At 33.1% G+C, this 72,089-nt stretch overlaps 1 protein-coding gene and 1 non-coding gene across 2 annotated transcripts; one reads left to right on the plus strand and one right to left on the minus strand.

The window, feature by feature from the left end:
• Nucleotides 1-9,316: 9,316 nt before the first annotated feature.
• LOC121220636 (small nucleolar RNA R71) lies at nucleotides 9,317-9,421 on the minus strand. The gene has a single exon (XR_005917856.1). It is a non-coding gene; the product is annotated as a small nucleolar RNA R71 (small nucleolar RNA).
• A 10,545-nt stretch (nucleotides 9,422-19,966) lies between these two features.
• LOC107897862 (uncharacterized) lies at nucleotides 19,967-41,759 on the plus strand. The gene is made up of 20 exons (XM_016823445.2): nucleotides 19,967-20,436; nucleotides 20,516-20,555; nucleotides 20,664-20,912; nucleotides 24,782-24,881; nucleotides 25,009-25,083; nucleotides 26,002-26,100; nucleotides 26,516-26,632; nucleotides 26,750-26,865; nucleotides 27,068-27,167; nucleotides 27,738-28,096; nucleotides 28,439-28,763; nucleotides 29,149-29,357; nucleotides 31,573-31,791; nucleotides 33,302-33,488; nucleotides 35,258-35,508; nucleotides 36,178-36,270; nucleotides 36,344-36,445; nucleotides 39,345-39,702; nucleotides 40,465-40,602; nucleotides 40,683-41,759. The coding sequence occupies exons 1-20, from the start codon at nucleotides 20,220-20,222 to the stop codon at nucleotides 41,343-41,345; spliced, it is 4,017 nt and encodes a 1,338-aa protein (XP_016678934.1). The 5' UTR covers nucleotides 19,967-20,219; the 3' UTR covers nucleotides 41,346-41,759.
• The last annotated feature ends 30,330 nt before the right edge of the window (nucleotides 41,760-72,089 follow it).

Consider the following 72,089-nt stretch of genomic DNA (forward strand, 5'->3'; position numbering starts at 1 on the left):
TTTCCCCATTTCATGATGGCCTTATGCAAAAAGGCAAGTGTACCTACGAAATCCACTGGGCAGTCGCTAAAACGCTCTCGAAGTATTATCGGGGACACCTTGTTTCAACAGCACATAGAGCTATGAACCAAACAAATAAAGTATTGGAACAAGCGACAAAAAGAAGTGACAACTACACCAGTTTCATCACAAAGGTCAACACAAGATGTTAGTAAGAGTAGCCATCCAAAGCTAGATTGGATGATACAGTGGAGTAAGAGTCGGGGCCAATTTTTCAAGAATTTGCTAGACAAAACAACACCCGGGTCCAAAATTATACACTTGTCATGTTTGGGCCAAAAAATTTGGAACAGAAAGAATAGGCACATGAAAGCGAAGAGAAAGGGAAGGATGAGGAGAACGATGGAAGCGAGGAGATGGACTTTGAGGAAGGAGATTGAACACTTCTTCTTTTTTGTTTTTAAAGACTTCTATTAATTTTTGATTGATTTTAATTTAGACTTTGTAGGAGGAGGATTAATAGTCGATTTGAATTATATTGCATTTTGTTTAAGTTTTCTATGTAGGAACCCAACACAAAAGAGACACAACCAATTCGAGCTTTACATAATCAAAGGAGAAAACACCCACCATTAGCAGTTGGAGCAACCATGATCAATCGAGTAATTTCTTTCCTTATCTTTTTATGGATTACACATTGAGGACAATGTGTCAAATTTGTTTAGAATTTGCACATTTTTCTTTCCTTTTGTGTGCTCGAGCTCTTAGAAATACAAGTAATTGGTTAGGAGCATGTACATAGGTTGCTTATTTTTACAAATAAATTTGGCATGATAGGTGATTTTAAATTTTTTATTATTAGACTACTAAGTTCTATATGTTACACTGTAAATAGGCATTAAGCAATTAACTGTACCAAAAGAAATAGAAAATACAAGGAAACAAGCATGCTAGTATGAATGATAAATGGTTGAACTTGAGTTTGTTTGATTGATTAAATTTGTGCATACTAAGATGCTTAAGGGATGACCTAAGGCATTGTTTGGAACACATCCAGAGCAAAAAATCTTACCTATTTGTATTTCATATTTAGTATCAATTTTTTGAGCCTATTGACACTTCTTGGGGAACCTCATTACAAACCCGAGCCTGAATCATTAATTTGTATTTACCCTTTTTCTTTGGTCCTGCACTACACGACTATAGACGTCTGGCCATATGTATTGAGGGTTAAGTAGATACATCAAGGTGAAGTTTGTAAAAACAAAGTGAAATAGGAAAGATTGGTGTGATATGGGAACTATAGGTTAGCTTGAAAGTGCAAAACAAAAAAAAATTAGTACGAGTAGAGAAAGTTTTGAAAAAAGCAAAAAAAAGCATTCGTGAGTGAGATTACTTGAAAAAGAAAGTGACAAAGTAATAAAAGGAAGAAAAACTAGTTCATTAGTGCACAAGAAGCTTGTAAGCTAGCCTTAGTTATTATATCATGCTATGATTTCCTATTTAGAGAAACAAGGAAGGTAAGAGAAAGAGAAATAAGGCGATGAACGGGTAAGGATCACTAAAGGGGAAGAATAGGGATTGATACGATGTGCCAAACTATTTTCATGTTTGAAACCTTTTGATGCTTATTGTTTTTGAATTCCCTACCTATCCTAAGCCTCAGAATGTTACAAGCTGAAAAGTCCTATGTGACCTAAATATCCTTATGCATGAATAGACATTATATTAAACAATCGCATAAACAATTATTTGTATTCTACTCAGATAATCAAATTACTTGTATGATTTATTGATAGATCCCTACAGGTGAGACCCTTAGTGTTTGTATACTTTGTAATTTACTGAGCTTAGATGTTTGTGATCAAAAGTGGTAAGTCAATTATTCATCATGATAAAGTTGCTTTTGAATATGAAACACTTAGTCATGTGCTCCAAATTCAATACTTGTATGATATCTATTTAATGGACGTCTTGTATTTCTTGTCTTTGTTCATGTTACTTGAGGACAAGCAATGACTTAAGTGTGGGGGAGTTTGATCTATCGTAATTTGGTGTAGCAAATTAAACTAGTTTTCGCACTTTAAGATCTTGAAATTAAGCATTATCTTTAGAATTTAATTATGTTTTAGTAAGTTTTGTTAAGTTCAATAAAATGTGCAAATTGAGTCTTTTATTGACCTTGGGGGCCAAATGAGGACTAAAGGTAAGCTAATGAACTTTATAACTGTGTAGGAGACTGTTAAAAGGCATATTAAATAGATATTGGTCGCTTTGTCGCAACACGGAATGATCGATGTGACAACATAATGAGCAGAATGGAGAAATCACGAAACTGCCTTCGTTGTCATGACATAGACTAAAGGTGACGCGACATACCCCTAAAGATATCCCAAAAGGAGTATACTGACTCCTATGCCGTGACACAGGTCCTGAAGTGTTGCGACATCGACTCTGGATGGGAATTAAACACGAGCCAGGGGGCATTTTGGTCTACACAATCAAACTTAAAGCTCAGGAACATCAGCTAACCTAGGGTTAAGAACGACGGCCACGTCATATATATAAATAGGCTCTTTTTTCTCACGAAAAGGACACCATTCACTTAGCTTAAAATTAGTCTTTTAAATTTAGTTTAGTTCTCCCTTTTCTTAGGTTAGATTTATTTCCATTTGTTCTTTGTTCTATTTTGATAGATCTGAATTGTGCAGACAATCAAACCTTGTGGATTCGCAATCAATCTTAATACAAACAGGCTCCTTTGTAAACTCTATCTCGTCAATTTATTTAGCATGCTTTCTCTTTATATAAATTTTATATTGTCTATTCAGACCATGAGGAACTAATCCCTCTATGGGGGATTAGCGAGTGAAGGGATGATCTATTAACTGATTTGTAGGGATACTCAACGGATCAGCTATTTGGTAAAGGAAGAACGTAAAATAAACCCTATGCTTGACAACCTTGGGAAGTAATTAAACTGGGAATTAACCCAAAATTAGTATGGCCCATCCGTGAACACTTTCACCCCAAACCAATTTGGACTATGAGGTCGAAAGGCAAGTAGTCTTTGCTAACTCGTAATTCGAGTGTACAATCAGAAGATCCTACTAGGATAACGACTAGTTGATTGACGAGGAACCCGAAGTGATAGTTGACAAGGATTACCAAAGCGAGCTAATCACCCATAAGCAAATTTGATTATTTCTATTCTTCAATCTCTTGAATTTTATTCCTTTTTGTTATTTTCTTATTCATAAAAACAATAAAAAAACTCCTTTTAACCTTTACTCTCGTACTATAACTGACTAAAAGTACTAATTAAACCTTTCTGTGTTTAGGTTAAAATTGATCTAGCACTCACCTCCTTTGGGTCGATCCTTAGAATACGATCCTCAGAGTTATAACTATATCACAACTAGACCCTTATACTTGCGGATACTGCCTCATTTATATATCTTTTACTATAGCATTCACACTCTAGACGTTAGTACATTCGGAGGTGGTATCGAGACACCGAAGGAAGTCTCAATATTCTTCCCGTGTTATGACATCAAACTTCTCGTGTTGCAACACAGTGACTAGAATTGAGTTTATACGCCCTCTGAAGGTCTTCTACACACTTAAAGTATATTAGCTCACCTTTAGGCCTCATCCGACACATAAGGTCAAAAAAAGACTCATAATACACTTTTTATTATACTTAGACTAAACTGTGAAAACTTAATTAAAATATAACGAAAATGCTCATATTCAAGCTCCTCAAATTCGAAAACTAGTTTAATTTGCTACACCGAATTTCGGCATATCAAAGATGAAAGCCAACCTCTAATAAGGAAAAGGGTAGTATGAAACCCTCGTCGAAATCACTCAGACATCTCCCACTCATAACTATCTCGAAGTGGTAGGCAAAGTTAGGCAACTGAATGCCTTGAGCTACTAAGTAATGTTCCACTCCTTCGATGTAGTTAGGCAACTACACAACGACGTTCTCACAGAAGTACTAGAGCCCTAGGACAATAAAATATCTCCATTTTTTTACGATAACCCTTTCAATCCGAGGACTAGAGCCCCTAGTCCTTCCTTCCAATGCGGATGTAGATCTGGACATGATAGTGTAGTACGAGATGAAAGAAAGGAAAGGAAAAACTTAAGGTTTGGGAAGAACCTCAAATGAAAAAAGGACCTGGGCAGAAAGGTCAATATCAGATGAAAGGATTAATTTTCTATGCGCCTTGGTTTAAATAACCCAACGCCCAAGAGAAGCTTGAATTCAAAAAGTAACCAACCATTCAGGTCTCTAAACCTGCACTTGACACTTTTTGACCAGGGGAAGGGTCTCTCCTAAAACCCTCGTAAATCAAATAGTGGGAAAACCCACCAAAGAAAGAGTAATTGTCAGCATCCGCCGGATAGGGTACGCTTGCATAAGATCAGTTAAGTAACCTATCTTGGGAAAACGTCTGGCACCAGAAGTACACCATAGGGGTTGTCTTTAAACTCATTGCCTGCTAAAAAAAGAGTGTGGATGAACCCACTTCTCAAGCGGGACAGATTAAGGGACACTGCTAAGATAGTAGGTAGTGCAAAAGCAACAAGGAATAGTGGCAGTAACCTCCTTTGAGTGGTGAAAGGAAATTAACTGAAATTCGCCATTAGAGTTAACTACAAGAGGAAATTTCAAGAAAAAATTTTTCCTTAAGGGTGGGGGTTGTAACACCCGAGTATCTCTATTTACCCAAAATCTAAGAAAAATAGGAGTAAATTGAAAGAATTAGAAAATTGTCGGACTACACCGAGGAATTTAGAAATTTTAGTGCCCAAATTTTGATTTGGTTGGATCTCATTTCTGGTTCAATTAGGTTGAAACTAATTGGTTTCCATCATGGGAGACAAAAAGATTAAAGATGGAGGGTTGAGATGGTCGGTGAAGATCCTGCCTTAAGAGTATATATATACATGTGTGAGAAGACAAAATTCTCTCAATTTCGTCTACAAATCTTATTCTTTCCATAACATCATCTTGTTTAGAGGTACTTAGCAAAGTTAAATGGTGTACAGCAGATGACCATGTGTACAATTGCATTTAACATGTAAATCTACAAGTCCTAATACATCACCTAAATATTAAATTTATTTACATATATTGAATCGAGCTGCCATAGTTGCAGCATATACATCTTTCCCTATATCAATAAAATTAATTAAATCGTACAATGTCAAATCCATAATTTCGAGCTTATAAATTGATATCCACTATCCACCCTTATTTAAATTTCATCAACCAATCATCAAATCACATATGTGATAGCGTAATTCAGCACCAACTGAATTCAATTGCATAATTATAATGATATATCATATTTTCAAATTTATTCAATTTACTCTTTATCACAACCAACTAATTCAAATCGATTCAATTCAGCACATTCAATCATTTCCAGCTTACCTTATATTATTACCATACAACGCAGTTCAAAATTTTAGCAGTTGAAAAGGTTCGGGCTATAGAAATACAAACTGTACACTTCGAATTATATGTCGTTAATTTATCTTTTCCTTTCCATTTTGAGGAATCCAGGTCGATGTTAGCTACGGATTAACATAAATACACCAAATCATCAATATAAAATCATTTTCACATTCAATTGCTAATTTATGCAACTTTTGCATTTTATTCAATTTAGTCCCTAAAATCAAGACCAATATAACTTTCAAATTAAGCCATAAATTTTTATTTCAATTTCACTATAGGCCTAATTTAACTTCTTATTCTTCATTTCTACCAAAAATTTAGAAATTTTTTCAATTTAATCCCTATTTCACACAATCATCAATTGCCTTTACAATTTAGTCCTTTTCAATACTAAACTTAAAATCTATCAAAATAACACCTCAAGCTTCAATTATTCAACAATGGTAACATCCTAAAACATAAACAATACCAAAAATTAAGACATGGGTTAGCTAGCTTAAGATACCGAGATTCCAAAAATATAAAAATTATAAGAAAAGGACTAAATTAAACTAACCAAATTAAAGCTTGAATACTTAGAAGCCCTAGAGGAAAGTTATTCTCCTATCTTCCCTTTATTTCAGTTTTGTGAAGAAAATTGATGAAAATGGTTTTTTGATGTCTTTCACTAACATTTTTCTATTACTTTATGTTTTCTTTTAAATATTAATTTTAATAAAATTTTATCACATTTCTTTAATTAAAACAGTACATGATCGTCCACTATTAATTATTATTGGTTTAATTGCTATAAAAGTCCACTGATTTACTTCTTCTAACTAAAGATTCCTTAAGTAATCACACATTTGACACCTTTACATTTTAATCCTTGTACTTTAATGAAGTACTAATTCGATAAAATTATCCGATCGAAATTCAATTCACTTCTAATATAACTTCGTAAATATTTAATAAAATATTTATGGGACCGGTTTACATAATCGAGGTCTCGATACTTCAATTTCCAAAGCCACTAACTTTAGAACCGATACATTTGTACCTTGTCTAACCTTCCAAATAACCAAAAATTATTAGACCAAACTTCAATATAATACTATAATACCCTTGTAAATATTAATAAATAATATTTACTGATTCTATCATCAGAAAACAGAATTTTAAAACCACCGTTTCCAACACCACTGACTATCAGGTTGTTACAATTCTGCCCTCCTTTGAGAAATTTCGTCCCTAAAATTTACCTGGAAAGAGGTAGGGAACTACGATTTCATTTTCGAATAAATTAATTCATTTGCTATCCTTTCTTATCGATCCTCAGACTCGTTTAACTATACCGCATAGTCTTTCACATGCTATCAATATTCATATATCATAATTTACATTCGAATCATCAATCACGATATCAACTCAATTAATAATTCATTTAACCTATTCATATGTTATAAGTTTATTGATCTTGCTCAGACTCAAGTCAGATACATAGATTAATTAACTTGTATCCCAATCTAACATCGTAATTGCGTCATCAAATAAAACCGAAACAATTATACTGACACATAAGTGTATTATCAGATGAACCGACACAATTATACTGGTACACACAGTGCATCATTGGATATACCGAAGCAACTATACAAGCACACACAGTGCATTATCGGATATACTCAAGTAACTATAATGGCACACACAATGCATCATCAGATAAATTGAAGTATGTATACTAGCACATACAGTGCATCATTTAACTAACCAAAGAAAATATACTAGCACACACAGTGTATCACCAGATAAATTGAACTAACTATACTAGCACACACAGTGCATCATCGGATAAATCAAAGAAAATATACCTGCACACATAGTGCATCATCGGATAAACTGAATAAAATATACTGGCACACATATTACATCATCAAATAAACTAAAGTATCAATACTGGCACATACAGTGCATCATCGGATAAATTAAAGTAACTATACTGGCATACATAGTGCATCATCGGATAAACCGAAGTATCTATACTGGCACACACAATGTACCATCGAATAAACTGAAGTAACTATACTGGCACACATAGTGCATCATCAGATAAACAGAAGTATCTATACTGGCACATATAGTGCATCATCGGATAAATCGAAGTAACTATATTGGCACACACAGTGCATCATTAGATAAAATGAAGTAACTATACTGGCACACATAGTGCATCATCAGATAAACCAAAGTATCTATACTAACACATATAGTACATCATTAGATAAATCGAAGTAACTATACTAGCATACCCAGTGCATCACCAAATAAACCAAAGTAACTATACCGACACATATAGTGCATCATCGGATAAACCAAAGTATAACTTGTATATTAATAGCATAATTAGTTTCAAATTTTCTTATGAATTCAATTCAGCCCGATTCTTAATATCCAGTACCCTTAGTCGGAATTCAATTTATACGATAATTAAGAACTCATTTGATTCACCATCATGTGAATAACATAATTTTATAAATAGGTAAACTTGATCTTAAACCTTAAAAATACATAACCGATCTTCGTGCTAATGATTCACTCATAATGGTTCCCTAACCTCTTTCTATCAAAAAAATTCTCTAAGTAGCGGTAGGAGTATTATTAACAATTTTTGGAAAATTTCGAGTGATATGCTCTAAAGATCCGTATCAAAAACATGCTCCCATTTTCTTCCAACATTCATTTCTATGTTTTCAAGCTAATAGATACCATTCCACAATCTCTCCCAACTCCCTTGGTGCCCTAACTATCTGCCCGTTCCTCCAATACGACAACTTTTCCTATCTTAAACTATCCCGTCAAGGTATCTCCCTCCTTACTCCACATTATATAACATACAAGCATTTCATGTAATTAATTGTATTCATTTCTATAGTATATAGTACGCCATCCATTAATATGTCAATTCACAACTAATTGACATCTAGTATATGACCTGTCATCAAATTTAGTAGATAATTCGGGTTATTTTCGCACTTAAAGAGATCATTTTCTATACAATTTAGTATTTCATATTACATTTTTGGTATTTAGGACTTAAGATTAAATATTAGTAAAATAAGTGTTTTTAACAGATTTTATAAGTGTTGTGGCCCAATAGGCTGACACGGGCCTTAAGTGGTTCTAATATGTTTAATTGAGTGTGTAGGATGAAGATTTATAGGCTCAATTGACATGGAAGTAAGGGACGAGTGATGCATAGGACTCTCGAGATGTCAAAGCATGAAACGAACGACACAAGGCAAAAATCGCATCTCGTGTCGCACCATAGCCCTTGCATAGTGCAACACAGGCCAACGTGATGCTCAAGAATATCAAGGCTATTTTTATCCGTGCAATCAACCTTATACAAAGACTTAGGATGTGTCAAAGACCTAATTTGGGATGTCAAAACTTCTATAAATAATATATTAGGGGTTTGATGTAACTAAGTCATCCTAGACGCACTCAAAACCCCTAGTAGTTTAGGAGTAGAATAAATCTATGAAAACCTTGTTTATAGATTTATTCCAATAGGCTAGCAATCAATGCTGATAATTTTCAAATAAAGGCCGCCATGATATAGATGATCCAAAATACACTGCAGTTCAAAAGGAACATGGTGGAAGACCCAAACCAGCATTTGAAGTAGTTCTTACAACTCTATAACATCCGGTGATGTTGTGCATCTTCAGTCATTGCCATTTTCTATGTGCGACAATGCGACTGATTGGCTAGATTCATTAGAACTGGATTCTACTACCACATGGACAGATTTAGTGGAAAATTTTCTCTATAAATTTTTTCCCATTAGTCCAACTATTCAGCTTAGGCAAAAAATCACCAATTTTAAACAATATGAAGGTGAACCTTGTACAAGGCATGGAAACATTTCAAGACAATGCTAAGGAAGCGCCCACATCACAGGTTGCAAGTGTGGCTACAAATAAAAATTTTCTATAACGGTGTTGACGGACATATCAAATCTACCCTAGACAGAGTATTCGGTGGATCTTTCATGTTCCATATGTAGGAACGAGCCTACAAAATCAAAGAAGATATGGCTATGAACCCATACATGTGGCCTAATGAGAGATTTATGTATAAACCTAAGCCTCCAACGATGAAAGCGGTGAACAAAGATAATGACGATGTTCGATTCCAACAAATCCTAAAAAAGCTTAACTGTCTGGAGACACCTGTCAAGCTGACGAGAGTAGTGCCACATTCTGAAAACCAACCGGATGAGGCAAGCTACATAGTTAATAAGGGTCGAAACCCCTATTCAAACATCTAAAATCCTAGTTTAAGGGATCATCCAAACTTCAAGTGTGGAGGAAACCAAAGAGGTGCAAATCTAGTTCAAAATCAGTAAAACCCTCCTTACCAACCTCCACAATTGCAGTAAAGATCCATGGAAAATGACCATGCTGCATGTGTTTAAAGATTTGATCAATTAGAGGGGGAGATGCAAACGATGAAGACAGAAATTTGACAAGTTCAAGCTACGTGTGGATGACTCAAATCCTAAATGGATAACCTTTATGACCAAATAAGCCAATTGATGTAGATGTTTAAAAAAATGGTCAGAGTCTCCCCAACAACACAAAGCATAATCCTTAGAGAGATGGGAAAGAGCATGTAAAGGCGATTACTTTGCGATTGGGAAAAGAATTGAAGTCATCAAGTATGACCATCCATAAAGAGGAGGAGGGCCCGAAGCTGTTGATGAACCTACAGAAGAGGAGGAAGCTGATCACCATGAGCCGATCAATGAGGTAGCCGAACTAGTGCCTATTACGATAATCTCAAATATGAGCAAAACCAAGGTACCATTTTTAACGAGGTTAGAGGATTGGCAAAGGATGGACGAGGCAGATTTTGTAAGTTTCCTAAATTTATTTAAATCCCTCAATGCCAACTTGCTGCTCTTAGAACTTATTGATAAAATTCCAAAATATGTCAAGTACCAAAAAGAAATTATGAAGCAATATAGAAAAATGAAAAACGATGAGCAAATTGACATTAGCGCCTCATGCAGCGCGTTAATTGCTAAGAGAATATCCCAAAAAATAAAAGATTCGAGTAGCTTTAAAATTCCAATGGAGTTAGGGGGATCAAAATTTCAGCAAAGTTCTCTGTAATTTAGGGGATAGCATAAACTTAATGCCCTATCGATCTATCGAAAACCCAGACTCGGGGATCTTAAAAATGCCTCGATAATGTTACAATTAGCCTATAGATCCTTGGTACATCCAAAAGGTGTACTCGAGGATGTATTGGTTAACGTACAAGAATTTATATCCCGTTGATTTTGTCGTCCTAGACTTTCAAGAAGATCGAGAAATCCCCATTCTATTGGTTAGGCTATTTTTGGCCACTTCTAAATCGACAATCAATTTTGAGTGAAACGAGCTTATTATAAAAATCAATGACAACATAGAAGTGTTCAAATATGGCCGAGATTCCCAAAGTGAGGGATTTCTTAGGGAAGAATATTTTGCTTTATTTAATTTAATCCCTAACGGCATTGATTGAAGGCATTTCTCGAGTTGTGCAAGTGTAGGTAATTATAAAATGAGAGAACGGGATAAATGGCGAGACTTCGGTGGAATAAGGAGAAATTGGAAGACTCGAGATGAGTGAGACCAATAGTTGAAGTCAATGGTGAATTTCAAAAAAAAATTCAAACAAGTCCGATAGCACAACATAAATTTTCAACCACCGAACTTAACTAATTTGTAAATATTGTATACTAATTTGTTTTTTATTTGTTAGAATTAGAAATTAGACTAGTTATTTTATGTTGAAATTAGAAGGAAGCAAGTTCCCGATAGCAACAGTGGAGCTAGACATTAGTAGGGTGTATGTACGGGAAACTGAAGACCTTTTACAAGTCCCAAAAAGGCCAAATCGAAGCCATGTCATCACATAACAAGCCCATTGCATCACACAACCTTGGGGAACTTGAAAACTTAAAACTCTATCGTCATGGCACAACATAGAACCATTATGGAGTCTTCGTTTGAAAGTAAGATCCGAGGTAAAATATGTGTCGTGTCGTGCCATGCATCTTCTATGGCGCAACATGCATGCCGTTTTTGGCAACTTTCCATTCTTGATTCGACACGACCTTAAGAGATTTTCACCAAGTTTGGACGACAAGTAAAGCCCTAGGTGACTTCTATATATTTCCTTTACCAGCTGCGACACCCTTCAAGTTGTCACAACCAACCAAATCTTCGTATGCAACCCTTTTCTGTGAGATTCTATGAATTCACTATTTCTCTTATGTTTCCAAACCCCAAAACCATGCATAGTAACCTTTTCGATAATGAATTCATAGCAGATAGCCACACCTACCTTCGAGAAAGGGAGCTCAAAAGTAACCTTCTTGCAGCTCAACGTAAAATCCTATTGCAAAAATGAGGTTTCAAATCTATGGACACATTGAAAAGCAAAACGTAAGAATTGATCCAAAACCATCGATAGGAGAAGTTCTACAAAACCTTGACCAAGCCGGTGTACCTTCTAATCATGAATGAATTTTACGCCGTATTAAAAAAAATAGATGTGAGTAGACCAATGGAGGTACCATAGATGCGATTTCTAGTCCAAGAGAAGGAGATGTCTACCCACTCCCATGATAGCAAGGTATTATGATGTTCCATTATATCTCTGTAATTTTGTACAACTAACTAACCTAATGTATTTCTCGAGAGAGAATATGAATGTCCTAATCAAACTCCTAACGAACGGGAAGGATGAGTGGAAATACCACTTAGAAACAGACTATCCCATATCACTCTCTCAGATGAAGTTAACTCTGACGGCATAAATGTGTATGAAATTCATTAATACTCGTGCATACCAACTATATTACAATTTGACCCCTATTCAAACACTACAACCTAGGTTGGAGGGATCATCCCAACTTCAAATATGGAGGCAACCAATGAGGAGTGAATCAAACACAAACCTGACAAAACCCTCATTACCAACCTCCATCATTGCAATAAAAAGCAGTGGAAAATGACCATGTTACATGTGGTCAAAGATTCGATCAACTAGAGGGAGAGATGTAAACTATGAAAACGGATATTTGACAAGTCCAAGCTATGCATGGATGACTTGAATCCTAAATGGATAGTCTTTGTGACAAACTGAGCCAATTGATGACAATGTTTCAAAAATAAAATGGTCAAAGTCTCCCCAGTAATACTGAGAACAACCCTCAAAGATATGGGACGGAGCATGTAAAGGCAATCATGTTGTGATCAAGCAAAGTATTGAAGTCAACAAACACTCCCATCCATAAAGAGGAGGAAGTTTTCAAAAAGGTCAACGAACCCATGGAAGAGGAAAAATTTGAGCACTATGAGCCCATCGAGGAGATAGCAGAACCAGTATCATACGATTATCACAAGCACAATGAATGTGTCACTCTTAACAAGGCTAGAGGATAAAAAAGAGAAAGACGAAGCGAATTTTGTTAAGTTTTCTCAATCTATTTAAATCCCTCAATGTCAATTTGTCGCTATTAAAATTAATTGATAAAATTCTGAAATATCTCAAGTACTTAAAGGAAACTATGAAACGACATAAGAAAATAAAAATGGGTGAACAAATTGACATTAATGCCTTATGTAGCACTTTACAATTTATGGCTACAATGCTTTGCTCGATCGTAATGCAATTACCTTTACGTACTCCTTCCCATCTCTCTGAAGGTTGTTTTCCATATTACTAGGGAGACTTTGACCATTTTACTTTTGAAATATCGTCATCAATTGGCTCATTTGGTCATAAAAACTATCTATTTGGGATTTGAGTTGTCCACATGTAGTTTAGACTTGTTGAATATTTGTTTTCATAGTTTGCATCTCTCCCTCTAATCGATCGAATCTTTGACCATATGCAGCATGGTCATTTCCTACGACTCTTTTTTGTAAAGGTGAAGGTTGGTAATGAGGGTTTTTTTGGGTTTGTGCTTGATTTATTCCTTCTTGGTCCCTCCAACCGGGGTTTAGGTGTTTGAATAGGGATCTTGACCCCTATTCACTATATAGCTCACCTCCTCCAATTGGTTCTCTAAATGTGGCTCCGTTCTCGTCGACTTGACGGGTGTCTTCAAATGGTTAAGCTTTTAGGATTCTTTGGAATCGATCATCATCGTTCTCTTCGTTTACCACTTTCGCTGTTGCAGATTTGGATTTGTAGATAAATCTCTTATTGGGCCACATATACGAGTTCATGGTCATGTCTTTTATGATTTTGTAAGCTCGTTCATACGTATGGAACATGAGAGATCTATCGAATGCTTCGTCTAGGCTAAATTTGATGTGTCCGTCAACACCATTACAGAAAATTTATATTTAGAGCCATGCTTGCAGTACATGGGTGGGCACTTCCTTAGCATAGTCTTGAACATTCCTACGCCACGTACAAAGACTCACATTTGTATTGTTTAAAGTTGGAAATTTCTCGCCTAAGTTGAACGGTTTAACTAATTGGGAAAAAATTATAAAGATTTTTTTTCACTAGATTGTTTTATGTGATAATGGAACTTTGTTCTAATGAGTCTAACCAATTAGTCGCATTGTCACACAATGAGAATGGGAATAACCAAAGACACACGGCATCATTGGATACCCCGTTGTACTTGAAGTTGTCATAAAGTTGTAAGAACCGCTTCAAGTGTTAGTTTGGGGCTTCCACTATGTTTCCTTTAAATTGCGACGTGTTTTGGATCATCTAAATAGTGGCCGTATTAATTTCAAAATTATTGGCATTGATTGTTGACTATTCTATGCTTCCTTGCACTGCGTCTAGTGTAGGTAGAGCGTATTCGCGCAACATCCGTTGAGTCATTGGGACTTTTTCCCAATTATTTCCTTGTTACTCTCGTAGATCCTCAAATAACGGATTTACCTAAGGTAAGTTAATTACCGCAGGTGGATTGATACTCATTGTTGGATGGTTGTGCTTGTGTAGTTACTCTAATCTGGGTATGGTTCGATTGGGGTGCTAGAGCTTTGGGTCATAAATGACCTAAAAAGAAAACAAAAGCAAACAAAAATAAATTACGTATCTCTAGGTTTTAACTTTCCTACTTATCTTATTAATTGTAAAAAAATATTTTTAAGATTTATTGCCGAAACCTCCTCGGCAACAGTGCCAACAACTTGATCGCCTATAAACGAGTTCGTTTATAGTAAAATAACACACCAAAAATACATATAATTAAAACAATATTTTCTGCAAGTGCACGAGTCAACTTGTAATATAGTTAAAAAAACGAAACACTTGGAAATATTTAGAGGATCGTACCCAAGGGAGGATGGAATAAATCTATGAAAACAATTTTACAATAATAAACCTAAATAGTACTAATTAATTCCTATATTACGACAAACCCTAAAATAGATAAATAAGGGAATTTAAATAACTAAAATAAATAAACAAGAAAAATAAACAAACAACTTAAATCAATAAACCAATCAGGAAGATTAACTCGTTTCAAGGTTTGCAATTAACTTCAAATTAGGATTTAAGGTGGATTGACTACCAATTAACCAATTATTATATCCCGGTCTCTAACTAATTAATTGATTGGTTGATACTTGCTTATCTCCTGACCTCACTTTCTTAACTAGGATAAATTACGATTTACTCTATTCGACTTATCTCCCGACCTCATCTAGCTTATGATAACTTCCTAGGGTTGTCAAGCCTAGGGTTTAAGAACATGTAATTCATACCAACTAACCCTCTTGGGAAACCTTAAATCCTCTATTAATCACATCCCCATCCACTCATTAATCTCCCCTAAAGGATTTAACTACTTATGTTATTCATAATCTCGACTCCAATTCAATAAATCATGTGAAGAACATGATTGAATTGGAAGAGAAATGAGCTTTGAATAATCGTGGATTTGATATCAAATGGAGAACGGAGTAGTAAATCGATTGATTGGAATATTAAAATTGACCGAATGCAAAAAAAAAAGATAAAATGAAATACTTTAATAAAATAAATACTTCCAAGTGTTTAGTTGTACTAACTATATTACAATTTGACCCGTACACTTGCAGACACCATCGTTCTAAATTCTTATATACTTTTGGTGTTATATTTTACCATAAACGATAACTTGTTTATAGGTTGTCAGTATACATGCTTGCAAGTGTACTCATTATTACACATCGTTATGCATACACAACATATTCACTCACCATGTTCATACATAATCACAATTTTAGACGACACATAACAGATAGACACAAATCATTCAAGTATTTCAATATGTCAACCACCTAAAGATGGAGTACATGAACTCACTTGAACTCCTTTGATCATGTTAGCTTAGCATTTCCAAATACCAAAGCCTCTATCATCTTGACAGCTAAGTACAATAACCATATATTGGTTAAATCGAAGGCATTTAAACCTTAAAACCTAGAACCCACTTTATAGAACATTATTAGAAAATCCTTACTCTCACTCTTCCTCCAATCTACGAGTATAGAAAGATGAGAAAGATTACCAATTTCTTAGTTTATCTTCTTCCAGACTTCGAATCTCACAGTTTTTGCTCCATACAGAGCTACTAAATTCTTCCTCTTCTTCAGAACAATCGAAGAAAATGATGCAAATGAAAGGAAGTTGCAAAACATAATTAAGAGGAATTCTTTTCTCACCTAAATATATAACTCCTTTACATGGTCTCCAAATCTCTTTTAGCTAATCACTAACAATCATTATGTCTCACACTATGAAATCAGCCAGTTCCAACCAAACCAAACCAGAATTGAAACCTAACTTTTGCTCGACAGTCACAAAATTTTCCAAAATTCCTAGTAGAGTTTGCCAACTTTTTACTTTGCTCAATTAACTCCCAAAGCTCCTTTAAATTTGAGTCCTTAAAAAAATCTAGGTATGACATGTAGGCTTAAAGCAATGCATGACTATTCCTTGAAGTGGTGAGTTACAATTATCCTGATAAACATGTTGTGGTTGTAGTGAAAACATTTTTAAACATGGATATGTTGAAAAGAATTTGAACATGATTGAATGTTGAGTGATTAGATACTTGGATTGCTTGCCATGATGTTGGTTTGATGGTTACACTCTTGTATAAGGTTGCATAAATAACATTGAGAATGGTTTAAAATTCATTGAATTAGGTACCAAATGTGGATTTACCAAAAATAGGGCTAACGTCGCAACTACATTCGACAGTGAGTGACATCATGGCATGGGTATACATGTTGTCGCGACATGACTCTCTAAGATGAAGTTACCATGACGAGGAGGTTTTGAGGTTGCGACTTCGGCCCGAGACTTTTAAAACTTTATGTTTTGGTCCTAATTCACCCTTGGGTTAGCAAAAGAGCTTTTATAAGCTCGTATGTAACCTAAAAATGATTGTGTGACATGTTGTGAATGTGTTTAATGTTTATTTATATCTTTAAATGATAGAGAAGTGTATGAATATACATAATTACTTTGATATTGAACATAGCATCCGGTGACTCAAACCCAACGATCAAGTCAGGTAAGGGGTGTTACATAGACATTTAACCTCTAAAAATGAATAAGAAGTTTTCTCCTCATACGGCTCGAGAAAAAAAGATCAATTAAAAGTTATGTCTATGTATGAAATTATAATGTATGAAATTAAAATATAAAAAAGATCCATATTTCAACAAATCAATTAGGCATTTAACCCCTAGAAATGTATAATAAATTTTTTCCTCATACAACTTGAGAAAAAAAAGATTAATTAAAAGTTATGTCTATGTATGAAATTATAATGTATGGAATTAGAATATAAAAAATCCATAAATCAACAAATCAATTAGCCTTTCAAGAAAAAATAAAACATTCGTACTCTTATAATACAAGTCAAATTACTCTCAAAATGTTCAAAACATGCTTGTATGTCAAAAAAGCCCTTAAGAAAATGCAAAAAAATCAATTAAGCTCCTGTATTAAATTCACACCCAATTTAGTCCTTGCAGTTAATTAACATAATCAATTAAGCCCCTTTGTTAACTGAATCCATGGTTGACCACATTGACTATTAAAATAAGCCCAATTGAACCCTTGCCATTAATTAAAATAATTAATCAAGCCTTTCGTTAACGGAATCCGTGGTTGACCACATTGACTGTTAAAATAAATTGACTGACTAATTAGATGGTGATACGTGGCAGCTTTTGGTTTAATATAATATTTTTTTTATAAAAAATAAAAAAAATCATACAAAATAGAAAAATTTATAAAAAAACTGGAAAATATTATTAAAAATTAGAAATATTAAAAAAATTAAAATTGATATAATCTTATAAAAATATAAAAAATATTAGAAAATAATATAAAAACCTTATAAATACTATAAAAAATATAAAAGATTTAATAAATTGTAATAAATTTAAAAATTAATGAAACATATTTAAAACATTTAAAATTTTATAAAAAACATATACAAATTCTTAAAAACTTATAACAAAATCATTAAAATATAAAAGTTATTAAAAATCATAAAAATAATTAAATATAAAAATGTTAAAATTGATATACACTTATAAAAATTATAAAAAAATCATAAAAAATATAAAATATAAAAAATATAAAAAATATAAAAATCTAATAATTTATTAAATCATTTATAAAATTAATAAAATATTTAAATTTTATAAAAACGTATAAAATTAGTAAAAATTATAAAAATATAAAAAATTCTAATAAATTTATAAAAAATATTAACAATTAAAAATTATAAAAAAACTATTTAAACCTCTAAAATCATAATGAGCGCATGGCATTAGACCAATCATTGGATAATGAGAATAATCATAAGATCGTTAGGGTCATTTTCATGTTGAATAAAATGTTTTCGAAATTCCACAAATAAAATGATAATTGTGAGATCTTTTCCATTTTATTTATTGATAAGTTAGTATTATTTTTTAAAAATTTTATCATCTCAAAATTTTTAAGTAAAGTAGTTTGGACCTTGAAAAAATGGAAATTATTTACTAAGTATTGTATGATATAAAATATTTTTGATACAATTACATACTATCAAATCAAAATTTTATTATCCAACTATTAGCATATGTTAATATGAAATATTTTGACCAAGATTTTCATAACTGGTCAAGTCATCGGTTTGCCAATTCGACTGATCCATTTAGTTCAATTAAATAAAACATTAAAAATAAAAAAATATAAAATTAAAAATCAGTTTAATCGCCTGATTCCTAGGTCAATTGGTCTAATGGCTTTCTCTGAACATCGGTAACTTTGCCGACTTGGATTTAATCGGTCCGACCGATTGATCTAATCCAATTCAAGTTTTTATGTTTTTAATATTTTATAAGTTTATATAAATTTTAATGTTTTAATTTTTTTATATATATTTTTATGATTTTTATAAGTTTTTAAGAATTTTTATATGTTTTATAAAATTTTAAATATTTGTATTAATTTTATAAAGTTTTTCATAATTTATTAGAATTTTATTTTTATAATATTTACAAGTTTTTATAAGTTTGTATCAATTTTAGTATTTTTATTTTTTAAAAATTATATAATATTTTATAATTTTTCTATTTTTAATCATTTTATGGGAAAATATAGATTAAACTAAAAGTTGCCATGTGTCATCATTTAATTGGTTTGTCAATTTATTTTAACAAGTAACATGGTCAACAACGGAAACCATTAACGAAGGGACTTAATTGATTTTTTTGTTAATAGCAAGAAATTAATTGGGTACGAATTTAATACTGTTGTTTAATTGATTTTTCACATTTGTTAAGGACCTTTTTGACATATAAACAAAAAAAAAACTTAGGTATTCTTTTATTGAGTGATAACTAATCCCTTTTAAAAGATTTTTATAGTAATTTTATGTAATACTTAAAATTCCTTAAAAATATAAAAAAATTCATAAAAATATAAAAATCCCTAATTTTTTTTTAAAATATCGTAAAATTATTTAAAAATTTCAAGATTTTTCAAAAAGCCTAGAATTCCAAATAAATGAATTTTTATAAAAATTATGAAACTTTTTATTGTTTTTTAAAGTTTGGCATACTTATAATTATAAAATATTTTTTTTATAATTTTCAAAAAATAGATTAGAATTTTTTTAATTTTTTAAAATAATTATTTTGGTTTTTTTATGATTTTATTTAAGTTTTTTTATATTTTTAAAATTTAAATTTTTTTACTTTTATTTAATGTGGCAATTGGTTGATTTAATTTTTTAACAGAAAATATATAGATGGGTAACGGGTATACATAATAAAAGTTTAGGGGCCATTTTGATAATCAAAATAGAGTATAGGGGCCAAACTGATAAAAATAACATAGATACCAAAGTGAAATTTTTACTTTAGCACAGGGGTCAAAAGAGGTATTAAATTATTTTAGAAATGATAGTTCGAATTTGATTATTCTATTCAGTTGCTAGCATGTTTTTGGGGTTTAAAAAGAAAAATAAAGTAGAAAAAACAAAGAAGGGAAATACCTTGAGGGAGGGAGTTGCAAATCGAAAACCAGCCAGGACAGACTCAGCTGAGAGTGGGTGGATCTGAAATTCTGGATGAAACTCGAAATTGGAATAGTGATTCCAGATTTTTCGGTTGCCCTTGCTAGTGAACTGTATAATAGTTGTTTATAACCAGATCAGATCAGATCAGATCGGGGGGAAATGCTGCGGCTGAGGGCATTTCGAGGCACCAATGATAAGATTGTGAAGTTAGCGGTGCATCCCACGCATCCATGGTTGGTAACTGCGGATGCCTCCGACCACGTCTCCGTTTGGAACTGGGAACATCGCCAGGTCATTTACGAGCTCAAGGCCGGTGGGATCGATCAGAGACGTCTTGTTGGTGTCAAATTGGAGAAGCTTGCTGAGGGCGAATCTGGTTCGTAATCTATTTCTATATCTAATATTCATCCTCACTTGTTTTGGAGTTGATTTCATTTGACTTGACAAATTTGCAGAGCCCAAAGGGAAACCTACAGAGGCCATCCGCGGAGGGAGGTGATTATTATCTAGTAGAGCTCTCTTTTTTCGTTTAACTTTCTTCAAATACAATTTAACAGTAAAATCTGAAATCTGGACCTTTTTCTTTCGATGAATTGTTAATAGTGTTAAGCAAGTGAGCTTTTTCGATGATGACGTGCGGTTTTGGCAACTTTGGCGTAATCGTTCTGCGGCCGCCGAAGCTCCCACTGCTGTCAATCATCTTACTTCGACTTTTGCCTCTCCTGCTCCATCAACTAAAGGACGACATTTTCTTGTCATCTGTTGTGAAAACAAAGCCATCTTTTTGGACTTGGTTACCATGCGTAGCCGTGATGTACCTAAACAAGAACTTGACAACAAGTCTCTTCTCTGGTGAGTTCTCTCTCGGTTAGCTCATATTTAAATCAGCAGCTCCATTGCCATATTTATTTACTTCACATATATATATTTACTATTATAGGGAAATAAACTTACCTCTACTTTATGTCACATTCATTTGCTAAGCCCGAATTCTAGAATTGAAGCTTCTTATTCTTTGTTTTCTGCTACCTTTTAAGTGTCAATGTTTTCATCTATTCATATACCCGGATACCTTGCAAAGCATTTTGATTTAATTTTGCTGCTGTCCATGTTTCCCATTTTTTGTGCTGCTACTGCCTTCGACTTTTGATCACTTTTTATTTTAGAGTTTATTCATTGAAAGCAATAATTTTGTTGCACGTATTCGAGGTTCTTTCATTGATGTGGCCTTCTTTGATTGAAGTGCCTCATGCCTAGTCTAGTGTTGCTATCAGTTAAGTGATAGTCTTTTGTGCCCTAGAAAGGCAAAGGGCATATAAGGTGTGCTTCACCCTGTTGGCTTTTAGTCTCTTTTATTAGCTATATTTTAGTGACGAGAAAAGCTAAGCATAAATTGCATGTGGCAAGTTGACCCTGATTTCCTCTTCCTCTAACTTCTAATGCGTGCCCTAGGATCTAATTAGGTTTTGATGCCAAAATTGATTTCGTATGGGAAAACAGCAGTAAATCAATAAAATTAGGTAGTGTTTGGTGCTTTTCCATGTTATGATTCCGATGGAATGCTATTCTTTGGAATGTAACTGTTGTGAAAGTTACTTTACAACTTTAGCATACATTGGAAGGTATTGATTAAAATCCCAAGAAAATTACATTATCACATTTGATTCACTAAGTATTCTCCTAAGAATGTAATGATAATTTAAGAATTTACCCTTGTTAAATAAAAAATAATATTCATGTATTTAATTTTTATAATAAACTTTATTCTTAACAAATATTTGGATCGAATATTTAATAATAAATTTTAATTTATATTTTTAAAATTTTTTAATTTATAATGTTAATTGAAAGCAAATTTGTCCTACATATATTTTCTAAATATAATAATGCACATATAAAATAATGTATATATGGAACTTGATTTGGAATAAATTAGAAAATTATTTATATATAATACTTGCGAAGAATTCGTTGAAGTAATAGAGAAAATCAAGTAGTAGGAGTTAGGACAAAGGAAGAAGGCAATAGCTTTTTATTTTTTATTTTTTTATTTTACGTTTTTTAGTATACTAATACCATAAACCAATATAAAATAGGGTTAATTTTGTTTTAAGATTATTTTTAACTTTCAAATCTACATGGGAAAGTAACTTCCGCACCTTTTATCATGGGAATCACATTGCCATGTTCATGGGAAAGTAACTCCCAATGGAAAGTTAGATTTCAAGGAAAGTAAATAAAATTTGACACACCAAACGTTGGAATCACTTTCCAACTGATTAAATTCCCTAGAATGTGACTACTTTCCATCATACCAAACACTACCTTAGGGTGGAACAAATGAGTAAGAAAGAAGTTGGAACTTTAGAAAATTTAGGGTTATGAAAAACCTTTAGTTTCTTTCTATTAATTCAAAGAAAATAATAATGATGTTGTGGCTCTAAATATTTTACAGCTTATTTATGCTAGGGTTACAAATAAAGTTTTAATCCTAGCCCTTTATTTAAACCCTAAAAATACCTTATATTCCTAGCCATACATAATATGTATAATAATTAATAAATATTACTGTAAAAGAGCATTGTAGTAAAGCTCTTGCGTTAGGGGGGGATATATTGAGCTAGTATGTGATGATAACTAATTTATGATAATAATTTTTTATCTTTAACAAATGCTAATCTACTTAATGAGCAACCTCTTTGACGTTTATCATCTAATTCATAAGCTTTTAAGATTTCTACATACAGCATGTAGAATTTTCTTTGTTTACATAGATTTTAGGTGCATTTTAGACATTCATGCTTTACACACTCAGTCAAGTACTGCTTATATGACCTGTAAGAGTATGATTGAAGTTCCATTGGTACAAACCTAATGAATTTGTACCACAGCTCAATAATTACTTTTATAAAATGGCTAGTTTACTAATAGTCTAATCATGCACTTTATGCTTGTGACATGCCAATTTTTGAAACAAAATGGTCTTTATTATAGTTCCATCATAAGTTCTACTTTGAATTGTATATTTAATCATTGGAAATTGTTGTGATTTAAAGCAATAGCTAGATATCCTTGAGCCAGTTTGAAACTGGGTGTATATGATTTACATGAGTAAAATATTGAATCCAATATGGTTTAATCAATTATGAATTGTAGAAAAAATATCAAAGAGTGTAACAATTGTAAATTGGTACTCATATATACTCGTGTATGTACATAGATATGTATTTGTGCATGTATATCGAAAGAAAAAGAAAAGCTTGCTTTTCTTCCCATCATTGTTTTTTGAATGCTATGTTCATCATATTTAATTAAAATACAAAATTTAAGTTAATGAACCATGAAAGTTGAACCATCATCACACAATACTTCTAAGTTTCTGTCTTAAGCAATTCAATAATTCTTGTCCTCTTTAGTATCTTTTTAAGTCATATTAGAATTCCCTAGTTTAAAAACTTGATACTCGAAGGTTGGATGGTTGGATGACCCGGGGGGGGGGCTACCTTTCATTCCAGCTAAAAATCATATGTGACAAAGAAACTGAATCCCACTGACCATGATTTATTTCTTTCATCTAGTATCACTTCGTTCAGACCAAGTCCCGTCTTGCTTGCTTCTACAAGCATCTCACCAACTGATGCGATACCTCCTTAGAGAACATACTCTCTCAATATGTAAATAAATTTCCCTTCAATTACTTAATTTTCTGAAGCTCCTATCACCAAACATCAACTTTCTTCTACTTCATCTTTCTAATCAACCAGTCATTAGTTTTACCTGTGCATGCACCAAAATTACATAGATCATATCAATTTGTAACCTTTTAATTGTACTGATATAAGCTATGTCATTTAATTTATCTTCTTGTTTGTTCCTCATTTTTGCATGCATTTGCATGTCTACTAAAGCATTTAATTCCATGTTAATTGAATCAAATCATGAATTAAGTTGAAAATGATTGGAACTTACCTCTTGAACCCCTGCTATGGTTTCTTTCAACTTAGAAGCCATATATTTAATAGCTAGCTGTTGTTATTTCAGAGGCAACACAAACAAGTTGTGATACAAGCTCTTTCATATTTGTAAATGGCTAATCCAAATCTGTTTATTCCCATCTATATTATTTTTTATTTAATATTTAGTAATTATTTATTCTTTTTATTAAAATTTTAAACATAAACGACTTGATATATGTATTTTAGATTATAGTATTATATTTTTATTTTTCATATGATGTAAATTACATAATATATAAAATTAAAAGAAAATAACATATTATATGAATGAAAATAGGAGGGGATGGACTCGGGCCTTGGATGTTAGAGCCCAAGCTTCGCCAAATTTTTTGAAGTGTGTAATTTTTCTGGCTAGGCTTATTTTTCTAGCCTAATACTTTTGTCAAAACTCTCCCAAATATTTGGCAGGTGGCCCAGCCCTTGGACAAGTCGAATGCTGTCTCTGTTATTATTGTCTCTGTTTGTTGATTTTGAACTCTGCTTTGTTTCATATCTTTTTCCGTTACCCATACTTATTGCATCAAATTATTAAGCCTTTTTAAGTAGCTTTTGTAGTACCTATAATCCTGTCCCTCTTTATTTAGGCATGGATTGCCTACTATACATATGCTCTTGTTAATGTTAATTATCTTCTACCATCCTTCTACTCATTCCCGAAGTATACATTATACTTTGACTAACTGATATCCTTTCTTTTCCTGACAGTATGGAGTTCCTTTCTAGATCATCTGCTGGTGACAGTCCTCTTGTTGCTTTTGGTGGATCAGATGGTGTTATCAGGGTTCTATCAATGATGACATGGAAGGTTTGATGGTTGCTTTTTTTCTCACATTCTCTACATAATCAATTGCTTATCCCTTCTTTGTTTATTTTCTAGTAGATTTTAGTATGAAATCATCATTACTTTTTTGGAATTCATTTTATTTTGGCAGCTTGTAAGAAGATACACAGGGGGTCATAAAGGATCAATTTCTTGCTTGATGACTTTCATGGCTTCTTCTGGTGAGGTAGGTCATTGTTTTCAAAGAAAAAAAATCTATGCGACAATATATGTCTTTTGGCCTCCCTCATTCTTAAAGAGCAACAATTTTGCCCAAGCATGAACAATGCATGTGATTTGATTATAAGTCTATGATGTCTACATTTCTGGTCATAAGGTTAATGGAATTTCTACCCTTCAATTTTATGAATTTTCAATTGAGATCCACATTGTGGCCTGTCAAATTGCTTTATGGTGTATATAAGAACCACTGTATTCTGTTAGTTTTACCTGCATATGTTGCCAATCACAAACAACTAACTTTTAAGGTTTCTTTTGCGTACATAAGTTCATCTTCCATCTGCTATATTCCATCTTTTACAGCATTACAGAGGTTTGTCCTTTTGGAACAGGCAAATTTAGTATGAGAGTGCTTGGTCATGACATATAATGGCTTCACATACAATAATGCAACTGTTGATTTAATCAATTTAGATAATAGTTGTATTTTAGATGAGATCTTGATGATAGTGTTACCTCACCTCCCAAAACAAAGTCCCATGTCCCTAATAGTTCTCTCCCAACTTAACTATGAAAGAGAGGGTAGTTACATTTTACTGCCTATAATTTTGTGTCTATATCTTATTAGAGTGTTGGTTTATAAATTTTCAAGATTCTTTTAAGGATATTTAGATAGATTGTTTCTTATATTGTTTTGCCACCAGTTTCATGTAACTTGAATGTATTTAAGGAGAACATATAGTTGTTGTTTGGGCTTTCCAAGTTAAAGTTCTAACCTCCATTGCTGGGTTCCTTCTTTCTGCAATAATACTTTTACGTAATAATTACGACATATTTTTGAAAACATGCTTGGATCTTGAAGTTTGGCCTCTTATGATTTCTGATTGTCATGAAACTTTTTCATTGTTTTCTATTTTGTTTGCAGGCACTTCTTGTTTCAGGTGCCAGTGATGGTTTACTTATACTTTGGAGTGCAGACCATGGTCAAGATTCACGAGAACTTGTACCCAAGCTAAGCTTGAAGGTGCTTATTTCTTTAATTCTGGAGAATTTCTCACCAACTTATAGGAGCTAATAATCAACCCAGTAAATGGTTTATTGATTAGTTTCAAAGTCTAGAATCAAAAGAATATATTAAAGATAAGCTAGAATGCTGGAGTGCTATATTTTTACTAGGCAACCTCACTTTCCATCCAATAATAGAATAATAAGTTGGTTTTGGGATTGGATTACTGGATATATTTCTTTTCCCTTGTGAAATATTGGAATGTTTCATAACTTTGGTACTGTGGTTTATGGGGTTCTTTCTTTTTCTAAAAAATTATTGATATATTATATTTCTCATTTCTATGTATCCACTTAACCTTTTAGAGCTATTTAGTATGCATGTTTTCTGGATGCACCTTTGGGAAAGTTTTCATCTTTATGATATCAAACAGGCACATGATGGTGGTGTTGTTGCTGTTGAGCTTTCTAGAGTTATTGGGGGTGCTCCACAGCTCATTACAATTGGTGCAGACAAGACATTGGCTATATGGGACACGATGTCCTTTAAGGTTTTGTGCTGCTGCTTGTGAAGTGTTAAGAGTTGTAAATAGTGCGATGTGACTGAAATTTTGCATTCAAGAGTTGGCATCTATTCTCTTTTGATCTTGTTAAGTTCTTTGCTGCAGGAGTTAAGGCGAATTAAGCCTGTTCCTAGGCTTGCATGTCATAGTGTGGCATCTTGGTGTCATCCTCGAGCACCTAACCTTGATATTTTGACTTGCGTCAAAGATTCCTATATATGGTATGCTAATAATTTGGTTTTCTCTATTGCTCTCAGTGAATGCATTTCATTTTAAAAAAAATGTTTGTAGTTCTTTTCTTTATATTATTGCTCTTGTTGAAGTATATAAGTAGAAGGCTATATGCATTGAATAAGGATAATTTAAGGCTGTTTTGTTTGTTTATTATTGCAAGGATATCATAGTTACCATTTCCTTTTGCAGGGCTATTGAACATCCGACTTACTCAGCACTTACAAGACCATTATGTGACCTGTCTTCACTTGTTCCTCCTCAAGTTGTTGCGCCAAACAAGAAACTTAGGGTATTTAGCTGTTTCTGCAGTTGTGATCCTAGAACCTTAATAAGTTGCTTTTTTAAAAAAAAATAAAATTAGTAGCTGGTTTTTTTTCTTGGAACCTTGATAAGTTTCATGCTCTTGATGTTATATTCAGTGTTAATATTGCAGAAGACTAATGGAATGAGTGAAGAAAAAGATTTACATTGATGATAAAATGGCCAAGCTCTTTTGAGTAATTCTAATTCCTTGTATAAGAAACTCAACTGAGGATGTATTAGACTGGGTTGAGACATCATTAGCTGAACCTCTGCTTGCTAGATTTTGTTTTGGTTGGATAGTTTAAATAAATTCCTTGGATAACACCCAAAATTTAGAAATTAATGGACTAAAAATATGAAAATATTTAACTATTTTTTGCTTAATAAAGAATATAAATATTTACCATGAATTTGATTTTTTCTTTTCCCTTTAATGAATTTGGCCTTTATACTATTGTTGTTTTTAACTCTGCTCGATGTTTCTTTCCTTTCTTCCTACCACCTGATCTCTTTCATCAGCAATGTTTATCTTGACTCTTACAATTTTCTACCACAGGTTTATTGCATGGTTGCACATCCTTTACAGCCTCATCTTGTTGCTACTGGGACCAATGTTGGTATTATTGTCAGTGAATTTGATGCTAGATCACTTCCTCCTGTAGTTCCTCTGCCAACACCACCTGGAAGTCGAGAACATTCTGCTGTTTACATTGTTGAAAGGGAATTGAAGCTGTTAAACTTTCAGTTGTCTAATACGACAAATCCTTCACTTGGAAATAATGGCTCCTTATCTGAAACAGGAAAGTTGAAGGGAGATTCACTTGAATCATTGCACGTGAAGCAGATTAAAAAGCACATTAGTACACCTGTTCCGCATGATTCATATTCAGTTCTTTCCATAAGCAGTTCCGGAAAGTAAGTAATCTTTGACTTCTGCTATTGGTAAAAAAAATATGCTTTTGCTTCAACTTGTCTATTGTTGCTTCTAAGTTCCTGCTTCAACAAACTGTAGTAGATGGTCATAGTTGCTTGGTTTGTTTACATGGTTGATGATCAATTTGGACTCTTAGTTCCTCGTTTTCTCCTCCAAATCTAGGAGATAAGAGGAACATCTATGCTGATATGCTTTGTACCAGTCAGCTATAAATGCATCCTACTTTGCTACATGCATGCACACATGTTATATGTTTGGATGGAGAAACATCACTTGGAATGTAGTTAACCTGGCATCAATTCTTACTGTAAACTTATGTGCAGATATCTTGCAATTGTGTGGCCCGATATTCCTTATTTCTCAATCTACAAAGTCAGCGATTGGTCCATTGTTGATTCAGGAAGTGCACGGCTTCTGGCTTGGGATACATGTTCTGACAGATTTGCTATACTAGAGTCTGCATTGCCTCCTAGAATGCCCATTCTCCCCAAGGGCAGTTCATCAAGAAAAGCTAAAGAAGCCGCTGCAGCTGCAGCTCAGGCAGCAGCAGCTGCTACTGCTGCTTCTGCCAATGTTCAAGTTCGTATTTTGCTGGATGATGGAACTTCAAACATTTTAATGAGGTCCATTGGTAGCCGAAGTGAACCGGTATCTTGATATTCTTGTGCAGTGTTTATTGTTTTATCATTAGGCTTATTCTTCATGCATTTGTTCTTTGATTATGAAGAAAGATGGTTTCTTAGTGCCAAGTTGTATGTAACAATCTTTTCCACAATTTGTGTTGTCTAACAAATTGTTTTATTTCCTTTTAGGTAGAAAAATATTATAAACCATGTTAGGCATGTTTTTGTTTATAGCAAATCTTTACGAAAATAAATGATCTATGATATTTTAGGCTCTTTTTCAACTATTGTCAGAATTTTGATCGTCTTGTTGGTAGAATTGATACTTTATTTCCCATTGCTCTACTTCCACAATTGCAGCATTAAACATAGCTAGATTCCTATCATAACTTGAAAATTTCTCTACTTAGGTTGTTGGCCTGCATGGAGGAGCACTACTTGGTGTTGCCTATCGAACGCCTCGTAGGATTAGTCCTGGTGCTGCGACAGCTATATCAACAATTCAGTCTATGCCGTTGTCTGGATTTGGAAGTAGTGGTTCTTTTGCTACTTTTGATGATGGATTCTCTTCTCAACGGTCTCCTGCTGAGGCAATGCCTCAAAATTTTCAGCTTTTCAGGTGAAAATATTTATTACCATGCATATGTCTTTATCTTTTTTGGGTTAAATGGGATATTGTCAATTCTAGTCCCTTTCATTTGTCAATCATTTAATATAAGCCACTTTTCAGCATAATTTTTTACCTTTGGTCCCCCAAAATTTTAAAATTTTATTTTGCCCCCCAATACCAAATTCCTGGCTTTGCCCCTATTCTTTTTGTTGGGTATAACTGTACTACTATTTGGGCTTTTCGAACATGTCCACATTGCTCATATTTGTTTGTTGAAATCTCTTGAATTTGTAAATGATTGTGACATGCTTTTGTTCAGCATTGTTAATCTAATATCTGTTGATGACATGCAATCCAAGATAAAGAATTACCAAAATTGACTTGAAAAAACACCTATAAGTAGAAGGTTCGCATAAGGTGGAAAGTTGAAATGCTAATCATGTATTGAGTCCATAGTCAATAGGAAATTGGAATACACTGGTTCATTATAGGGGATAGAGGCATGTCATTTGATAAGCTTTTGGTATGAGGGGCATTGGCTTAATTAGTCTACTACTATGGTTCATCAGTATGCTTTAAACTGTAAGAAAAGCTGAAAGGAGAAAACAGAAAGCTAAGAAGAGAAAACTCTTTCATACATTTCTGATGAGTGAAAATGGTGCATGTTTATAGGTTACAACCTGGATAATGAAGGAAACAAAATATTGACATAATCAATAATAAAATCGGTTTTACATTCAAGGGATCTTTTTTCAGCACACCCCTCAAGCTGGATGGAAGATATCTTCCATAGGCAGCTTGCTAATAGGCCATTAAACTGCTTGTTGTGAGGTGCCTTTGCAAGTATATCAACAACTTGATTGGTGGTAGGAATGTATGGCATGTGAATCTGTCTTTTTAGGTTTCCCTTTATAAAATACCTGTTCTCTTCTACATGTTTTGTTCTGTCATTAAAACTGTATTGTGTGCGATAGAGATGGCTGCTTTGTTTTCACAATAAATCTTCATGGCTGAAGAATCTGACAACTTCAAATATTCTAATTGTCATTTTAGCCACATTACCTCACAAATCCCTTGAGCAAGGGATTTTACTTCAGCTTCTGCACTGCTCCTGGCTACTATACCTTGTTTCTTGCGATGCCAAGGAACTGGATTTCTGCCAACAAGGGTGCAGTAGCCCAAAGTTGACCTCCTATCAGTTGTACTTCCAACCCATTCAACATCTGTATAAGCCTCAAATTTGTAGATATCCGCGCCTTTTAGATAACAATCCCTTTCCAAGAGTCCTTTTCAGATATCTTAGGATTTGATGTGCATCATCAAATTGTTCTCTTCCTAGTGAGTGCATGAACTGACTTACCAAGCTCACTGCAAGCGCTATGTCTGGGTGTGTGTGAGATAAGCATATCAGTCTGCCAGCAAGCCTTTGATAATTTTCCTTGTTTACCATACATTCTTTCTTGTCTAGCTGTAATTTTATGTTGGGTTCAAAAGGTGTCTCGACTGCCTTGCACTGTTTCACCAAGTAAGTTAATTGGATACATGTGTTGATTAACAAATACACCTTATATCTTGCGAACTCCATCCCAAGGAAATATACTTCACCATGCTCAAGTTTTTTATTTCAAATTTGGTTGCAACTTTTTTCTTTAAAATCTCCAGCTTTGCATTATCATCACCTTGCAAAATTACGTCCTCATAAACAATCAGAATGGCAACCTTGTTTTCCCTTGCGTGTTTATAGAACATGATGTGATCTGCTTGACTGAGAATGGGCGTAAATCCTTATAGTTTGCCCAAAACGTTCAAACCAAGCTCTAGGAGATTGTTTAAGGCCATATAAAGACTTTTTAATTTGCACACTGTCCTTATCTTCAGACCCGGGTGGTAGGGTCATAATCCATCGAATAATGCCTTTATGTATGGCTGGGATTTATTTAGATTTGTTTTGGTAAATTTTCATACAATTTCTGATCCTGAGCCAGAAACCTTGATCTCTTTCTTAAATTGAACTCCTGGACCAGCCTTTTTGTCTGTAATACATATGTGTATATAAATTGTCATAAGTCTTTACAATTTGTGTATAGTTTTTGTTTGCTTAGACCTGAGATAAGCGCTTTGCAAATTTGGTGTTGTCTAATATCTACTGCATTTTGTATGTATTTTTCTTTTACCATCAAATGACAGATAATATGTAGTAATTTGTTGAAGTTAAAATGTGCAGTTGGGAAACTTTTCAACCTGTTGGTGGTCTTCTACCTCAGCCAGAGTGGACTGCATGGGATCAAACTGTTGAGTATTGTGCCTTTGCATATCAGCATTATGTTGTCATCTCTTCATTGCGGCCTCAGTATAGATACCTTGGAGATGTTGCAATAGCCTATGCCACTGGAGCTGTTTGGCAACGGAGACAGTTGTTTGTAGCTACACCAACTACAATTGAGTATGATCTAGTAACTTGTGCAGATATTTTGTTTACATTAGATTGAATTTCTTGGTTTTCTTCACTCTCTTGATTATCAGCATATCTTTTGGAATTTATGAGAATATTATCAACTCAAATAGCAACCTGCTTTGAAATGGATGTGATTAAAAGGACAATTAAGTTTGTTCAGAGCTGCTTATCTAAGTTGATATTTGCATTACTTTGGCAAAATGGACATAAATTATACAATATGGACTTCTTATGTTTGGTGCAGGCAGTGAAAGATCCTAATTCTTCACTTCTTTTGTTATGCATTTAAAGATTTTTATGCAGAATTTCATATTATGATTTGTAGCATGTGCAGTACTGTAATGTAAACCCCTAGGCCCTGAGAGTTAACTATGTTGGATTGAGGGAGGATAAGTTCGCTTTCTTGGTGTCTTAATTGTATTTTATTTGTTTATTAGTCAGTTTCAAATAGGAACCTAGTTCCAGTTGGTCGGATGATAGTCTAATATAAATATCAGTGCTGTATTCATATTTCTATTAAGTATTAACTAGCATATTTATGAATATTTTAGTTAATTGGGCTGATGCCTAGAAACCTGTCTTCTGCACCTCTTTGTTCCACAATTTTCTCTTTATTTACTACTGTAATCTCATGTTATTGTTCATGACACAAGAATGGTGTCACAAGTTTTATCCTGGTTTTTCTGCCGCTCACCAATCCCTGCTACTTTCCTTTCTGATGTGGCTCTCTTCTGAGGCTAAACCTCAATAGAATCAAACCTTTATTTGCTTCTAAGTCTCAGTCTCAATTCATATCAGCTGTAATCCCTTAATTCCTCCATAAATTGTCCTAGACCAATGTTTTATGTCAATCTACTGCATTTAACTTGCTTTGAAGTATGCCCTAACAACCTAAAATATCCTTCAAATACGTCATTCTAGTTGTGCTGTATAACTGTCCTTGTTATTTCTAATATACATTGAATATGCTAAAATAGTATTTTTGTGCTTTAATTTTGATAAGATTGTACCATTAGTTGTAATTTATTCAGATTGAATTGGTTGACGTGTTGAGAATGGATTTGTAACAGTTGTCACTTCGTGATGCTACTTAATTCATTTTGAAATTTTCATGGCATGATTTCATTTAGAGGTCGCCTGGGATAATTTTGTACTCACAAATCTTCTCTTTTTATGTGTAATATTTCTCAATAGAATAGAAGTTGGAATTGATTTCTTGATTGATGGTTATCATGGGGTGATCCTATTTAATGCTAAAAGCTAAACTGTCACGTATGTCAACATTTCTCTCATTTCTTTCTATGAGCAATATAATGGAATCAAGAACAACTTAAAGCTTTAAATCCTTTAAGCCGTTGAAAGCTGTTCACATGGGGCCTGTTTTGCTGGTTATTGCCCCTATTCCTCTTTCATATGTATATATGTTTATGGAATGCGAAGGGTGTTGACAAGCAAGTAGTAATTGTGCAATTTGTGCCCTTTGTGCTGAATTTTTCAGATGTGTTTTTGTTGATGCTGGCATTGCACCCATTGACATAGAAACCAGAAAGATGAAAGAAGAGATGAAATTAAAAGAGGCACAGACAAGAGCAGTTGCTGAGCATGGAGAGTTGGCTCTAATCTCTGTGGAGGGTCCCCAAACTGCTACACAAGAAAGAAGAACATTGAGACCGCCTATGTTACAGGTCAGAATTCTTAGTAATTAAATGAATACATCTTACTTGAATTTATTTTTCTGAAACTACCCATTTGCATGATAACAAAGCCTATTTTTAGAAAAGTGATAAGTTCAAGAAAGATAAATGTTGAATTTTTTCTAAAATTGTGGATACATCTTACGAGACATGATGTAAGTGAATCAAGATACTTCATGTATAGTTGTGCAAGCTGTAACATTACAGTTCATTTTTGTGCCTTATTTTATCTCTGAAGTTCTATATTCATGTGGTTTAAAGTTTCTTTTCTACTTGCATAATTAATGATTGGTAGTCATATGTTTCCTTTGGAATCTCTTTGCACAAATTAACTACAGATAGAATCTATGTTGCTTCAACTCTTCATTTTCTTGAAGTACCCATATTGAGACAAATTAGGACTTGGGTATTGGGGATATGATCCTCCAATGGCTCTCCAAACACATGGAAGTTTTTTCAAAAATAAAACATACCATGTCAAACACATGCTCGTATCTGACACTCACAATCGAGTTTGAGTAAGATAGGATAAAATTTGATTGAATATTGTCTAAATATCCCCCGCCTCCATCCTTGTCATCACCCCAAAAACAAGAAAAAAAATTATAGTTGACTTTGAGAAATCCAAATATTGGAGTAGCATTTTTCCTTGATAGAAAAGACCAATCTTGGAATTACTTGAAGATTGCTAAATGTTCTATTCAATATTTAGATAGCTGATATAATTGGCTGTTGACAGTGTTTAAAAAACCGAACTGGAAGTTAAATTGGTCACTCTTCTGGTTTTTGGTTTGACCTTCTGAACTGTCCTGTTCAATAATTGCTCAAATATGTAAGGTATGAGATGGGAGTTGGGGCACAGCCTGCTCTTGCAGCATGCATTATGCAACCCTATATTTTTGAAGGTCAAAGGCCCTAATGATCTTTCTTTCTAGGTCCTTATTTACAGGCATGTCTCCTAGGCCCTATAATGAGATAAATGAGAATTCCTTAGTTTCTAAACTATCATTTTCTGAGAATTTTACCTCATTTTTGTAGCTACTCTCCTATCCATTGACCGTTGGTTCCATTTCATCTATTGTAACCACAATCATTGATCTCCATTCTTCCCCCCTTTCAATCATAACCATCCTTCGACTTTATTGAGCCCATCTCTGTAAGTGAAGCGTGAAGCAGCTCTTCACAATGGCCTTTTATCTCCTTGTAAAGACAAGCTTTTGTTCTCTACCACTATGATGGAACAGCTGTCGGTCAGTACTTTTAGTTCTACAAGTAATTCGGCCTGAAAATGGCTTAGCTGCACAGACCGGAAGTAAAAGCACTGAGAAAGTGAAAATATCACAAATACTGTTTTCTAAAAATTTTCTGGTTTCAGGTTCCTGGTTTGCAATTAATTACCGGTTCTTTCCAGTTCTTGCCGGTTTTACTATTCTAGTTGGACTGTCTTACCTACTGGTTTCTGGTTAAACAGGCCAGTCTGGTTTTTAAATCATTGGGTACTGGCTTATGCTTATGCTCATTCTTGTTCTTATTGTTATTATGTTGTGTTCAAGTTATTGTACAACTAGTCAAGGAACAACATAAAGATATTGCATTCTAGTTGCTTGCACACAATATACTTACTTCTGCTACAATTAGTCATCTCGTGTAAAAGAATTTAACTGGATAATTCAGTATGTTATGGCTTAATACCTTTGTGCTGCATCTAATCTGATTAAGGGTTTTTTTTTCCCTCTTTTAATCATATGGTTTGCTGTCAGGTGGTTCGGTTAGCTTCTTTCCAGCATGCTCCTTCCGTTCCACCTTTCTTGTCATTGCCGAAACAATATAAAGTTGATGGGGATGATACAACAATGCTAAAAGAGATGGAAGAAAGAAAGGTTAATGAGATAGCTGTTGGTGGTGGAGGAGTTTCAGTAGCAGTTACTCGTTTTCCAACTGAGCAAAAACGGCCTGTAGGACCACTAATTGTGGTTGGTGTAAGAGATGGAGTCCTTTGGCTAATTGATAGGTACCTCGGCCTGCTGTGAGAAATTCAATGGCTTGCCTAATAATTTCATCCCTGTACTTAGCATTCCGAAATTTGTTCTTGTTCTAATTTAGTTGATTACTTGCTTTTAGAAATTGGAAATTTTGCATTTTACGGGTGCATTTATGGTTATTACTGGACTTTTCAATTAAGAGGCATGTTTGCTTGATGGTAGTGTTTCATTATGTATGATTCTTCCTCAAATTTGCTTGTGTTGCTTTAATACTATTATTCATTGTGTATATATATCCTTGATCTTTTATATTACTGGACATTTCAATTAATAGGCATGTTTGCTTGACGCTAGTGCGTCCCTAAGCATAATTCTTCTATTAGTTTTCTTTTGTTGCTTGAAAACTATTATCAATTGCTATATATCCTTGATCCTTTAGGTTTTTATGGTAGCAGCATTCACCTCTTTCCATTACTTCCTCATGATACATATACCTTGGAAGCCTCTAATTTGTGGTTGCATGATATATAAATTATCCATATAAGGACATGCTTTTTGGCCGTGGTTCGTTGATTAGAAATACCCAGTTCTTTTTACGTCATGTCCTATATTTGTGTAAAGCTCAGCTGCATTCATGCTGAAATGGAATTTAAATTATCAAATATAGATCTCTGTTACAAATATATTACTGTTTGTAGGTACATGACTGCACATGCCTTATCTCTGAGTCATCCTGGCATTCGGTGTCGGTGTCTTGCTGCTTATGGAGATGCTGTTAGTGCAGTGAAATGGTATAAAAAAAATTCTCTTCTATTTCTAATGAGACTACATTTTTGTACAATCTAATCTTATTTTCATCTTCAGGGCAAGTCGGCTTGGCAGAGAACATCATGATGATTTAGCACAATTTATGCTTGGCATGGGCTATGCCACTGAAGCACTTCATTTACCTGGCATATCTAAGAGGTTTCCATTGTCTTTTTTGTTTATGATTTCCTTTATATCTATGGTGGTTATGGCTGGTGTTTTACAATTTCAACTTTGAAATGAACTTCTAATTCTGTCGATAAAAATTTCTCTGTTAGAATGATCTCTTATACAAACATAATTGCATTTCAATTCTTGCGTGCTTTCTGTTACCTCTCTTTTGTGCATGGTTATTTGTACAGCAGGGTTTACAAGTCCATGCATCATATGTATGAGTGTATTTCTTCATTATTGTATGTTGTCACGTTGATATTGTGGGAAAATACAGACATCAAATGATCAAATGGAAGAATAGATTGCTCTTCTTTCTTTTGAAAGGAAGAGTAGACAATTGTTGAACTCCTCAGTTTGATGGCAGGATAATGAGCTGGAAATTTATTGTTGTTTCTTCTTTGAGCCGATTTTAATCAAGAACTGAGGATGCGGTACTACTTAGACATGAATCAGATAGGATTATAAGAGAGTAGAAAAGCCACTGCTTTCGGTGGTCATTCTTCCCCCCTGAAAAAGTAGTGTGCTGTCTGTTTGATAAACTAGTTAAATTAAAATTTAATATCATTCCCATGCATAAGGTATTTTATGCCACTAGAAAACCATGTCAAATAAAATTATAAAAAACTAATACACGGTCCTATCATAAGTAAAGCATTTATATTCCCTGTTTAGCAACTCCATCCTTTTAAGTTTATAAGTACCTATTTGCAGAGGCAGCCTGCTCATGACCTTGACTGTCCTGGTGGCCGTCATCTCTTTCCTTACCATCAAATGCAGCTACTTAGGATGAGAATGAAGCATCTGACCTTGCCATACGTTTTTAATCTCAAATATTGACTCACTGCATCATTTTCTGCATAAATTTTTAATCTTTTGATCTCCTTTCTGATAGCAACATTTCTTTTTTGGAGTTACAGCCACTGCATCCAGCATACTGACAACCTCCCCTTGAGGACAATAGTACATATCTCCAATTGGGTTTAGCACATGTAGATATATGTTCTCTTAATTTCTCCCACTTTCATCCGAATACTGAGCAATTAATTTAATAATCCCAAAATTAATTTGTTATTCTGGATACGACATGGAAATGCGACAGACTTGGGTGATGAAAGTTAGAAAAAAAATCTATCTACTGGCTACCAGTCATAAGTGAAGAGAGGAAAACATTAAGAACTATCCAATCTTTCCTTGTTTCTGGCTTGCTGTTGATCAATGTGGTTGAGATTCAAATTATAGGTGAAAATTTAGTTGGAGCCTTGGAGATGAGTGGATTAAGGGAGTTGAAAGATCACAGTTGCATCACTGACATGGGTGCTGCAACTGATGAGGCAAAAAAATATTTTTATTAGCAAGTAAAAGAATAATATTGGGTCATGTCAAATGGCCTATTATCAGGTTAGAACTTTTAAATTTTGGGTCAGACTAATTTTGAACTATCTAGATCCAATAGTGTGTGCCTAATAATAATTTTACATTAAGAAAATTTGAGAAGAAAATTTCTAAATATATTTATCATACTCTTCGATGCTTCTTTGTTGCATATTGGGTATATAGTTTTTATATTAATGAAATTAAAGCAAGTACATACTTATATGTAAATTTTTTATTGCCATAACTTCAATTCTCATATTATAGATTTTAAAATATTTATTCTTGTGTTCATATTTTTGTTGTACCTGTGTTTTTGCGTACTGGTTTTAGCACTCTACTTCTAATTTGGTAAAAGAAATAGTAAAGGACTTATGGTTGTGTCATACAAATTGCATCTTATTTTTATCTCAATTTGAAATATTGAGTTGGCTCTGGAAATTTCTCTATAAAGGATTATGTGTCTGTCACATTTTTCTTTTTTCTTGTTCTTTTCTTCCTGTGTTGGTCTTCCTCTTTTTTCTCCTTTGTCAGTATTGATCGGTCATTGACCATTTTATGCCAGGTTGGCACTGCTGGCACTAGCTTTTGCCCTTACCAGCAGGACTGATGTCCTCTGCAGCCTGATCTGGGCTCCTGCCGTTTATTGTGTTGCTGCCTAGTTCTATAATACACTATTATATTTGCAACCCAAATTTTCTTCAAGTAGTTGATTTATGGTCTTAACTAACCTTAATAATTAGACTTTCTAGGCATCTCCTATTGTTATCTATTTTTGGTTTTAGGTTTCATGCTAAGCGGTATCATCCCACATCTGTTAAATATTAGGTTTCCTTTGGTTCATATTAAAGTTGGCCCCCTTCACCTATAACCAATTAGTTTTATGTTGGATGCTTAACATGGTAGCAGGGCTCAAGTTTTGTTATGTTTTACTCCTACCTAACCGTATGTGAGATCGATGACCCCTGGTGAGGTTGTCCATGTGTAAGCCTTGGGAGCTACATATGAGGGGGAGTGGTAAGTGGTGTTATCCCACATCTGTTAAGTATTAGTTTCTTGTGGTCTTATATTAAAGTTGGCCCCTCCATCTCTTACCAATTAGTTTTAGGTTGGATGCTCAACATATAGCTGAGTATTTTTGGTGGAATGTAATCAAAGCAAAATTAATTGACAATCAAGGAATTATTGTCATGGGTATTATCCTACCATTTTGCTTTTCCCTTTAATTTAGCAGCTCCTGTTTCGTAGGTCTATTCTGCCCTCCAGAAGTAGCATCATGAGAGATGACTGAAATATCTCCATCATTGACTCTGCTGTTTGCTTAAAAAAGTAGGGGAAGTTGATGGTTGAAGTGCTTTGACTATTTTTCCATTGAAGAAAGCATTCTTCATTAGTATATATTTTCCGTTTTTCATGTTTATGCCAATTAGAGTGTAGTAGGGCTCGTTTGTTATTCTTAGATTGCATTATTGTCCGTGATTTCTTCAATTACATTACTACCTTGCATTTACAGGTTGGAGTTTGATTTAGCCATGAAGAGTAATGATTTGAAAAGAGCTCTGCAGTGTCTTCTGACAATGAGCAACAGCAGGGATGTTGGACAGGATAATCCGGGTCTTGGTTTGAATGATATACTTAATTTGACTGCTAAGAAGGAAAATCTGGTTGAGGCTGTTCAAGGAACAGTAAAATTCGCGAAGGAGTTTTTGGACCTTATTGATGCTGCTGATGCTACTGCCCAGGTCGACATTGCACGTGAAGCTCTTAAAAGGTTAGCTACTGCAGGTTCCGTGAAAGGAGCTTTACAGGGTCACGAGTTAAGAGGACTTGCCCTTCGCCTTGCAAATCATGGCGAATTGACACGGCTGAGTGTGAGTTGCAATCTTCATATCCTTTTTCCTGAAATGGTCATTTAAGCTTTGTGATACTTGTTAATTGGTTTTAAAAACTCTATGCTACATAAATGCTTCATTGCTATTGCGCTTCTTTAAATATTGAAATCGTATTGCTTGCCTTGGTTTTACAAATCCAAACTACCTTAAATATATGTCTCCCTAAATTTGTACGTGTATATATTTAATATTATGTATTTTTTTGCCAACCCTTATTTTTGTATTTAGTTGTAGCTAATTTTTCATGTATATTGTAGAACCTGGCTCAGTGTCCTTGTTGTAAAGCAATTAACCTAGTTGAAGTAAATTAGAAAGTTGTCATCTGAAATTAAATCAGTTGTACTATATTAGTACTAGGTTTTTGTTACCTGACTGTTTTAAGTATTCAAAATACTGTTCATCCCCCTGTAATTTGTATCTAATGCTACAGGGAAAAATAAATAGAACTGTTAACCACCACTTGTATTTTATTATGGGAAAGCTCTGGCAGTTATTTGACATTTTGTCATGGAATGTAAATTCGGTTACCTCTAAGCTTCGGAGGTCATGAGTGTACTATTTTTTTTGTTCGATTTTTTTTACTATTTTTTACTGAAAGGAACGTCATTGCATTGCTAGAGTTACTGTCATTGCAGATACATAACTTTACCCAATTATTCTGGCATGATAAAATGATCAATTTTGTACTTGGTGGGCTTTGTTTAATTATCGTCTGACAAAAGAAAGTCTACGTGATTGCAGGGTTTAGTAAATAACTTGATTTCCCTCGGATTGGGACGTGAAGCGGCATTTTCAGCTGCGGTTTTAGGAGACAATGCTCTTATGGAGAAGGCTTGGCAGGATACTGGGATGCTTGCGGAGGCTGTGCTCCATGCACATGTATGATTTGATTCATCTTGAGAACTTACTCTTGATCCAAAGCTCATTTCTTGCATTCTGACCAGTCTAAATTGTTCCAGGCTCATGGGCGACCCACACTGAAGAACTTGGTTGAGGCTTGGAACAAAGTGTTGCAGAAGGAGGTGGAGCACACCCCATCAGCAAAAACAGATGCTACGGCTGCATTTTTGGCTTCTCTTGAGGAGCCCAAACTTACAAGCTTGTCAGAGGCAGGGAAGAAACCTCCTATTGAAATCCTTCCTCCTGGTATGTCAGCACTCTCAGCTTCAATTACAGTTAAAAAGAAACCTGCTCCGGTGACTCAGACTTCACAGCCACAAAGCAAACCATTGGCATTAGAAGCACCTCCTACTGGACCAGCTTCTGCTGCAGTACCTGGCACACCAATAGGAGCACCTCCTTCTGATGCACCAGATGCAACACCTGGTACGCCAATAGGAGCAGCAACTCCTGATGCACCAGCTGTGGCAGCAACAGGTGCAGCACCCGCATCCGAAGCAAGTGAACCTGCTCTAGTAGAAGAAGCTCCTAATTCATCAACAGGGAGCAATCCGGATCTGATTGCTTCTGCAGAAATGAACCCAGCAACATCTGCAAGTGATACAGAAGTACCAGATTCAGCTGTGATAAATAAACCATTGGCAGAAGTACCACCTGTGACACCAGATAGCCAGGAAACAAGTATTTCATCTACGTTAACAAGAAGCCAACCATTTGTTTGAGTCTATTGGGACTAGCTCATAATGGTTTATATTGATTCTTTCTGAGGCCAGGGAATAGTTGAATTTCATTTGTCCTGTGAAATGTTGTGAACTTGAATAGAAGGGATTGGTGTGAATATTATTCGTCTTTGGACCAAGGGGGAGGAGAAACACCTTTTACTTGATTTGTGGTTTAGTTTAAACCTATACGACCATGTCCCGTTCATGTCTTGCGTTTGAAGCAAACTAAATTTTCACGGTAAAAAAAACGCTCGGGAACTGTACACCTGACTTGTTTTTGTTGTAGGATTAGATTGGAATCATGTTGTAGAATACTGGAGAGTTGTACTCCAAGAGCCGCTGAATATTTGATTGAACTAACTGCGCTTTTGTCTTTTGGTTTAGAAATATATATCAAGCGTAGAGCATGCAAAATTATGATGTGTCCTATTCTACTCCTTGGGGCACATGCATATGCCTTTAGGGTTGTCTTATGGAATTCTACGATCTGCACTTTCGTTCGTTAAGAAACATTAAAATTTTAAGTGGTAAAGATTCATGTTATCCTTAAGCTTCACAATTAGATTAAAAACATATTACTCGCCGGTTCCAAGTACCAATAAACATGTAATTTGAGTAGCAAGTTTGGTTTGATGCTGTTATTGTTTTTAGATGTGATTTATGAAGGGATGCGGTAATGGGGAAGTTCCTTGGAACTGGAAAAGAAAAGTTGTTATGCCCATAATGTAAGCCCAGATATCAATCGGGGTTCTGCCTCCTGAAACAAAGGCACTACCGGAAAAGCAAAGCAATACATGTCAATAACTAATCTTACCACTCACGCATGAATGATAAACGAGGCATGGCATAATACTTGAGACAAGAAGTTACTCTTATCCTTCTAGCTGTTTCTATTTTCTTTCCATCTTTTTTTTTTGTTTGTTTGTCTTTATAGAATTTTACTTCTTTAAGTATCACAATATTTCAAAATCCCTTGGACATCCGTAAAACATAAACAAAACCAAAACAAATGGTTTTCTTGAAATGCAAGCTTGTTAAATCCAACAAATAAATCAACCCAATTAATAACCATTAAGAATTAGCAAGTCGTTACATCAGATGCATTACCTTTGGTTCTGATATCACTGATGAAATTTGTACACAGATTCATAATATTGTGATATGTGTTGATGAAACCTCTAAACAAAATCTTATTTGTCATTCATGGTTTCAACTCAATCTGTAGTGAAAGTAAACATACATGAATAATATTATACAATTAATTGAATTACGAGATAAATCTAGGGTCTGTTTGATTGAAGAAATTAATTTTTCGGAAAATCATTTCTAACTTTTCCAGCGTTTGATTGGCGGAAAATATTTTTCATTTGGAAAATGAACTCCAAAACAAGGGAAAATGAGTTACATTTTAGGGAAAATGTCTTACCCTTTCAATTTCCGTAAGACATTTTCCGTGCTCTCCTCTCTATCGCCTCCTTCATTCCTTCATTTCCGGTAGAAAATTGCTTCTGTTTATCGATTTTCTAGTAACTTTTTTTTAATTATTCAATACTTGTTTTTTTAACACAATTACAAATAACTTATTTGATATTAATTTTTTTCAATTTATAACGATTAATATTGTAGCTTAATAATTGAGTATTATTATAAATAAATCATTGCAATTTTTGTAAAAATAATTTAAAATATAAAAATTTATTAATACATATCAATATATGTAAAAACAATTTTTTCGAAAAATATTTCTAGGAAATCTGTCAAACGGCCGAAAATATTTTACACAGATTCAATCAAACACCAGAAAATATTTTCCAGTAAATCATTTTACAGAAAAGTAAAACATTTTCCCGAAATCATTTTACGAAAAATATTTTACTGGCAATCAAACAGACCCCAAATAAAGAAATTGGTTTAGACATATTTGGCTACATTTTCCTTTTTTCAAATCTTTAGAGAGTGATAATCAAGAAACCATGTCTGACTCGATTTAACCTAAAAAGACAAGTCAAGAAATTTACTTCCTGAGATGTTGTAATTCTATTGGTATCGTTCTAATCACAAATACATAGATCAACCAATCACCTTGAGGTATTTAAGAGATCTTGAGTAACACAAGTGTTTTGCCTCCACCTTAGGTAGTGAAAAACCTTTACTTTACACTTTGTTCCAACTTTGATATTCAATTTACTGTTAGAACAAATAACTTGGCTTGTAGTTGAAAAATAATTTCGTTCAACTTCTATTAGAACATGGGTTTGGAAGGGATAGATTTTTAACAAGATAGAACAAGATGCAAAGCAAGGAGAGATAACACGTAATATACGTTAACGCAGTTCAAATTCACCAATCTTACTATTCGAAGCGTCGCTTAGACAATGGTTTTATTCCACAATTTGTTGGACCAACTATTGCCTAAAGCCCAAACTATCCTTACACCAATTGATATTTGCATTCTCAATATTGAACCCATATTGTTACAAATCAACTTCCCAAAATAATCCTTACTTATTATCAATTGAACTCTCTAGAAAGATACCTAAAAGAGTCACAACTTTATCCAATGAAATAGCAAAATACAAATGATAAAGACACTGTTCACAAATATCATCATTAAGCTACCAATATCTAGGCCATGAATAGCATGATCTCCATCCATAATATAAGACTTTATCACTTGATTTAAATGATGCAATTATTTGCAAAAATTCTCTGATAAATAATCTCATTAATCCCATCATCATCAAGTTTTACAGTAGCCTAAAATCACTTAAAGAGATAAGGATAAAGATATCCTCTTTAAGCTTTTCAAACTTCTCTATTTCTTCTCCATAATTGTCGAATGGATGATAATCATATTCTAATTTACCACGAAATTCCTTCATCATCTATTGTTTAATAAAATTAAATCACAAGTCATTAAAAGTTAAATATGCCAACACCAAAACTTTAGCTGCTCCAAACAATTTGTTCTAACTATTATTCTAACATGCAATGGGACAAAGTAGTCAAAGCTCCCAAAAAATAGTAGACATGAACAAAAGCTAAAGTCTAAGGAGGCTAGGGGTTTCTTTAATGCTAGCTATAAGACCATTAGTCTTCAACAAAAAGTATGCTTTTTTTTTCCCATTGTTTAGAATGGGTTCTACTAAACTTGACTAGGTGGTGAAACAAAGAAACAAATTCGAAAGGCATAAAAACAAAGTTGCTAATTATAAGGTTTCCTCTAGGTTGCTGATTGCAACTTTCTCTCACAAACAAAATAGTCAAAAAGCAAAAAATTGCTAATGGATTATTTCTCTAAAAGCTAAAAAAATATATCATGACATAAGAAAGGAGAAATCGACTTGCCTTAAATTATAACACCTTGAAAATCTCGGTGTTGAAGTTCACGATGTTTTAGGATTAATACCAAGAGGTTTCTTAAGAACTAATATCGTATTAGTCATATAATTAGATAAAAGTGAATTTCCACCTAGAAGTTCTATTAAATTAGTAGAAGATAAAAAATTTGTTAGGTGTGCTATGGACTATTTTGAAAGAAAGGCCAAATTGAGTGGTAAAATGTACAAGGATTAGATTTTTATCAAGGGAAAAAATAATGGGTTTATGTGAAAATTATCCCAAGGGCTTATGTAACACCCATAACCCATACCTGTCGCCAGAATAGGGTTATGAAGTATTACCGAATGAGTCAGAACCTTTTATAACAAATAACATTCAATTATCAATTAAATTTCATAAATACATATAATATTCATAATAAAATAAAATATCCAATTACGGGCCTTAAATCGAGCTTTCAAAGTCCTAAAAGTAAGTTACGGCATTCAAGGACCAAATCGGAACAAATTAGAACATTCAGGGAAAATAATAAAAAATTTTAAAACATGGGTCACATGACCGTGTGACTACCTGTGTGCCAAGTGTATCTTTTGAAATGACGCCACACGGTCGTGTCGCCAGCTGTGTGCTAGCCCGTGTAACAACTGCATCTATACACGTACAGGGCATACGCTCATGCGGGTTGCCTGTGTGTGACACACGACCATGTGACAGCCTGTGTCCCAGATTGTGTATGCCCATAATTGATCCAAATCATGCTCATTTTTAACCCATTTGCTTAGGTGCGTAAACACATTCAAATACACAACTTTATAAGCCAACAACCACCTTTCGAAATACTCAAACATGTCAAAGAAATCAACCTATGTACCTAACCACCATCATTGACACTACAATACATTTAATGACATTTCACATTCAAAGTTTCATATACAAGACACAATTTACACATCATAATCATCTATTTAATTTCATGCCATAATTCAACTTAATGTCAAAATATTTCATTCTTGACCAACAAGCTCACTTAGGTAAAACATGCATATTTCCATTTGTTGTTCAAACACACATCACAAGCTCAAGTATAGCTTGCTCAAAACTAGGAATTAATATCACCTATACAAAAAGGGTCTTATTACATGCCATATATACCAAACCAAATTCAAAGTCTACCAAGGATTTTCAAATAGTGTGATTTCTTATGTTGATTCGATCTTTCGAGCCCACAGAACGTAATCTACAAAAATAAACCAAATACAGGTAAGCTTGAATAAAGCTTAGTAAGTTTGTTTAATTAATCAATATACTTTTCCAACTAAACATAATAATCAACTTGTAACTAAACAATGAAATTCCCATAAATCCCAACTTTTGTCAGAGAAGTGATAATCAGTACAATATTTCAGTATTTGTTTCTGAATCATCAGTACAATGAGATTTTATTCAGTATAATCAGTGGAAAATGCTTGTTTGAGAAACTCTCAATAGAACCGGTGGGTATGGCTCAATTGAGCATACTTTCAGTAGAATCAGTAGGTATATTGAGCATACTTTTAGTAGAATCAGTGGGTATGTCTTGATTGAGCATACTTTTAGTAGAATCAGTAGGTATGGCTCAATTAAGCATACTTTTAGTAGAATCAGTAGGTATGACTCGATTGATCATACTTTCAGTAGAATCAGTGGGTATGACTCGATTGAGCATACTTTCATTAGAATCAGTAGATATGGCTCGATTGAGCATACTTTTAATAGAATCAGTATCCCATTTTTATCAAGATCATACTGTCATACATTATAACATTAAATAAAATTATATTAACATAGAATATAAAAATAATTAGAAGTACAAATAATCGTACAAACTTACAGGATTGATTTGCAGTAACGGCCCAAAGTATTTCAATCAGTGATCGACGTAATATCAATTCATTATTTCCATTTTCAATTACACACATCAATTTAATCTAACATTACGAAATTAGGTTTATATGTTACATTTAAAAATTGTACTAAAATTAAACCGAACGAACTTACCAGACTAACTGTAGCAATAACGGAAGTTTAGGGACTATTCAGTAATTTTCTCTTTTCATCTATTATTAGCTCGTCCTTGATCAAAATAATAATTTCATTCAATTATCAATTTCTAGAAACATAATTAACTATTTTATGCAATTAAATCCTTTTTGAAATTTTTACAAAATTACCCCTAACATTTTACTTTTATGCAATTTAGTCCTTTAGCTCAAAACTTGCAATTTAACCAATTTTAATCAAATTTAAATTCAGCCAAATTGTATAGGGCCTCCATACAGCCCATAGATTTTTATTTCATAAAATTCCCTATAATTTTATCATTTTAACGATTTAGTCCTTAAACATTAAAATTACCAAAAATTACTATACAAAATAGTCATTTCTAGCGTTCAAACTTTATTATCTACCATAAAATTTAAAGAATATCCAAAACTCATCAATGGCATAATCCATAATCTTTAACCGTTTTGAAAACGAAGATATGGTTTAGCTGGACCTAGTTGCAACGATCTCAAAAACATAAAAATTACAAGAAATCAGTTAAAATTGGCTTACCAAATTGAAGGACAAGCTTGGCCGAAGCTTCCTTCACCTCCAACAATGGCGTTTCTGCATTTTTGGAAGAAGAATCAAAGAAATTACATTGTAATTTAGCTTTTATTTTTATTATAATTCATTTATTTACAAAATTACTATTTTAACCTTTTAATTATACCGTATATAATTTATAAAACATATCCATAAATGTCCAATATACAAGTATATGGTATAATTACCATATAAGGAAGGTTTAATTGCACAATTAGTCTTTTAATTGTTTCAAATTATTGATTGATTAAGCTTTATTTTAATTTAAGCCTAAACTAATTAGGACTAAATAAGCAAATAGCCCAAAAGTTAGTGGATTTAATCATGTCACTACTGCTTGGACTTTTTGACCATGGTTTAACCACCATTTTGGTTCCTTTAGTATTTTAAATTTATAGCAATTAACTTTTACCTCTTTTACAATATTCCTTTTACCTTAATTAAGTAATTAATCGTAAAAATTACTAGACCAAACTTCAATTAACCTATAATAAGACTCTGTAAATATTTAATAAAAATATTACGACCTTAAATTACAAAAATGAGGTCTTAATACCTCATTTTCAATAATCACTTGACTTTTGAATCGAACCACTTGTACTAACTTTTAATTCAGTTAGTTAAAATTCCTCATATCAAAATTCAATATAAAAATTATTGTTGACTTGTATAATTTAAATACTAATTATACGAACTCACTCGTCAAATTTGTGGTCCCAAAACCACCGTTTTTTATTCCACTAAAAAACGGGTTGTTACAAATAGCCAATATCCCTATAATCAAAACTTTATGAAAATCACTATCATTCTTCTACATTGCCCTCTTCCATTCATTCAAAATAGAGAAAAGCTTTCTTCTACAATTTCAGTTCATTCCTACACTAAAATCAGTGCTTTAAGAGAAAAATTCATATTTTATTCTTCTTTTCATGATTTCTACCCATAATAATTGATTTTTAGCATTTGGAAAAGAAAAACCTATAATACATTATCACCCTAATTGCCAAAAAAAAAACCCATAGTCAAGCGAAGAATTTGACTTTGTAAAAGTAAATAGACAATTGTATCGTGTTTATGAAGAGATTTTTAGTATTTAGAAGAACCAAAGCCAAACACCCAATCCCTGAAATCAATTTAAGTGAAGATTCAGATTGGTGTTGGGGATTTTTTGTGCCAGATGCTTATGAAGAAGACTTTTGGTTTTTATTTTTTGCATTCAAAGCATTCTAATTAGTAGTTAGGATACTCTATGATTGATTTTGATAGTAATCTTTGTTTTAAATTCTGATTTTGAAGGGAAAAAGATCAGCGAAACATTGAAAAGTAAAGGAAATGCCAAGATTGTTAAGGATTAATCAATTCTAGGAGTTATACATTTAGAATTTGGGTTTGTGTTCACTAAAATTTGATTTATTGTGTGGTTTTTATAGATTCAATGCTTTTTGTGGTTTGATAACATTAATTAGTGACTTAATTAGTGTTGGTAAAAAGAATTTTATTATTGATATCAAACAAACAATGATTTGAAGTGAACAAATTTTCTATTTATAAATTTTTAATGTTATCATTATGTAATTGTATGTTGTTAAAGATGCTACTAAAGATCTACTTGTGTCAAGTTGATGCAATAACTGCTTATTAATAACAACTCTCGTAAATGTTCTTGAAAAGCTAATTGGGTATAATTGGCATGTCATAAGGTATTTGAGCTCATAGTTTTATTATTGCAAGATGCTTGTAGCACCTGAGAGTATAAAAATGTCGCGCATTGTGCGATTACAAGGTTTGGATTGCTAAGGCATGCTTTGCATGCATTGAAGTATGGAAAGTTAAACACTTATTGTAACATAATAGGGTATCGGATGGATATTCGAGTATTTGATATTTTTCCCATTAATGGTTACATGGCCTAATTGATTAAAATATATAAAAATGTGATGGCATTGAGTCATTTATGTTGAAAAGGTTTTCGTATACATGAATGTAGTTAGAACATGTTTATTTATATTAGTTCTTGTATTTTCTAAATGTCATGATGCCTATAATATAATATTAAAAGTGAACTTTGAATAAGAAAGCAATAGTATAGTTGATAATATGAACTGAAGCATCTACTATTAAAATTTATGATTTTGATTTGTTGATTTGTTATAGTATGCATGTGTAAGCTTTTGCTACATGGTATTATTAGAATTTAGATGAACGCCATTGAGCTTAGATGAAAGTTCAATGTTCGGGCGCAAATTGCATGTCGAGTTGAAGTGTGATTGTTGGAATCAAAGTGTCCCATTGAGTGTCTCCGCGAATTCTATTGTTAGTAAAGGCTATTGGTTTGGTTTTTAGTATTGGCGTGTAACTAGGACTCCCTTTCTTTTATTGATTTGTTTTTACCTATAACTAATAATACATAGGTATTTTAGGACATGCTTAGATTTATTTCATTAATTGGTTTGTTCAATGATGTATTTTTAGGTGCAAACTTTGTTAAAAAATTAGGTGTGCAAGTTCATGGTTTTTTTTCTTTCAGAGTTACTAGGTGTGCTAAATTTTGTTCATGTTGGATTTGGTTGTTTTAATTCTGTTTTGGAAGGTTATTTGGATGCCATATATGTTGATGAGGCCTTAGTTGTATGTTTTGCACATTTTGGTGCATGTTTAATTGTGATAGTTTGGTCTAATTTCTATATTTCTAAGCTTGAGTATAGGTACCTCAAGTCTTGGTATCGAAACCTCTTGGCTTGAGTACCGATACCCAGACCCCCAGCTCCTATACCTTCACAAATAGTAGCCAAATATTTGAAATAGTGAAGGCAGGTACTGATACATGGCTCCTCAAGTACTGGTACAAGGGTCCACGTATCAATACAACCCTTAGGAGTATTGATAGACTGAAACATCAAACCTAAATTATTTTAAAATTGAACCAACGTATCAAAACTCACAACCCTGGTATTGATTCTTGGGTCATTGTTTGCTTTAGTGGGCTTACAAATGATGTTTTTAACTTGTTTTGAACATGGTTTTTGTTTGTATGTATTTATGGTTGGATGGAATGTTTGTTAATGACTAAAATACATGCTTAGATACAAATTACTTGAAAGATAGATATATCAGAGTTGCTTGGTGACCAATGTAACAATTGTCTGATCGAGCCTTTAGATTGATTAAAGGGTAATACATTTAGTGGTATCAGAGCATGGATTTTAGCTAACCCGATGTTCAAATTGAGTATGGATAGATAGAAAATCTAGTGTACATTCTAATCAGGATATTGTATCATGATTTAAACTACATTGAGACTTTGATAATGTTTCCTTTTTACTTGTGAATATATAAGAATGCCTTTTGAATCCCGTCATGATGTAGATGAGAAGGTGGAGAAGCATGCTCCTTAACCTCAGAATGTTGAGGAAACTAGGGGATGAGTTTAATCTTGAGGTGCCTAATGAGAGATACTGTCAGGTGTAGCGGTACCTAAGCAAGATGCACTCTTTCGTTTTAATCTTGGGCTCGAAAAAAGAAAGAGGAAGTGAACTGGTATTTTAAGATTCTATGAAAACTTCTTGAAATGATAGAAAAAGGGAATAAAAGCTTACACAAATAATTTATAGTAGTTCAACCTCAATTGCTTATCACCACTATCTTAGCTTTTCAAAATTTAGTATAAGAATTGTTACCTTTCAAGGAAAATGTATAACCTTTGGAATATCTATCTTTTACTGAAAGGCTAAGATAAAATCTCCCTTAATTTTTATGGATTAGCTAAAGGTCTCCAGCTTTAGTAGCTCAACTAGTAACCCTTTACAATCCTTTTAAGGTTTGAACAACCTTAAGAATGACTTGTTCATAGTTGTGTATATTTATAGTTAGTAATGTTTTAAGTGTCCTATTAGGTTATTTTTAAATATTATTTGAATTGAACACATGATGTTTTGGATGTTATTTATATTGGAAAAATCCAGTTTAGAAATAGTTTTCAATCACAGTAAAAATTTAAAATTTTGAAATCGAACCGATTTGTGATATTTATAGCAGTAAAAATTTTCCAAAAATTACCCATGCTTTGTGCAAGACAGAATTATATTATTCTCGACTTTCAACCGAATGAGTTTCTCTGGATCCTTATACCCTTAATGGTGTCAAGTGTGGGCTTGAGCAATACAAACAAAACACAAAACAAGAAAAGATTTGATTACTTTCAATAGGAAAGTAATTCTCTCAAATAGAAATAGGTAGAAATTGCAAACCCTCTTAAATTCCCCTAGGGTTGCCGCCCCTCACATATAATGTGAGGCAGATTGAGCCTCTTATGTATTAGGTCCAATTTTATGTGCTTCCTAGATTTCTAACTTAGCACTTTATAATTTAATCGAACCTAATATCTGTTTTCTATTTTTCAAAATAAATATTAACTAATTTATTTAATTAATCAAATTAAATAAATTAATTTTCCAGTTAAATAATTTTCTCAATCCAATTTTAATTTTGTTAAAGTCATGACAAATTTTTTCCGTAAAAGAATCTATGAGAGAATATATTTAATTTCCATATTCAACGGATCCATAATGACTCATTAATTTAATTCCATTTTTGAAATTCAATTATTTAGTTATAATTAATTAAATAATAATTGAAAAACCTTAAATTAATTCTTAATTTATTTCCATACTTAGTGAGAAAACATATTAATTTATGAATGCAACCCATTTCTTAAACTTCATTTCTTTAGCGACCAGATTTCCAGTGGTGTTGGAAAAAGCGATTTTAGGATCTCGTTTCTGTAAACCAAGTCGGTAAATATTTAATAGAGATATTTATGGAGTTACTACATTGATGAATTGAAATTTGGTTTGGTAATTTAGCTGAAATTGTGAGGAATTAATGCCCAATGGCTAAATTGTAAAATTTTAATCTCTATAGATTTTCAATTAGAATAAGGCCTGGGGACTTTATTAGCTCAATTAATCGACTTGAAATTGCCAAGAGGGGGGGTGAATTGGCCTTTTAAAAATTTGTGGTAGCTAAGAGAATAAATAAAGATAATGAACATGACGATATATAGTTGTTCGACCCCATTGCCTATTCCACCACCTTAGTTTTCCACAACTAAGAAGTTTCCCAAATTCACTAATTTGACAACATTTGAGGATAATGTTTAACCTTACAAACTCTCTTAAGGTTTCTACCCAAACCTTAAGACAAAATCCTTTCAAAGGGTGAATACAAATAGCAAGCTAAGAAGTAATCCTCACAAGATCAGAGTGTTTGCAAATTAAGCATTAATATAAAGAGAAACACTTGAGATAAGTGAATACAATGAAAGCACACAAGTGAGTATAAAGAAAAGTGTTGAGAATTGAAAGCACAAGGTTGTTTTGATTGATCTTTAAGGTTGACAATATCTCTTGTTGTTGTAAGACCTTTGAAAGATGGTATTTATACCCCCTAATTGATTTCCAACCGTTGCGGTTGTTGGAGAAATGGATAGAGCTATTGGGGGTGAAATAACCAGTGCGTTTAATTCACTTGCAACCATGGGTATTGATACTTGCTAACAAAGTATCGATATTTTTAGCACTTAATGAAATTTTCAATGACTGTTGGAGCCAAAAATATCAATACCAGTAAACTTTTATCGATACCACATGAGAAGTATTGAGAATGGATCGATACTTGGCTAAAATTTTTGAGAACCATAATGTCAATTTGGTACCGATATTTGGAAAGGTATTGGTATTTTAGAAACTATCAATATTAGCCAAAAAGCATCAATATTTTTGGTCCAAGGCAACACTAGTTTTAAAATAGTTTTAACTCGATTGAAAATATTTAACTCTATTAAAACCATTTTAACTTGATTAAAAGTTGATTAAAAAAGTTTTCTAAAAGTTCAAAATAGTAGATTCAAAATTATATCCCTTAGACATCATTTGAAATACAATTTTGCCAAAATTTTTTCAACTTTATCTTTTATTCAAAAATATTCTAATTTGTTATATCAAAATACATTACAAAATAAAACTTGGTATAACAATCTCCCCTTTTTTGATATAACAAAACATTTGGTAAATTTGGTTTTGAATAATTTGCTTCCCCTTTATAAAAATCATTTTCTATTTAAGACTTAGTGAAATTTTAAATTTTAAGAGAAAGTTTGACATTCATCTTTACTTAGAAAAAGAATGGTCACTAAGCTTCTATAAGTTGCATAATATCAATCATTAATCAAATTATCTTTGTTGATAATTTAGTTTTACTTTCTCTCCCTTTTTGTTATATAAAAGATGAGCAAATAAAGCTTAGTAGAAAAACATGGTTAGTTCAAGAATTTCGAAATAAGAACTAATAAGAATTTATATAGCTTTTGGTGTAAGATATATAACATATACGCGCTAAATGATAAGGTATACAAAAAACTTAGTCATTTTAATCAATAATAAATTATATAAGATTTTGGCATAAATAAATGATAAATAAACACTAAGTGAAATATACCATAGTTAAAGGAAAGAAGTAAACTAATAGTGCAAATGTCATGAAAATGGCATGAAAATGCAATGAGTATCCTAATCATCATTACTAGGAGAAAATGGAAGGGTCGAATGATGATGAGCTAGAATCAAAGCCATTTGCATCTCTAACGAAGAAAACCTAGAGTTAACATTATCTCAAAATCCTTGAAGATCATTACTCAAAAAGTAAATGGCATCAAGAATAGAAACATTTTTGTCAGAAGAGGATGTAGTAGAATGACGTTGAGCATCTAGTGGAGGAACATGCTCCGATGCAGGAACATTCCTGTAAGTACCTTCAGCATCTTCCTTTTCATGAGCTGTCAGAAATCCACTCTTTACCCATTCATCAGTGTTAGGATCAAAACGGTAACCAACATGATGAAGGGCCCCAAAACTAAGAGGTTGATTGGAAATGGTAGGGGTGTCTCCACTGGTGTTAATCTACAAATAAGTGCCATGGGGAAGGGTGATGTCTGTAGCCATTGCCCTCCTAGTGGCCTTAGTTATGTCATTAAACATAATGAGTGTAAGGTCAAGATGCCTATCGGATTGGACAGAGTCGATCCGCGAATAGTCTGTGGAGCGAAGCATGACATGCTTTTTGATAGGTTGAAGGATCCAAGTGATGATAATAGAGACGAAACAATCATGAAGATTGAGTTCGGATGTGTATCCAGAGTCAATATAAAGAGTGGGGTTGTAGGCACCTCTTTCATTGGATTCACCTCCGGAGGGTAAATGAAGAAAATTTCCAAAAGCTTCTAAAGTATATGAATTGCAGTATTCATTAAAAATGATTTAATAGCAGTAACAGTGTCGTCGGGCTCATCATGTTCTATTTTGGCGCTAGAATAAAAATCTCAAACAAGATTATGGTAAGTCAGCGGTTCAATTTGGAAAACGTTAATCCAACCCCAAGTATGTAAAATCAGAAGATAACGGAAATTTATGGCTTCTAACATACCAAAATCTAGCTTTCTGGACTCCAAAACATGCTTAGACACAAAATTTCTATTAAAATGCTGTTGTTCTGCTTTGGAACAAAAACACTCACTTAGGGACAATTTAGACTCACTGAAGGATTGGAAGAGGAGGCATTGGTTCTTAGACATTTCTTAGGGGCCATGGTAGTAGATTAGACACAAGAAACACACTAAGACTTGAAAAAATTTCATTGCGGAGTTTTATAAAAAAAACCTGGTGGACAAAATGTTTGAAACAAAATTTTGAGAAAACTTTTAGAAATGGACAACCCCTTGTAATAAAACACAATTTATAGATTCCAAATCAACTCAAAATCTCATCAAAATTCCAGATTTTAACCTATATTTCATAAAATTTTAAAATAGGAAAAGTTTAGGTTTACCTTAAAATTGTTCAAATGTTGAAAAAGTTGAAGCAATGTTGAGGAAATCTTCTTTCTTTTTTTTTCTTTTTGCACTTTTAAGCTAACCTATAATTACTATACTCTACTGATATTTCCTATCGCTTTGTTTTTACAAAACCATCGTAATATATGTACTTAATCCTCAATATGTATGGCCAGGCATCTATAATCATGGTAAGCACATATTATCATTTTTAGCTCAGGTTTTGTATAAAGGTTTATCAAGAAGTGTTTTCTGGCTCAGAGTAGGTACTAAGGATGAATAAATAGGGTTACCTTTTTTGGCTCTGGGTGTATACCAAACAATGCCTTAGGTCATCCCTAGGTATCTCAATATTTACAAATTTAGTCAACCGAACAATCACAAATTGAACAATTTGTCACTCATACTAGCATGCTCATTTCCTTGTATTCTCGATATCATTTGGTACATTCGATTGCTTAATTCCTATTTATAATGTAATATATATAACTTAATAGTCGAACAATAAAAAATTTGGAATCACCTATTCTCATGCCAAATTTACTGTAAATATAATCAACCTATGTACATGCTCCTAACCAATCACTTGTATTTCTACAAGCTAAAACACACAATTGACAAGAAATATCAAAGAAAACATACAAATGTAAACAAATTTTCTATGTAACCCCCCACACTTTAGATAACATATTATCCTCAACGTGTGGCCCCTGAAAAGATAAGAAAAAAAGTTACCCAATTGATCGTGATAGTTTTGTAGGCCATGGTGGGTGCTTCCTCCTTTAATTGTTGAAAGTTCACATTGTTTGTGTTTCTGCTATGTTCGGGATTTGTACAAAAATTCATAAATATATCAAATGAATTCTAATAATTTATTAAACATGACTAATTACAAAATCCTAAGAATTAACTTAACTTTCCTAATAGAGCTTAAACCTAAAGAAAAATAAAATTCTACTAAATGTATATATTATTATAATGTATTTATTCATCTTCCTCTTAAAATCCTCTTTTTCTCCTTTGCTCCTTTTTTTTCCTCTGTGGAATTATATACTTCTTATAGACATCATCTCCTAACAGTTTCTTTGAGGGATTCATCTCTTTGTCCAGCTGCTCCATAGGCACTCCTACTCTTTTACATGATTCTATGATCAGATGTGGAAAGAATGTTCCTTTTTTCTGATTTCATGCAGATTCGATCATATTTCTATATATCCACGTACCAATTCATACTTCCTTCTTTTACAGGATGACAGAAACTAGAATAGCCTGGATCGAACTAATACCAACAAGATCATATGTAGGCCAAATCCTTGGACACACAAATTTCATCCATATTTTTGCTTTTGGAGTCATCAGTGCTTGGTTGAACATCTTAGGTATTGTTGTTCCTGGTTGATATGTCCAAACTTCTTTTCCCTCTGTTACAAATCTAAAAATCTCTTCCATGTCTACGTTCTTGAATTCTTTAAGAGATGTTTTATACAAGTAATCATAGTAATAATATAGAGCATCATAGAACTGATAAATACTTCTTCCAATTACTAGGATATTAACTCCTCTAACTTTAACAAAGGTTCGCATCTCATAGAAAGGCATTTTTGCTACCCTTTCTTTCAATGTAAGATAAAATCTCTGTACTACAGGTATTACTGTTGGTTCTTCAAGTGGTAAACATAAATTAATCCACTCCCTTTCTGTTGCAATTTCCCCTACGCTTTTACAATTTCTTATTAATGGATCAAATCCTTGTTCTTGGATGAACGTATAAGGTTGGAGTTGTTGTATATATTCATCTATACGACTTTCCTAAAATTAAATAGTTGAATTCATGATGCTATATAAAGATTCTTTTCAAACCTAGATGGGCTATCATGGTTTTTCTTATTTTTTTCACGTTCTTGAGTAGTGGCAAAGTAATCTTGCTTTTTCCCCAATGATGTTAGGAAAAGAATTTCTCATCTTGAGTAGTGGGAATTATAGTTGTGTTAGGAAAATAATTTCTAATTGTTAGAAGGTTAAAGAGTTCTAAATCTATTGGAATTCAATTACAAAGATGTCAGTAGTTAGTCAAAATTCAAATAGTAGATTACGTAAGTGTGTCGCGACATCCTTTATGGATGTCTCGAAAGTAGTTTACCTGTTCTAAAATTCATTCGATGTCGCGACATAAGATGTTGAGGTCGCGACACTGAGACCAGTTTGCTTCAGTGTTTTCTGTCGTGTCACTTATTTTATTTGGTTCCCAATTTTTCTTCAATTGGTCCTAGTTTCTATCTTGGCTCCATATGGTTTTGCATTGTAAGGCTTGAGTATCAATGAATTCTTTTGTTTTTCCTTCAAAGTAATGTTTGAATCTTTGCCCATTTACAAGAAAAAATTGACCTCCCTTTTCGATAAGTTCTATCGCCTCATGAGGTGTCACTTGGTTTATGGTGTATAGACCGGTTTGTCTTGATTTTAGCTTACCAGGGAATAATTTAAATATTGAATTAAATAACAACAATATTTGTCCAGGTAGCTTCCTGATCTTTGCATCATGCCAAATTTTGCTCCTTTCCTTGTATAATTTCGTATTTTCATATGCCATGAAACAAAATTCTTCTAATTCTTGTAAATGAAATAGCCTTTCTTTCTTTGCTAGTTCTAGATCTAAATTCATTTCTTTGATTGCTCAGTATGCTTTTTTTTTCTAATTCAATTGGTAGGTGGCAATTTTTTCCGTAAACTAATTTATAAGGAGACATACCTAATTGAGTTGTGTATGCTGTTCTATAAGCCCATAATGCATCATCTAAACTTGCTGCCCAATCTTTTCGACTTAGATTTACGGTCTTTTCTAAAATTCCTTTAATTTCTCTGTTGCATACCTCTGCTTGACCATTATCCAGAGGATGATATGTTGTTCTCATTCCATGTCTCACACTGTATTTGGCCAAGACGGCTTCAAACTGTTTACTACAAATATGTGATCGTTCATCACTTACCAATGCACGGGGTGTCCTAGATATAAAAAAAACTATTCTTTCTTAAAAATCTAACCACTGCTTTAGTGTCATTGGTAGGTAATGCTACAACTTCCACCCATTTAGAGACATAATCGACAGCTAACAGAAGATACTGGTTCCTAAAAGAACTTGGGAACAGTCCCATGAAGTCAATTGCCTAGACATCGAATACCTCTACTTCAAGTATCTCGATTAGCGACATTTCTTATCTTCTTGATATACGCTCAGTTCTTTGGCATCTCTCACATCTTTGTACAAATTGATAAGCATTTTTTTTCATTATCGGCCAATAGAATCCTGATTGTAGTACTTTTTAGGCTGTTCTTTTTTTGCCAAAATGTCTCTCACATGGGGATGTATGACATCCTTGTAGAATATCAGCTAGTGCCTCCTCTGCTACACATCTTCATACCTATTGATCTGTACACTATCAAAATTCTGATCTATCGTAATTCAGTGTAGTAGATTAAACTGGTTTTCACTCTTAAGGAGTCTAAATACAAGCATTTTCATTACATTTTAGTTAAGTTTCTTTAGTTTTACTTATATCTAATAAAATGTGTGAATTAAGTCTTTTATTGACCTTAAGGGCCGAATGAGGCTTAAGGGAGAGCAAACGTAGTTCGTGAGTGTGCAGGAGACCATTAGAAGGCATTTCAGGCCAATACTGGACACTATGTCACAACACAGGAGGTCCGATGTCGCAACATAGAGAGAAGAATAGAGAAAGTACGAAACTGGCTCCAAAGTCATGACACAAACTGATGGTGTCGCAACATACCTCTGAAGATGTCTCAAGGAAGAGTATTCTGCCACCTCTGTCATGACACAGGTCCTGGTGTGTCGCAACATCGACTCTGGGATGAAAATTAGACATGAAGCAGGGGTGTTTTGGTCCGCACAATCAAACTTAAAGCTTAGGAACATCAGCTGACCTAGGGTTAAGGATGATGACCATCTGAAGGCTATAAATAGGCTCATTTAGCACATGTTGTGGACACCATTCCATTAGCTTAGATTATTTCTTTAGATTTAGTTTCATTTTCTTTCTTTCTTAGGTTTTCTAGAGTTTAGTTTATTTGTCTTTTTTTTATTTCAAGAGATTTGAATTGTGAAGGAGATCAACTTCTACGGATTCACATTTATTATCAATATCAACCAGGATTTTCTTAAATTCTTTATTTCAATTCATTTATTATGATTAATACTTCCATCTATTCCATGTTGTTTATGAAATCCATGAGGAACTAATCCCTTTATGGGGGATTAGCAAGTGGATGTATGATCTATTAACTGTTTTGTAGGGTCACTCAACGGATCATCTGTTTGGGAAAGGAAGAACGTGAAACAAACCCTAGTCCTGACAACCCCGGGAAGTCATCAATGTGGGAATTAACCCAAATTTGGTATTACCCATTTGTGAACACCCTCACCCCAAGCCAGTCTGGATTATGAGTTCGGAAGATAAGTAGTTCTTGACTTGTTATGTTAGTTGAAAGTCGAAAGATCCTACTAGGGTAGCGACTAGTTGATTGACAAGGAACCCAAAGCAATAGTTGATGGGGAGTACCGAAGTGAGCTAATTACCAATAATCGTGATTTTGTTTACTCTACTCTTTTATCTCTTGAGTTTTATTTATTTTATGTTATTTTAGTATTATTATAATAGAATCCATAAAAATGCTCTTTTTGCTCTCGTACAATAATTTATTTAAAAGTATTAATTAGATCTTTTAGTGTTTAGGTTAGAATAGATCTAGCACTCGCCGCCCTTGGGTACGATCCCTGGAGTATTCTCCTACTTTGTTGTAACACTATATTACACCTTGACCCGTATGCAGATACCACATTGTCATTCTATATCTTATTGTAGTATTCACACTCTAGACGTTAGTACGTCCAGAGGTGGTTAAGTTGTTGGCGTCGTTGCTAGGGAGGCAATGTTACTAGTTTAATTTTAATTTTTGCCCTTAATTAGAATAATTAAGAAAATTTTAAGTTATATATACGATTCACACATAAGTTACTAACAATATGCAAGTCCTAGGGACATTATTTGATGTAAATTGGTTAAGGTTTAGCATTTACCTACCTGTTATCCATAGTTCACATTTTAAATTAAGTCCTACTCACTAACATGGATCTCTAATAATATATTTTTCCTTAAATATCAATCATGTATATGAATCTATGAAATATGAAAATATGTGCTTTATTGTATGAATTTTGTGCATAATTTAAATCATTTTCATGTTATTTATTAATGTACTATGTTTTATTAATGCAGTTGGACCATGAGGTGATAAAAGATGGAGTTTAGTACAATTCTAGCATTGATATGAACAAATCCACCCTACTTGGATGACAAAACCATGCAAAATTGGGCCATAAGGATGTTAATTTGACCCAATTAAAGTGATGTTACAAGGTGGCCATGTATGGTTATTTATTGGGTCATGAAATCATTTAACAAGGGGGAGTCAAGCCCAAATTCGGCACAAGCCTATGGCTGCCCAAAAATCAGATTTGGGAGAAGTATTTGGAGGTCCCTACACTTTGAAAATAATTAAAAATCAGCACATGAAGATTGCTTAAGAAACAGTCCCCTCCATGGCTAAATTTAGCATGTTTCCATGCTTAAATCAAGCAACTAACTCACCCTCATTTCCACTTGTTATGGCCGACCATTAATGGGAGAGAGAACCAATGGATCTTTGAAATCATTTTTAGTAAATTCAGCCACCAACCTCAAGTATAAATACCACACTCCTCTCACCTTTTCATTCATCCCTTAATCCATAAAATCATACATCATTCCTTCATTCATTACTCATCCATTCTTTTTTTCATTCTCTCATTTTCTTCCTTCTTTCCACGCCTAGCACCTCATACTTCCCTTCATTTTTATCTAGTAAAATAGTGATAAGGTTGTCTCTAGGCAAGCCACCTTGAGGAGCCATTAGCAAAGGAGCAACACGAGGATCGGAGGAAAACATTTTCATTCAGACAGAGTTTATTCATGTCATCAACAATGTGTTTATTCTTTCTTTACTTTGTTATTTTGATTTAAATATGTTTGCAATGTATTTTATGATCTTGTCATCAACAATGGTAGCTTAAATATGTTGAGCTAGGATGATTGCATTTATTTAATGAAGTTTTCTAAATCATGTTTATAGTGTTTGTGCCTTAGTCGATCAGGTTTTCAATTAAATTCAAGTATGTATTTGATTCATACGTGATTGCATTTGAATTAGCTGAGCGATCCTGACTAGACGACGGCTAATGGACACAATGATTAAGAAGTGCATGCTTAATTTATATCCTGATCTGACTAAATTAAAGGTTCATAATAACTTTGACAAGCTCTATTATCTTGTATAGTTTTTAGACTTACGTGATTAAATTGTTTCAAACCTGATCCGTCCCTGTTACTTTAAATAAATTCTAAGAAACCCTTAATTTAATATGGTCAGTAAAATGTATATTTCACTAAGTAAAAGATTTCGAAAGGACTTAATTTGGTTTCCAAACTCATGAAAGATTGAGCTACGATGGAATGTTTTCCGAACATTGTTAAGCATGAGAAAAATAAATTAAGTTGAATAGTGTAGTTATCCTAGCATATTCAAGTTATTGATTGTTCAATTTTGTGTTTTTGCTGTTAAATTCGCTTTATACATCTCATCTCATACTTTGCATTTAGATTAAATTGCATTAGGGATCATCTTGCATTTAAATAATTAAATTTAGCTTAATCATCATCACTCAAAAGATTGTGTTCTTATCACCAAATTTTTAACTTTAATTTTACAATTAATTAATTAACATACACAATCCCTATGGAGACGATAACTCTTTTACTTACTTTATTACTTGATAACAACTGTGTACACTTGCGAAAACCTGAGCGTTACACTAGTATCGGTTTAGCAAATCTTCTAATGGTCTCCTGCACACTTGCAAAGTTCATTAGCTCACCCTTGGGCCTCAGTCGGCCCTTAACGTTAATAAAAGACTCAATTTTCACATTTTATTATCTTTAAGAAAACTTACTAAATCATACTCAAATTCTAATGAAAATGCTTGTTTTCAAGCTCCGAAAGTGCAAAAATTGGTTTAATCTGGTACATCAAATTGAGGTAGATCGCCAAACTATAATAGTGTTAACTTATGCTATTTTCCTTGAAGAAAGTTACATGAATGACTTCAAACCTCGAAGTAAAGAGGTACTTGAAAAAATTTAGGGAAATATACAAAAATCTACAGAAATAGTTCCAGAACCAACTCCTTGTAGTAGACCTACAAACAATCAGTAGCATAGGGTGCTTTGTCATAATGGGAGTGTCTTTCGTAGTCCTGAGTTCTTCCAATTTGGTGAAAGTGTTTGAACACTAAGTCTGCCGAATAGGAAGATAATGACCTACTCACATATGACGAAGTGATGCAAAGTGTTGATTCTAAACTTTGGGAAATAGCTATGAAAGCTGAGATGGACTCTATATATTCCAACACAGTGTGGGAACTTGTAGACTTACCAAAATAGATAAAAACCCATAGGGATTAAGTGGATCTACAAGAGGAAAAGAAATGCAGATGGAAAAGTGGAAACTTATAAGGCTAGACTTGTAGCAAAAGGTTATACTCAGAAAGAAGGTATCAATTACGAATAGACCTTCTCTTTGGCTATCATGCTTAAGTCAATCATCATATTACTATCCATTGTGATGGCTCTCGACTACGAGATCTGGCAAATGGATATTAAAACAACTTTTTTGAACTGCTATCTTGAAGAGAGCATCTACAAGATGCAACCCATCGAATATATAGCTAAAGGAAATGAGCATAAAGTTTGCAAACTGGTTAGATCCATATATGGACTTAAACAAACATCCTATTCATGGAATCAAAGATTTGATCAAGCAATCAAGACTTTTGAATTTGAGCAAAATGTAGATAAACCTTATGTTTACAAACATTTAGGGGATGGAAAGGTGGTCTTTCTTGTTCTATATGTCGATGACATTCTACTCATTAGAAATGTTATAGGGACATTGTCATTGATTTAATCAAGATTAACCCAACAATTTAGCATCAGGCACTTAGAAGAAGCTAATTTTGTTCTAGGTATTCGAGTCGTAAGGGATGGAAAGAACAAAGTGATAACACTATCTCAAGCTTCATACGTACACAAGATATTGAAGTGTTATGCAATGATCGGTTCAAATAAAGGAAATCAACCCTTCGTATCCAGATTTCATCTATCTTTAGAGAATTGTCCTAAAACAACAGAAGAAAGAGAGAACATGAGAAATGTTCCTTATGCTTCGACAGTAGGAAGTCTCATGTATGCTATGTTATGTACACACCTAGATATTTGTTTGATAGTGGGGTTGGTAAGTCGACATTAGATGAATCCATGGCAAGCAGTTAAGCGTATACTCAATTTTTAATGGAGAATGAGGGATTATATGCTTGTGTATTTCGGAGGATATCTTACTCCTATTGAATATATTGATTTTGACTTCCAAAGGTGTTAGGATTTAAGGAAATTGACATTGGGTTGTGTTTTGTCCTAGATGATGGGTCCATAGTGTGAATAAGTGTCAATCAAGGCTGTACTGCTAACTTCACCATGGAGGGCCAAATATGATGTATGGAAAAGCTATGACACTACAACAGTGTGGATATAGCTAAGGCTGAAAGAAACAACATAAGGACAAAATACGTTGATACAAAGTATCATAAGGGAGACGGTAGTGTTTAACGGAATAGTGGATGTAGTCAATTATCGCATATGAGGAAAAACCTTGGGGAGTTATTTTGCCAAGAATCTACTAGCTAGAGAACTCTTTGAGAAACATATGAAGGGGCACAAGAATGCGAAACATGACTCGTCTACTTCACTAGGAAAAGTGGGAAACTATTGGATCTGGAGCCCTAGGTGTAGTTTTTTTTTCCAAGTACACTTGTAATTTTTTGAACAGATTGGCTAGTAAAACTAGTCATGAATTACATTAATACTTTGTATATTTTCCTCACATATTTTTTGCATGCAAAGAAAAATGGAAGAAAATGTTACTCATTGGTTGTCTATTGTTTAACTAATATTTAGCAGTATTATGTGGTCAGATCATAATATAGAAAGACAACTTGTATTAGTAGACAAACCTAAACATGTCTTTAGTCTAATAAAAAATGAGCAAACTAATTGAAAGACTAATATGTCATCTATCAAGTCTAATTGGGGAGATGTTTTGTCTTGGGCATCAGAATGGATGACTCCCAAGAGATAGAGACATAGATGTGGCTGACTGGACTGATAATACATTGGACTGGACCCAAGTCGAATAGATCCTAAATTCGTTTATGGATCTATTCACTTGTGACATTCATACTGTGGCATACCTAAATTTTGAGTGGAGGAAAAACTATATAAGGAACAGAAAGCTGGTGCATTGGGTGTGTGACTCATACACTTTGATGTAAGTAAAAGCCTAAGTTCGAATAGATAAGGAACAGAAAGCTGGTGCATTGGGTGTATGACTTTTGTAGCATGTAGCATCATTCCCAACAGTGGTATTCAAAGTCCGGGACATGGGTAACTGATATCGTCTTATAAGCATTACATGGTTGATGAAAAGTAAACATGGCCATGGGTCGTTTGTCTTTTTGATGGATGGCTTGATCACTATTTGATAGTGGTTGACTTTTCATGAAGGAAGATGTAATGGTTACCATGAGATAAAATAAGATCATATTGGGAGAATGGATATTATCCCAAAGAGATCAAGAATATCCTATGAGGGTAACACACTTATGACAATGTCATTGGACAAGCATTGGGTAGTGGCTTTCATAATGGTACGTTGTTCGGAGAGCTCAGTCATGATACGATAGTGGAATTACTTCATGAGTAAATGAGTTTATAATTAATAGGCAAAAATTTGAAATTTAATTATAAATCATTTAAGCCCTAATTACGTATGTCCAATCGGTCCCTCCACTAGCTCGTTGAAACTAGAAATGAATTATGTGTTTGAATAGAAATGAACGGAATGAATATGAAAAGAGAAACTAGAAACATTTGGGAATGATTATGGCTTTTCCAAAATGAAAAAATGGAATAATTTGGAAATGAATGTAGGTTTCCAAAATGGAAATGAAACTGGAAATGGAAATAATTCATTTGCAATTCTATATGGATTACTTAAAAATGATCAGAAGAATGAGTTTACTTTTTTGAGCTGTTTTGAAGCTCGAAAATGAAAATAATCATCCAGTCGCAGTGAACATGTTGAGTTTTGAAATATGAACATATTTTCTCGAAATTGTACCAAGGGTAAAATCATTAAAATTTTACTCAAGGTAAAATAGTGATGAGAAAATTATTTAATATAGAATATTAAAGCTTATTTTGAGAAATTGAAAAATCGAATCGGGTTAGATCACTTTACAGAGTACTGGGTCAAAAGGCCTAGGAAGTACTCATAATTGGACCCGATGTGAGAGAAGCCCAAAACCCCTGATATAAAATGAAGGGGTGGCAACCCTATTAGGAATATTAGGATGTGTCGTCCACCCCACTCCTACTCCAAGTAGGAAGTTGTTTGTCTATTTGAAATAAACCACTACAACTCAACGAGGGTACTGGCTTCTGTTCTTATAAATAGATGGTACCGATAGGGAATTAAACACAACTTTGAAAGATTGTTACTCTGCAAAAAAATAAAGAGAATCCATTTTCAAATATTAAAAATATTTTTCTATAATAACAATTCTACCGGTTTCTATTAAAGAAGAGTGAATTTTCATTTTCACCCCAAATAAAAGAGAGAAAAATTTTCTAATTTTGTGTTTCAATTCAATTGGTTAGATCCCAAACTTGAAGCAGTTCGTGTTACGAGAATAGAAGAGAAGATCATTTGGTTAAAAGTCAGGAACAACGAACGTTCGCTTTGTAATATCTCGTTTTCCAATGGTACCAGAAATGGTAATTTTGGAATTTCGTATTTTGTTGATCGAGTCAATAAATATTATTTAATAATATTTATGAGTTTATTATAGTGTTATACTGAGTTTTGATCTGATAATGTTTATTAATTGGTGAATTAATCAATGTACAAGTAGTGCATACAGAAAATCAGTGGTTTTGAAAGTTGAGGTATTAGGACCTCGTTTTCACAAACCGAATTCATAAATATTAGTGTTTAATGTGTACAAAAATATTATATAAGTGGATTGAAGTTTGGTCTAAAATTTTTGATGATTTGATAGTTAATTAGGAAAAAGGACTAAATTGTAAAAGTTGCAAACGTTAGTCATTATTGATTTTTATTGGTTAAAAGGCTTAACTAGTAATAGTTTAAGGGTTGGAATGGAAAATAGACATTTTTCCATGATGGTGGACGGTTAGTAGTGGATATTAATGAATTATGAATTAAAATTTTAAGTTATTTTATTAAATAAAAATGGTAAAACATAAAATAAGTATGATTTGTCATCATATTATTTATTCCTTTTTCTCTATCGCCAAAACCACCATTTTTTGGGAACCAAAGAATTGATCAAACTTCATTCTTCTTGCATGATCGGGATTGAACCAATCGGTAGATAAATGGGAAAAAGAAAAAATTCAAAATAGTCCTCGTAGTCGTGTTTGAAGCTGTTTTGGTTAGGTAAGTTCGTATTAAACTTACTATGTTATTGTAATTATATTTGACTTATATTTAGTGCATATTAGTTTATATTATTTGTAATATATTTAGTTTTGGCATACGAGGGATTAAATCGTAAAATAGGAGTTATATGCTAAATGGAAGTAGTTTATGGAATCAAGTGGATGAGAAATATGGTATAATTGAATAGTACATATATATTGATGTTAGAAAGTTGAAATATTAAGGAACCGGAAAATAGTATTTATTGGAATTTAAAAAATGCTATCAGGGTTCGAAAGAATTAGGTGTTTGATTAGGAATTCCATGATTGATGGCTTGAGATCATGCATGTGTTGCAGATTCACTAAAGTTTGTGTGAGCAGCATCAAATCATATGATAATGATGGCTTGGTGCTCAACATTTATGTGAATTCTCTAAAGCTTGTGTGAGCAACATCGAATTATCCTTTATTGATGGCTTAAGATTCAACATATGTTGTGAACTCTCTAAAGCTTGTGTGAGCAGCATCTGGTAAAACATGTATAGTAAGCCTGATCTAAAGCTTGTGTGAACAACCTAAACATGAAAATGGTAGCTAAACGAAAATGGAACGGTTGAATGGATTGAATATGGAATTGTTCACTGAGTTATAAATGAGCAAATTGAATAGCATGAGATAAATTATATGTTTGTACTTGTAAAGGAATTGATAACTATGATTTTGTTATATTAATGAACTAATCTCTTGGTTATATTTTTTTTGTGAAATCATATATGTATATATATAGGAATGCTAAGGGGGATACCATGACATGAATAATTGTGTTTCAGTTACTTACTTTAGTTGTAATTTTTAAGGTATGTTAAGTTGAATTCATATGGATTTACTAAGCATTCAGAATGCTTATCTTTTTTTCTTTTATGTCTCTGAATAGATTATTTTACAGAACGCATCGGTCGGATCAATTTGAAGCTCACACTATTTAGCCTTTGATTCTGTAGTCTTTTATTAATTCCATATTCGGTTATATGGCATGTAAATAGGTTTTTATTTGCGTTTAAGTAATTTTAGATGTCCATGGTCTTGGCCTAATGATGTTGATGATGTTGAATGGTTTGGTATAATTATAAGAAATGAACTGACAAGTGAATAGACAACTTGAAATGTGATTTACTCAAGCTAATAGATATGTATATGTGAATAGGGTTATGGTAACAGATGTATATAAGTATTTTGGTTATGTTTTGTGCCATTTTGATTAAGAACTATATGTGTAATGATGTAAGATATGTTCGTTGTTTTGGTGGTTTGTTGTTTGTGTTGATATAAGCATATTTGGTACCCATTTTGTTATCTTGCTTGATGAATTTGTACTTATGTATTGGGTCATTTGGTAAACTTTATTTGATGCATGTGGGAATTGAAAAATGATGTTCATTTGGTGAATGAATATGCATGAATGGTTAGGTTTTATTGCTATAAATTTCACAAACCGGGTCGATTTTCAAAATTTTAATTTTCTGTTGTGCAAGAAAAATATTTTCAGACTGGATTTTTTCCAACAACCTTGTCTTAGGTATCAAAGTGGATGACTCTCAAAAGATAGAGACATAGATGTGACTAACTGGACTGATAGTACATCGGATAGGACACTAGTAGAATAGATCCTAGATTCGTTTGTGGATTTATTCACTTGTGGCATTCATAGTGTGGCATACCTTGATCTGAGTGGATGATAAACTATGTGTGTGTGACTCGTATACTTTAATTTAAATGAAAGCACGAGTTCAAATAAATAAGGAAATGAAAGTTGATACATTGGGTATACGACTTCTATAGTATGTAGAATCATTCCACAACAGTGTAATTCATAGCCTAATAAAGGGTAAATAATATCATGTCATCGGCATTACATGATAGATGAAAAGTAAACGTGACCGTGAGTCAATTATCTTTGTGATAAATGATTTGATTACTATTTGATTGTAATTGATTTTTCGTTAAGGAAGATGTAATGGTTACCATGAGATAAAATATGATCATATTGGGAGAATGAATTTATCCCAAAGAGATTAAGGATATCCTATGAGGGTAACACACTTATGACACAGACATTGGATAAACACTTATTATGTAGCTTTCGTAATGGTAAATAATAATGGAGACCTCAGTCACAATAATTTTATGGAATGATTTCGTGACTAAATAAGTTTATACTGAATAGACAGAAAGTTGAAAGTTAATTATAAATTATTTGAGCCCTTATTATATATGTTCATTCGGTCCCTCCCTAGCTCGAGATAACCAGAAACAAATTGCATGTAGAGCCAAATGAATAGAATTGAATGGGCACAATGAAGTTAGAGTAATAAATAGCATGTATCACTATCCGTAGTGAATGTATTTTCTCACTAAGTACAAAAATGACTTGAGAATTCATTTAAGGTTCTTGAAATTATTATTTAAGTAATTTAAGCTCAAAGATGGAATTAAATTAATTACTCACTATGAGAATCACTGAATAATGGAAATTGAATATATTTCCTTATAGATTCTGTTATAGTAAGTTGTTATGACTTTAACCAAATTAGAATGTTGTTGGAAAAATTATTTTATTGAAAAATTAATTCAGTTAATTTAATTAATTTATTAAATAATATTAATTTTAGGAAATAGAAAATAAATATTCTGTTAGATTAAATTATAAATTGTTGGGTCAAAAATCTAAAAAGCACATGTAATTAGACCAAATACATGAGAACCCTAATTAACCTTCATAATAAGTATAAAGGTATGAGGGGCAACAACCCCAGTAGAAAATACTACAGTGTGTCAACTCCCTACTCTAGTTGAAGTAGGATTGTATTTTCTATTTAAATAATATTATTTAGTCAATACTTATTCAACCAAAATTCTTGTACTTCTCCCTATAAATAAGGGGCATCAATTGAGCTATTTACACACAACAGTCATACATCATTATTATGTTAGAAATTATTGATAATTCATTTATTAAGAATAAATTCTAATTTTTGGGAATTACTAATTTTACAAGTTTATAAAGAGAACTTACTTTCTTATTGAAAGTAAGTAAACCGTTTCATTTCTCTGTTTTTGGTTTGTGTTGCTCAAGCCTGCACTAAATGTAGTTCATGGTTCAAGAATAGCAGAGAGGGTCATTCGATTGAAAGCCTAGATCCACTTGAGTTCGTGAAAACACAAAAAACATATAGACTTTTTCAACAGCTTTTGAGCCCTAATTTGTGCAGTTTTGTAGTATTTTTTTAAATTTATAATTTAATTATAAAATAAATAATTTACACTTAAAATTATTAATATATTGAATTTTAATTATTTTTATAATAATTTTACACAAATTTGGTTTATTTTTAATAGTTTTGCACAAATGGTGAAAATTGACTCGACACACACCTCGAGAGGCTTGAACCGTTAGGGCAATGTTGTGCATCAAGTGATCAGGAGCAAGGCTAATAATATTTTTTAACCATGGACGGTCCAAAATTAATTGGGTTAAAAATTAATTATAGGCTTGAAGATGAAAAGATGCCCAATTGTGCTAAGTAAAGAAGACTGATCCACTTAGCAAATGGGGCAACCCAAACTGTCCATACAGCTGAACCAATCAGTTGATTTTAGCTAATTTCCACACTTGGGAAAACAACCCTTGAAGTTTCCTTAAAATCCTATTCAAACCCCTCCACTTTTCGTGCCTTCAAACTTTTGCCCCTAGCTTAAAATAGCAAGTTTGAGCCTTTCAAACTTGCACCATATATGGCCGGCCAAGGGAAGAGAGTGGTTGCTACTTATTTGCTATTTTTAGCAGTCATTACCACCTATAAATACCACTCTTCCATTCCTCATTCAACACACCGTTCATTTCCCACACATCTCTTTCTTTCATTTGTTTTTCTTTCTTCTATTCCCTTTCTTATTTTCTCATTTCCCTTTCCGATTTTCCTCCTAAAAAAGATCCTTCTTCCACCTTGTAATAAAAAAAATTTAATCATTCATAGAGGCCTCGATTTAACAGAACGAGCAGAGAAGAAGGGGAGCGCACTAGTTTGGCTTCAGAGAAATTCTAGATTTGCTTCCTAGTTCCCTTCCCTTTAACTTTCTTGTTTATGTTATGATTATGAATATAAATGATTTTTTTGTTGTTCTTTTTCCAATTAAAATGACTTCAATTAATTCGTGTTAGATTGATTGCATTCTATCCACTTGAATTATTAAAATCGTGTTTGTATTGTTATAGGCCTTGGTGAATTGTTCAATTAAATAAAATCATGCTTATGTTATACTTGCATTCTAAAATGTTAAAGTAACGAATGAATTAATTATTAAACTTATTGAATTTATAATTAATTGACACAATATTTAATTGGTGCATGTTTAATCTTTTAAGGTAGCTGAAGGTTAATTTAGCGATGGAATTAAATGGTACATTAGCCTTGCATAACTTGCAAGATTATTGTGATTAAATTGTTTCAATATAGAAATATATTGTTACCTCACTTAATATTATATGTGCTTATGAAGATTGATTAATTCTTTGAATTGGCATTGAAAAATGTTCAAGAGATTGGTTAATCTAGTAAGTATGTATTTGTAGTAAGTTAACAAATTACCAAGTTGTCGTAAAAATAGTCGTAACATCATGAACATGGGTTTAGTAATTCTAAGTTAAGGAATGTAATCGATCTAGCACAATTATGTCATATTGATTAAAACTCCTCTTTTTGAAATCGTGCTTTGGAATTTTTACTTTTTATTTCTATTACTTAGTTAATTTTTAGTTTTTAAATCACTTCTTCAAAACAAAACATTTTTCCCATCACCAAAGTGTTTGATTTACATTTCTTAAATACTTTTCTTTCATAGTCCCTGTGGGTACGATAACTCGACATTTACTTGTCACTTTATTACTTGTTGTGATTGTGCACACTTGCACATTTTCGTCGTTCTAGTTCGCCTTACACAAAGCACAAGTAAAATTATAATTAGAGTTTTTTTACTATAAGGGTGAGTATTTGGTACATTGACAATGTACTTTTTTTATTCTACAAACAGCCTTAAAAAATTGAAATGTGTCTCTTTTTTTAAATAATTTACTATACCCCTATAAGACACTTGGCAACTTCCTGACCCTACTTGTGGAGTCTAAAAACTCCATTGGAAGTGTACCAAATAGTTTCTCATAC

This window comes from Gossypium hirsutum, chromosome D08 (genome assembly GCF_007990345.1).
Source record: "Gossypium hirsutum isolate 1008001.06 chromosome D08, Gossypium_hirsutum_v2.1, whole genome shotgun sequence".
Lineage (NCBI taxonomy): Eukaryota > Viridiplantae > Streptophyta > Magnoliopsida > Malvales > Malvaceae > Gossypium > Gossypium hirsutum.

Bases quoted from the DNA above. Each gene is read 5' to 3' on its own strand.
- LOC107897862 (XM_016823445.2), top strand. From the start codon at position 20,220: ATGCTGCGGCTGAGGGCATTTCGAGGCACCAATGATAAGATTGTGAAG. The intron at 29,358-31,572 runs GTGAAAATATTT...TAAAATGTGCAG, and splicing joins CAAAATTTTCAGCTTTTCAG to TTGGGAAACTTTTCAACCTG. The intron at 33,489-35,257 runs GTCAGAATTCTT...GTTTGCTGTCAG, and splicing joins TGAGACCGCCTATGTTACAG to GTGGTTCGGTTAGCTTCTTT.